Raw genomic sequence first — 72,089 nt, 5'->3', positions numbered from 1 at the left:
GTTACACATAGAATATATCGTGGCTATCGATACCGCCAAGGATATGTACTTCTCCGGACTAGCTGATTTTATCAGGACAAATCCAAAAGCATTTTGGAGCTATCTAAGAAAGACGCGGAAGGAGAGTACAGGTATTCCAAGTATTCTTCACAATGGAATTCAGATATCTGAAAGCAACGCTAAAGCAGGCTGTTTTAACAACTACTTTAAATCAGTATTTCTAAAAACGAAACATCGAAATACTTTTCCCAACACTACATACAGTATGCCAAACGTAATGCCTCCAATTACTATCACATTGGAGGGTATCAGGAACTGTCTCAACTCTATTAATGAAGCCAAAGCAATTGGACCAGACGGAATCTCTCCGAGGATACTCAAAGCCTGTTCATTCATTATATCCCAATACTTAAAAATAATATTCTGCATAACCCTCGAAAGTGGCGTGCTCCCTAAAGATTGGAAAAAAGCCCATATAGTTCCAGTGTTTAAAAGCGGTTCCAAGTCATCCGTATCTAACTACAGGCCAATTTCACTTTGTTCCATATGTTGCAAAATCTTTGAGCACATTCTTTACAGCAATATAATAAGGCACTTAGAAGGAAACAATTTTTTCTTTCCAAATCAGCACGGTTTTCGCAAAGGCGTGAGCTGTACCACTCAGCTGATAGAACTATTTCATGACCTTGCAGATAGCGCTGAAAGAAGAATACGTACAGATGCAGTCTTTCTCGATTTCCGCAAAGCCTTTGACTCCGTATCACATGATCTGTTAATACATAAAATGAGCACTCTTAATTTGGATGCGAAAGTCATCAAGGTTATTGAAGATTACCTGAACGAAAGAATTCAATGCGTAGTTATAGGAGGCAAGAATTCTAGTTTTGCCCAAGTCACTTCTGGAGTGCCGCAAGGCTCGGTGCTGGGGCCACTGCTGTTCTTAATTTACATCAATGACATCGCTTCATACATTTCCTCACAAATTAGACTTTTCACAGATGACTGCGTTGTTTACAGATCCATTCGCAATCAATATGATATAGACGTACTCCAGCAGGACCTCAGCAGCATAGCCTCCTGGTGTCAAAACTGGGAACTTAGCCTGAATACTGATAAATGTTACCAGGTAACATTCACTAAATCTAAAATCACTAATGAACCTACTTACAAACTGGGAGATTCCATGCTCAGGAAGGTTAACGAAATTAAATACTTAGGTGTTCATCTAACTGCTGATCTGTCCTTTTCCAGCCATATTGATATGACCGTCAGGAAAGCCGGGAAAATGCTCAGCCTACTTATACGAACCCTTAGAACTGCCCCTCAGATTCTCAAAACCATAGCATATAAGTCGCTGGTAAGGCCGCAATTAGAATATGCCACCGCCTTGTGGGATCCCCACCAGCGGTACCTGATTGACAAGTTAGAAGGCATACAAAACCGCGCTGCCAGGTTTATATCAAAGCAGTACTCCAGACACGCAAGCATAACAGCATTAAAGAAACACGTCGGACTAGACCCCTTACAGATAAGACGTCAGAAGCACCGACTGAAACTTCTGCACGCAATATACACTGACGCGACAGGCATTGACAAGCTAAAATACCTTAAAGCACCCCACTACATCTCAAACAGAAGAGACCACAGTTTCAAAATACGTGAAATTTCCTGCAAAACTAACTATATGAAGTTTTCTTTTTTTCCGCGCAGTATTTCGGAATGGAATAAGTTGCCAGTTGAAGTTGTGAGTGCTCCTCGGGATGTATTTTTATGACTAATTAATGATTTGTAATTGCAAACGTCTTCCAAACTAATGACTGCAGGATGAATGCACTGTTTTTCTTGTACTGTTTTTCTTGTACTGTTTTTCTTGTGCTTTTTTGATGTACTTTTTTGATGTACTTTTTTGATGTACTTTTTTGATGTACTTTTTGATGTACTTATATTTAACTTGATGCGTTGCTCCGTTGTCATCCCTCCCTTTTTTGTGATTATATTCTCGTGCTAGTCACTACATGTTGTACCCACTCCCCTGCTATAATGCTTCGGCGCTGCAGGGTGTACTGTAAATAAATAAATAAATAAATAAGAAACAAATGGTTTTCGGTGGGTCTTGTTGCACCCACGTGGCTTGCGCATATCCGCGTTCACGCTCGTGTACAAACTAGACAGCTTTGAAGGAGCAGGGAAACTGACATCTACACCAACACATTTCCTGAGCTTTTTCAGAATGCCACTAATCTCATGTAGGTAGGGCAAGACGATTAGCTTATTTACTTGTGTCACCTGGTCAGTGGCATACTCATCAGCTCATGAATGTTCATAACCATAGCGTCTTAGAAAGAGTATTCTAGATTCTTTTTGACAGATTACTGCTGAACAAGTATTTAGAAGAAACGCCCCATATTAAATAGAGTTACGAACAAATTTCAATAACAGTAATTGTCAAACTCTATATCTTCTTGCTTGTAGATTGAAAAAATTAAATGCACAGAATGCATAATGAAAGAAATGTACATTTAAAAAAAAGAAATGTGCATTTGCTGTAATGTACATTTACAGCAAGGTTCCACAATTACTTGTCCTATACTAAAATGTATAATGTGCATGTACATTTGTATTTTCTCGGCTAGATTTAACTTTGGCAGACATGCAACTGAAAAGAAGTTTACTTGAAGCAAATCGCAACTCCTGGCATCGAATGCTTTGGCAGAGCACGCAGCAATGATTAAGCGCAACATTGACTGCATGAACTCTAGTGCAAATGGCCACGAATGAAACTGGAAGCCACACCTGTGCCTGTGGGATCCCTAGAGATACCATCAGGTTGGTTGTTATATGATTCAGCAGTTTCCTATACCATGTTACCAACCCAAATTTCTGTAATGTATAAAGAAGACCAGCTTCCAGCCTGAAACGAACCTGCACTTGGGACTCATTGTGAGCTTCTACCATTAAACGGTTAATGATTTGTTACAAGTTTGAGGAACTGAACACTCATACTGACTAAGAATTCAGCAGCTACCTAATAAAGCAAGAAAACATATTGTTTTATGCAAACGTATTTAGGAGGTGAAGTATGGCATGCAATACATAAGTGTGACCGACTGGAGGGAAGAATATAGGCACACCGGCAATAGTGTGAGAATTTAACTCCATAAGACTGCATAATGAAAAGATAAACACTATACACGTCTGGACACCTCATGCATCTCAACGAGGTTCATATAAAGGCAATTTGGCTAGATAATTATTGTCTGCATGCAGTATATCATGCATAATTACTTAAGCCCCTCCCAATTATGTGGAACTCAGAGGAGGCTACTTTGGTAAGGTTATTAAGCTGAGCGCACTCCACATCACTACAAAATAAAAATTCGTGTGATCTTCCACTAGAAATCCCGAAAATAGCACATACAGTAAAAATGGTGGCATATTGCACAAACGTATTCTACAACTCACAAGGTAGCGACAGTTTTGTACGCACTTTGTGGAAGCATGCAGATCAGGTGCTTTATCGTTGTGCTTCCCAGCTTTCAGCAGTGCAGCAGGTTCCTGCGGGGTGTAGAGATGCCTCCAGAATCCGCATAGCCTTCAACAGTAAGAAATGATTGTGTATTGTACTGTGAAGAAGGAAATTTGTGATTTACCAGTGTCTCGTGGAATTGCAAAGAGTTACTCACATAGCCAGCTGCATCAATCTATGTCTGGTTGTAGAAATCTCTCTTCGTTATATCTCAGGAGGTTTACACTGCTATTTTGTAACAAGTGAAATTTCAGGAAGGAACAAAATCAGTAGCAACAACAGACTACTAGGACGATCATCAACAAAACTCGAAGATATAGTAAACATAGAGAGAATTGAATTAGGAAAAAAATATACTGAGCACATGAGAAGCATTCTGACAGCTAGGCCACGATGTTGTAGCGATGCTATTGTTTTTGCTGTTCGTTAGTGGTCTGACCGACGCCTCGGCGCTTGTTAGCCGGCCGTAAGCGATGGGCGACAAGAGTGGCATAGAATCGAGCGGTAAGCATCGCTACAAAATCGCAGTACTTTAGTACGCACTAGGCCTAACCAAGATTGCCAAAAGCTGACAGACAGTTCTTTATATACACACACACACACACACACACACACACATATACATATATATATATATATATATATATATATATATATATATATATATATATATATATATATATATATATATATATATATATAAGGAAGCTCAGCGTCTCACTGAAAGGTCTCGATTAAAAAGACACCTTGTTATTGTACTATCGGCCGATATCTGCTCTGGATCACAAACAAATGCGTGAAGACACTGAAGTACATAAACGATACAGGCAGGTTCTCGCGACGCAAACCTTCAAACCCAACTGCATACGTACAAAAACCTTCATACAAGGTTATATCTGCTCAATCGCCAAACTTGTCTATCGTGTGCCAAAGCGCGAAGCCCATCACACATCGGCGTATACATTACACATGTACTATAATTGCGGGAAGGCCGAAATAACGAAGAATGTCTTGCCAGGAAACTGCCGAGCAAACAGCAACTTTAGTGTTTTCTTAATTGTGCGCCTACTCAGTCATAGCAATCAAGGCGGGTAGCATAAACTTCACAGAAGAGTGCTAGTACGCTGAAACATCAGACGAAGCTTTGTGAAATTGCTAGCTAAATGAACACAGCAACATGAGCAAGCTGCGATCAGAAAATGCTCTGCTCTGGCTAGTTACAGGACTCTCATTACATGAAGCATAAGCTTCAAGAATGCGCGAAAGCGCCAAACTTGCTTAGCTTTCAAGACGTAGTCAGCAAACGCTCATTACATACCGTGGCACCGACGTTTTTATGGCGCGAGAACTATAGAACTTTCGATGAACTCCAGCTCCGCAAAATCACCATCTTCAACAAAGTTTTCTATGCACTATGATTCGAAGCCCCAGTACCAGACTGTTCACGATAGCGCGGGCGGGCAGTTCGGGAGAACAAAGGAAGCTCGGTCGGGCGCTGCAGTAGTACGCTCACTGTCGACACTGGTGGATCGCACGAAACACACGGCGAACTAATGTCGTTACACAATTCGGGAAGGTGTTGCGATGGGTAATGCACACGACAAGGTGCACATTTTGTCTAGGCACTTATAAACCGTAATTCCACTACCGCGTTACAGCAACGAGCACTTTGTACAACTAACGTGGTCTCTAAACCAAACAAATACTGCGGTAGCGCCAGACTGTGGTTCTTTGAAAAGTGTACCGTAAATTAGAAAATTGCGTGTTTTTTCCTGATAAGGATCGGTAGAGACCATTTAAGGAATGTGGTGGGCTCAAAAAGTGTGTAATTTGTAAAAGTATGCACTTTTTGTTACGAAGTTTAAGGAAATGTGTATAAGAAAAAAAAAAACGAAGTGGATATTGCCTGCAAGATGCCCATCCGCTTTAGGCGCATTAGGTTTTCGAAAGCACCGCCTTCGAGATCGGATTTTGTTTCTCAAGAGAAGCAGCAGCTCGGAGGAGCACAGGCATTTAGGCCCCATTTGGTGGGCTTACAGTATCTGGGTAAGCTTGCTTATTTACAAAGCTTATGCAGGGACTTAAGCCGAACTATGAGCGAACTTTAGTTGGCGAACACGAGCCTATCAGCGCGCCGTCCGTGCAGGTCCGTTTGCTTGCAATGGTGGACGGCCTACTGGCTTCTTTGACACCTACCGAGCGCACATTCATGATAACCGTCCATATACATGCTTCCAGTGTCCAGTGCAGCGCCGTATTATGGGCCCAGTGCCGCTCTCTGGATGCTGGGGCGCTGGGCAGGCACGGCGTACTGGGAGGCGCTGGCGCGAGAAACAGCTCTAGCGTGTTCAATATGCGATGCCGGGACATCCCATATACTTTTTTGAACGTGGAAAGCAACAGTTAGCGTTTCAGTGCAATAGAAAAATAAAAAAAGTAAAAATAAAGATGCTCTGACCAGGTAGGACTCGATCCTCCGACCTACTGATCCCAAGCCCGGTACTCTACCGCTGCGTCACGCGGGTTGAAACCAATAGATAGTTTGTAACGTTAAACTCGAGAAGCAGTTTTAGTTTTGCAGAGATACGTTTTGCACAGACATGGTAGCGCGATAGATGCGCTATCGCCCAGCAACTAAAACTCACGTCTGTACACAAATCTGCTGTCCGTATTCAACATGCTTTTCAGACGGCACGTCTGCCTAGTCATAAATCTTCGTCAGAGAAGCGCAGGCTAGTGCTGGGAGCTTTCGGCGACAGCACATATACCTGTGTTTATGACGCGTAGCATCGGCGCTGACCGCTTGTGCTGGCACTGTAAACATGAAAAAAAAATGGTTTTGTAATGGAGTGTTTGAACAGTTCAGTTTGTAGCGTCTGTTCGTAATCGAGAAGGAAGGTCACGCAGAGCAGGAACAGCTGGTTGCCCGAACGGCTCACGCTCGCGCTAAGGACTGGCGATCCGGCTGGCCCACTGGTTCGACTGCAGGCACGGAACAGACGATCTGGCTGGCCTTGTCCTTGTGCTCTTCTTCTTCATTACAATTACCCTCGGTGCAAAAGCGGAGCCATCCAGGCGACTTACGACGTGGAGACGAGTGGGTCATAGAATTGTTTCAGGCGGTGAACGTGAACAACATCCCGGCCACGGCGGCGCTTGTCTGATGTGGGTGTAAGCGGCTCTATGACATAGTTGACCGGAGAGGTGCGTTCGACGATGCGGTATGGCCCATCATACTGCGAGAGAAGTTTTTTCGAAAGTCCAGGCGTGGTAGCAGGCGCGGTCAGCAAGACAAGTGTGCCGGGAGCGAAGTTCGGATTCGTAGCATCGCCATCACGATTGGCTTTTTGTCGTTGTTGATCGGCGGAGGTGAACTTTTGGGCTAATGGACGGCATTCCTCGGCGTATCGGGTGACGGCTGAAACGGGAGCACACTCTGACGCGTCTGGTGTATAAGGCGAAACCGTATCGATGGTATGGGAAGGATTGCGACTGTAGAGACGAAAGTATGGAGAAAATCCTGTAGTACTTTGTGTAGCCGTATTATATGCGTACGTGACAAATGGAAGGATGATGTCCTAGTTTGTATGCTCCGATGAAACGTACATGGGGAGCATATCACCTAGGGTGCGATTGAAGCGCTCGGTAAGCCCGTTAGTTTGAGGATGTTACGCCGTGGTGGTCCGGTGAACTATGCGGCATTGAGCAAGCAGTGCTTCAACCACTTGAGACAAAAAGACACAGCCTCTATCACTCAGCAGCTCCCGAGGTGGGCCATGACGAATAATGAAACGATGGAGCAGAAAGGATGCAACGTCACTGGCGGTCGCTGCAGGAAGAGCAGCGGTTTCAGCATAGCGTGTCAGGTGATCAACTGCGACCATAATCCATCGTTTGCCAGCGGGTGTTAGCGGTAGCGGCCCGTACAGGCCAATTCCCACACGGCCGAAGGCGCGAGGAGGGCACGGAAGCGGCTGTAATAAACCGTGGGCTGAGGCGGAGATTTGAGGTGTTGGCATTGCGGGCACGAGCGGACAAACTTTTGGACAAAAGTAAACATTCCTTGCCAGTAGCACCGTTGCCGCAGGCGGTCATACGTCTTCAAATTGCCTGCGTGTGCACATTGTGGGTCAGTATGGAAAGAGGCGAACATGCCGGAACGCAAAATCTTAGGGATAACCAAGAGCCACCTGCGACCATCGGGCTGGTAGTTGCGTCGATACAAGAGGTTATCCCGGACAGCAAAGTGGGCAGCCTGGCGACGCATGGAGCGGGAGATGGGAGATGCAGGCGAGCCAGAAAGGAGAGCCAGAACAGAGGCCACCCAAAAATCTTTGCGCTGTTCTGATGCGCAGGTGGCGATGTCGACCGAGGATACCGCCTCAATGGTGGAGAGGGAGGCCGTGTCGGCTGGCAGCGGACAGCGGGACAGAGCGTCGGCGTCCGTGTGCTTGCGACCTGAGCGGTAGATGGCGTGTATATCGTATTCTTGAATGCGCAGAGCCCAGCGGGCAAGGCGTCCAGACGGGTCTTTTAAAGAGGATAACCAACTCTCACTTTTTCAGGTTGAGTTGCAGGCCTGCATTGGTCAAGCACGTCAACACTTGCCTAAGGCGAAGAAGCTGCATGCTGAAATCAGGGGCGAACACAACGATGTCGTCGAGGTAGCGCAAACACGTGCTCCATTGGAGACCGCGCAAGAAATTGTCCACCATTCGTTCAAACGTAGCATCAGATTAAATTCGTATAAACCATCAGGCGTAATGAATGCAGTTTTAGGGCGATCAACTGCTGACGTCGGGACCTGTCAGTAGCCCGAGCGTCAATCCAATGAAGAGAAGAATTGAGCGCCTTGCAAGCTGTCCAGAGCGTCGTCAATGCGTGGTAGAGGGTAGACGTCTTTTCGCGTTATCCTATTAAGACGGCGATAATCCACGAAGAACGGAATAGAACCATGTTTTTTTGTGACGAGAACCACCGGTGATGCCCTCGGGCTATTGGAAGGTCGAATGACGCCACGCTGAAGCATGTCCTCCACGTGCTCACTGATCACCTGATGTTCCTTGGCGGATACGCGGAACGGGCGCTGCCGCAATGGCGCGTTGGAGCCAGTGTCGATGCGGTGGCTGACGGTTGACGTGCGACCCAGAGTAGGCTGTGCGACATCAAACGAATGGAACTGGGCAAGCAGGTGAAGAAGCTGGGAGCGCTGCTCGGAAGTGAGGTCATCGGCAATGAAAGGTGTGAATAAGTCAGTTGATGGCGGAGCAGAAGTGGAAAGTGCACAGAAGTCAGTGAGCTCTGTATACGAAGCATCCAGCACGTGGGTTATAAACATGTCACCAAGAGGCTAAACATGGCCAAGTGCTTCACCGCAAAGAGCCATCGGGGCTGTGGGAAGCGGATTGCAGACAGCGATGGCGCTGAGACTGGCTGAAATGTCAAGCGTGGCGAAAGGGAGAGGAACATGTTTGCGGGTTGTGAAGAGTTCCGAAGGAGTGAAGAGGACAGTGCCTTCAGAGACAGTGCCACAGAAGAAGGGAACAGCGGCAGACGAGTATGGCGGTATGGCGATGTCATCCCGAAGGACTAGCTTAGCGGGAAGAGATGTGGCGCCGACGAGGGGTACGTCACACAGAGGGGATAATTCGACTTCAGCACGTGCACAATTGATGACGGCGCTATTTTGTGGAAGAAAGTCCCACCCAAGTATCACGTCGTGGGAGCAGGACTGAAGAACCACGAACTCCACAATATAGAGAACGCCCTGAATAACAACTCTAGGTGTGCATGCTGCTGAAGGCTGCAGTGGCTGGGCGCTTGCTGTGCGAAGAGAAAACCCAGCAAGTGGCGTCGTAACTTTTCGTAAGGCGCGAGAGAGGCGTTCGTTTAGGACAGACACGGCTGCTCCAGTATCAATTAGCGCAACGGTGGGGAGGCCGTCCACAGTAAGGTCGACAACGATCGAAGGCGACAATGGAGGACTTGTAGAGATCGATGGCGACGCAGTTCTTGCCTCCTGAACTGCGGCGCTTAGTTTTCCTCTTGCGTGGGTGAAGGGCGCCGACGCATGGGGGATAACGAGCGGTGACGCGGGGAAGGCGAACGACGTGTAAGGACCGGGCGCTCGGCTGGTGGCCTGTTCCACTGCCGATTAAGATAAGTGTCATGAAAAGGCTGCACGTCGGCGTAGGGAGGTGACTGCACCAACCCATCAGAGTGCAGCATGCGGTGGCGGCAGAGTCGTGCCACATGGCCGGGAATACCGCAGGCATAACATATGGGCCTGTTGTCTTGTGTGCGCCAAGGATTAGCAAACGCAGGAGCAGGTCGATGAACCGGATGCAGAACGGGTGGTAGCGGCCGTCGATGTAGCGCAACGAGTGGTTGACGAGGAGGCTGCGCGGCGACGGATGCGTAAGTAGGTGGCGCGGCGTCAGAGTACAGCTGATGCTGCATTGGTAGAGCCTCAGCAACTTGCTCTTCAATAACCCGCCGGAGCGTAGGGGTGAGCTATGTAGGAGGCTGTCACGGCAGTGGCTGCTGTTGAGGAAGCTCAGCAAAGGGCATTAGAGAGAGGTGACGTGCAAATTACTCCCGCACGAAAGCTTGGATTTGTCTGAGCGGGGGGGAGCGATCGGGGAGGACGGTGATGGTAGAGAGGGCCTCGTCAGCCACGGAGGGGCGCCTGGTCAAATCGCGCTGCCTTCTCAACTCGTCGTAGCTTTGGCACAAATTTATGAGCTCTGCTACGATGCGCGGACTCTTGGCGATCAACATTTGAAAAATACAATCGGCGATGCCCTTCAAAATGTGCTTCAATTTCTCATTTTCGGACATAGAAGCATCCACACTCTTGCACAGGTCGAGAACCTTTTCGATGTATCAGGTGAATGTTTCACCGGGTTGTTGCGCTCGCTCTCGTAACCGCTGCTTGGCGCGCAACTTGTGGACGGCGGGGCGACCGAACACTTCAGCGAAACTGGCCTTGAACGCGGACCAGGACCTAAAGTCGGTTTCGTGATTTTTAAACCACAGGTGAGCCACTCCGGCAAGGTAGAAGATAACGGCATTTAACATGGCGGTATCGTCCCATCGATTGTGCAAGCTCACCTGTTCGTATGTAGCCAACCAGTCTTTGACATCCTCCTCATCCGCACCGCTGAAAACCGCGGGATGGCGTTGCGCGACAGCGCCAGAGCAGGCCACGGAAGTTGGCCGCGACGTCGGCTGGGGAGAGGCAGGCATGACGGGAGGCAGAGTCCGAGACCGGAGTTCCAGGGTGTAGATTTTCTTGAATACCCCGCACCTTCCACCAATTCTAATGGAGTGTTTGAACAGTTCAGTTTGTAGCGTCTGTTCGTAATCGAGAAGGAAGGTCACGCAGAGCAGGAACAGCTGGTTGCCCGAACGGCTCACGCTCGCGCTGAGCACTGGCGATCCGGCTGGCCCACTGGTTCGACTGCAGGCACGGAACAGACGATCTGGCTGGCCTTGTCCTTGTGCTCTTCTTCTTCATTACAGTTTATTTAAGAACACTGATGTGAAATCCGAAAAAAAGAGTGATTTATCCTTCTTAGACTTCTTGATTCCTCAGTCTAGACGCGCCGATAGCGTGCAGACGGACTCGGAAGGATACGCTGTGCCTAAGGTTCGGTGGGGACCGATCTCGGCGCGGGTATTTGGCGAAAGCAAAGATGTGTCTATTTGAGCCTAAGAACTCTCTTTAGTACAATAGGGAAAGTGGAAGCACACAAATCACCTCATATTTGTTATCGGGGCGATAATATGAATCAACGGTAGGCTTTGAACTCGGGGTCCGTTCGAGCGCGTCTGAACGACTTCAGGATTTCACGTCCACTCCACAACACTGCGACAACGGTGACAACTCCGAGTCATATGTTACGTGGGAACTACTAAAGAAACGCGGCGTCCTCTGCGTTTGCGTGGTTTCGCTCAAGAATTTAGCTATCCGCCCAGTCAAAAAGGAAAAAGGGAAAAAAGCGTCGCGAACAAAAGTAAACAGCCTTACAATACGTCAAGAAGTCCAATAGTGCCACTGTTTTAGATGGAGCAGAGGTAGTGTCTCTGCCTCACACGGAGACGTAAAGGGACTCCAAATAAGAGAGCTGTTTTAGTGTAGAAGAAACGTCCTAAATAGACAATTTCGCCGGTGTAGGCACATATATTTGACTTTTGCTTCAGCTGATTATCTGTCCATATGCCGCAAAAGAAATATTTTGTCTCCTATTATTGCTTTTCTTCAAACTGCACGAAGGAATTATCACTATGACACTCTGGCATTCGTACTAAATATTGTATTACCAATTTGCATATTCGGCTTCTTTATCGCAGTATTAAATGAACAAATGAATTAAACAAATACAATTGGTATAATTTTCCTTAAATGAAAGTAAGAACAGAGCCTAGCAACTTTTCTAAAACTTTCTTGTAACAAACTTTCTTTAAAAAAAGTAAAAACACAGCCTACCAACATTTTTAATACTTTCTTTTAACAAACTTTCTTCAAACAAAAGTAAGAACAGGCCCTACCAACTTCCTTTAAACTTTAATTTAACAAACTTTCTTCAAACGAAAGTAAATACAAAGCCTACCAGCTTGTAACAAGCGTTAACAGGAAGCAAAAGTACATATGATGTTAATAAAGTTGATAGAAAGTTGGAAGAAAGTCTAAAGAAAGTAAGTATGCATTTTTGTATGGGAAAGCTCTACCGAACGGAAGCGCAGCCGAAGTGGCGAAATTTTTCGTCAAGAACATCCTGCTGCGACATGGTGCCCCAGAAGTTCTCATCACCGACAGAGGAACCGACTTTACAACAGAGCTCACCGAAGCCATTCTGCAATATAGCCAGACAAGCCACTGGAGGACAAATGCATACCACCCGCAGACGAATGGTCTCGCGGAGCGCCTGAACAAAACCTTCGCTGACATGCTAGCAATGATGTCGGCGTCGAGCACAAGGCGGGGGACGTGGTCGTGCCGGACGTAGCCTTTGCTTAGAACACGGCGTTGCAAGAAACAACACTGATCACCTCGTTCAAGCTTCCTTGCGGCCGGAACCCGACGACGACTGTCGACGCCATGCTGCCTCACGTCACCGATGAGGAGAATCTTGATCATCGTCACCTATCACCAGCGTGCCGAACTAGCCCGACAGCTGGCTCGACTACGGATCAGGAACCAACGGAGGACCGACAGCCGACACCACAACCTTCGGCGACGCAACGTCGAGTACCAGCCCGGCGACAGTGTTTGGGTTTGGACCCCTATATGCTGACGAGCACTGAGCGAGAAGCTTTTACGCCGCTATTTCGGAACATACAAGATCATCCGACGCATTGGCGCACTCGACTATGCGGTCGTGCCAGACGGCATTTCATTGTCACAGCGGCGCCGCTCACGACCTCAAGTAGTTCATGTTGTGCGACTTAAGGCTTTCCACCAGCGCTAATGAACTTTGGGGACGTCACATTCCTGAACTCGGGGCCGTTTTTTTTATTGTGTCACCTTGGGCTTTGTTTTTGTTGTTTTGTTACATTGTTTAACAAGTGAACTTCTTGTGTTTCACTCTCCTGTTATGTTTGCAGCATCGGGACGATGATTTTTGAGAGGGCAATTGACACGTGAAAATGTTTATCTTTAACGGGTGAGCGCTTTTAACGTCTAAGCAAAGTTATCGCTCACCGCAGGACGCGCCTACATGTATCGGAAGTTTCTAGAATGTTATCGATGCTACTATTCGGTGTCTCTCTTCGCTGAACCTTGCGTATTCTGAGTGCATGTATGCGCGACGCGAATGGTGTAGAACTTTGCGGAAGGCACGCGGGTCCCAGCGGTTACTCTGGAACATTCGACGACTGATCTGTAAAAGCCGACGCGCTTGACCCAATGATCAGATTTTGACGATTGCCGACTGTGTTCGCCATTGTTTCCGTTCATAAAGTGTAGCCTGCCCTTACAAAAAAATTGTTGAAAGGTTATTGAATTATCATTGTTCAACGTCAACAAATGACCTTGAAAGATCATTAGGGAATTGTTGAAACATCGTTGAGGAAATTGTTGACAAGTGTTGATAATTGGCCTGCGACATTTTGTCGAAACATCATTGTGGCCTCTCAATTGAAAGATCATTGGTATATCGTTGAAACTATGGTGTATTTCACTGTTGAAAGCCCATTGAAGCATTGTTGAAGATGTGTTGTTTGCCAATGTTGAAAACCCATTGAGGTATTGTTGAAATGTGTTGTTTGTCAATGTTGAAAGCCCATTGAAGCACTGTTGAAGCTCAAAATTGAAAGCCCATTGAGGTATTGTTGAAATGTGTTGTTTGTCAATGTTGAGAGCCCATTGAAGCATTGTTGTAGCTCAAAATTGAAAGTCCATTGAGGTATTGTTGAAATGTGTTATTTGTCAATGTTGAAAGCCCATAGAAGCAATGTTGTAGATGTTTTGAGTCTCAAAATTGAAAGCCCATGGAGGTATTGTTGAAATGTGTTGTTCGTCAATATTGAAAGCCCATGGAAGAATTGTTGCAGATCTGTTGAAGATCAACACAAATGAGGTTGAAAGCCCTTTATGCCCCACTGGGTATTTAGCAGTTTAAACCTTCACTTGCCTTAGAATACTGCTGAGCTATGTCGCATATAATTACCTTTGATGTGACAGTGGTATTTTTGCTGTGAGAGGATAGGGATAAAATTTAAATACAGGCGTTTTGTATCGCAGGCCTCTGTCACCCTGGGCTCAAAAGCATGCTCCTAGATTGCCTGCAATAAGCCATATTGTAAAACTGCTAGCAGTACTATTATGCCGCTTTTTTCAATTGTCAGAGTGAATGGTCCTCCAAAAAATCAAGAGTGCTGAACTGATGCAGACAAAAACCATTTTTCTAGGTGAACTGTTTATTTGTAACCAAACATCTGTGTAAATGTACAACCATTTGTAGTTTGAGATCAGAAACTTCTTAAAAACTATCGCACAGTACAAACTTCCTGCAGTTTGACACCATAACAAAATTGAATACTGAAGATGTAGTCTGTGTGGCCCTCAAGTAGAACACATTTACCGAAAGAAATAAATTTTAAAAATAAATACCTAAATAAATAAATGTACAAGCAGACTACTGACATGACTGTAAATAAGAACACTCAAAAAGGTACTTGCTTTCTCTATTAGGTAGCCAGTGGTACTATAACCATGGCACGATTTGCTTGAGCCCACAATACTCAACTGAGACCTGATATGCAGGGTGGTTATCTTTAAATTTAAGGAACTTATTGAAGACTGACTGTTGCAGCTAACGTAATTCTAGATACAGAGTGCCAAACATTACTTGCATGAAATATCAAGACACCATAGTCAGCTGATTAACAAAAGCTCAGTTCCTAATAAAGTTTTTACGAATTGTAGCCGGTAATTTTACAAGGTGTATGCACTTAGAATGAATCTCCAAAATGACACTAGAAACGAGACACATGCCATCAAACTGGCTGTAGAAATGCACTGCTGTAGCACTTACTTTTTTTTAAAAAGCACTGTTATGCATTGAAGCACAAAAGTAACCGGAATGCCCATGTATTTCACATTTATGGAAAAATCTCAAAGCTGGAGTCATCCTGGAAATTAATTTCAAGTGAATGTCTTTCAAACTCACTGGCTACAATTTGCAAACTGAAATATGTGCCGTGATGTTATAAGTTGATTAATAAATTTATGACAATCAGTTTAATATTTCTATTGCTTGTTCTAGTAATGTCCACCTCTGAATAATCCAGCTCAAGAACAAGTATTTGCTACCTAGCAGACAACTTTCAAAAATATGTAAAACTGAAAAAGGATCACTGTACAATACTTATTTGTTGGTTGAATGGTGTGTGCCAATTTCAGTAAACCTTACATACTTCTTAAACATGGCAATCACAATAAGTGATGCTTATGGGAGCAGTTTATTATGCTGCATTGCTGTTGCATGATCTAGTTGTGTTTTCTGCAATGATAACGTTCCTACGCAGGTCATTTCATATCAAGCGACATATTCATATTACCTGCTTCAGATTTTCATATGAAAAAAAAAAGACAGCTATTAGTGATTTGCTGGAATACAGCAAAGTTACTCCTTGTGTGAGTTCCATTTCAATAATTTTCACTGCCACAAAAAATAACGAAAGAATTCAGAAGATATGGTTTTATGCAAACATGAAAGGCACACCATTGCCATTACTGTAGATTTTTTGTTGCATATTAAATTTAAGCCGACTTATACCAATTAATTTTTACTCATGTATTTTAGATAGCAATACACCGCTTCTACAAAGTTATGTAAAATGCCGTTTTTACTGAACTCTGAAAATGGCACAGATGCACTTGCAGGTGTGCGATTTCATGCCGAATCGACAAGCATTTTTTTGACACCACACATATAGCGGAAACACTGCCATATGTTTACTAGAGTTTAAAGCTCGTTACCCACTTCTATTTATTTTTGCCAGATATTTTGTAGCATTTTGGTGACAGTTTAGTTTTCCTGTTCAGCTGAGCTAGACGACATCAAATGTTCTCTAGCTTTTCATTGCTTTTTTTCAAATGCTTTAAATACTTTTCTTTTTCAAAGTCTTTTTCAAATGCACATTGTTTTTACTGAGGCCTTCAAATGGTGTGCGTGGAAATACGGTGAAGTGATGCAACTGCCAAAATAGCCCATTTTTCAAATATTTGAATACAATTGCTTTTGGCACCGGCAAAAATGAGTCAAATTGCAAACCGTTAGATTTTTTTTCGTAAGAAAACACTCACAGGACAGAACTTAAATAAATGGTAGCCCAGGTGACATAGTATAGCAGAAAAATATATGAAGCTCTGAAAGTTCAGCTGATCGGCTGTAAAAAAAAAAAAAATTCTAATCTTTTGCAAGAAGCTTCATGTTCAAGGACAAAGCAGCTTTCATAGTTGGCCAAAAAATATGTGATACATTATTGGATAGCTCTACATGTCTGCTATGCCGGTGTGAAGTTGAAAAAGGCATGTTTAAATGCGAGAAATTCTTTTTTGAAATTTTGTCAGCACCGACTGTCTGCATTCCCGACTGTCAGCACAGCGTGCCAGCCGGGAATGCAGACGACAAAGCTGGCTTCGTATGCAACACAGATAACATAGAAGCGGTGTTAGGGTCTGCATTTTATTGCCAAGGGACACATGCTCTAACGCAACGAGGCTTGTGTTTGCTGTGGGCCAGTTAAACCATATAGCCATTGCACATAAAATATCAATACGAGGTCTGTTAGAAAAGTATCCGACCTTTGGCTGAAGAAGAAAAAAACTGGCATAACTGGAGCATTGGAAGCCTAATCACCCTCAAAGTAGTCTCCTTGGCAATCCAGCCACTTCTCCCAGCGGTGCTGCCATTGTTAGAAGCATTCCGAGAAGGCCTCTTTCCGAATGGAGTTTAGCTCAGGTGTCGTTGCAGCTATAATGTCTTCTCTTCTCTGAAATCGCGCTTGTTTCAATAGCCTCTTGGTTTGGGGAACAGCCAGAAGTCGCAGGCGGCCATATCAGGAGAGTAAGGAGCCTGTCGAACTACAGGAGTCTCGTTTTTTTGCAAAAAAAGTCTGAATCAAGTGCGAGGCGAAAAAGCATTGTCATGATGGATGTGCCAATTTCCTGTTGACAACTTCGGTATCTTGCGTCATACCGCATCACATAGGCCATGGAGGACATCCCTGTAGTAGGCTTTAGTGATTGTTTGACCCTGTGGTGCGTATCTGTGGTGTACCATACTGCGGCAGTCAAAGAAAGCAGTCAGCAACACTTTGACGTTGCTGCACACTTAGGGGTCTTTGGTTGGTGACGTGGCATGCTTCCACTGTAACGACTGGGATTTGGTTTCTGGGTCGTAAACATACACCCAAGACTTGTCACCAGTGATTATGGTGTTCATGAAGTAGGGGTCACTGTTTGTGGAATCCAGCATGTCTGTGAGATTTCAACACGAAGTTTCTTTTGCTCCACCATGAGCAGTTTGGGAACGAATTTCGGCGCAACTCTCTTCATGGCCAAATCTTCGGTGATAATGGAATGTGGATAAAATGTGCTGATGCCCACCTCTTCCGCAATTTCTTGGATAATCACACGACGGTCCCGCATCACCACAGGGTTCACTTCGGCAATGACCTGGTCATTTCGGCATGTTGATGGCTGACTGGAACGTGGCTCGCTCTCCACCGATATGTGGCCGTCTTTAAGCTGGTTGTACCACTCCTTAATCTGTGTGCTGCTCATAGCATAGTCACCGAAAGCAGTCTTATTCTTCCGAATGGTTTCCACTTGGCTGTCACCCAGTTTGTGGCAAAATTTGATGCAGTAGCACTGCTCCAGTCGCTCCGCCATTTTCCTTCCAATAGAAAATCGACGAGAGCACTGTACTACCTCATTCAAACGCTGCGTCCCAGCAATTCACGCTATTGGCAGGCGGGGAAAAATGTGTGCATGCGCACAAAGGTTCAAGGGCGGCTGATGAAAATGCGCTTGTTTCATATTCATCAGGTGTTCGCAAAAAAAGGTCAAATACTTTTCTAACAGACCTCGTACGTAATAAATATGTGAGGGAATCCTGCAGTGCTAAAAGATATGTTTCATGCAGTTAACAAAAAGAAATATCAGCTATTATGTAGACAATTAATCCAGAAAGAGCGCTGATATTGTTCATACAAAGCATTTTGAAGGGCATGTCGTATTGCAATGCAACATAGAGGGAGCAGAACACTTTGTGCCCTGCTCCCTGAAGCCCAATGATGATGCAAGTAGAAAACACCTTCATAATTAAGACTGAAAACCTACATGAGTATGAACAAATTCTTGTGGTGTGGTTTGCTACCACTGTTTCAGAGCCGGAACATGCTCATCTATAAAAGTCATATGTGCCATGTTCAGTCTGATGTGGTCAGACACCATTGGCAACCACTTTTTGCATTCATGCTGAAAAAAATACGAGTTGAGACTACAGCTGCAGCGCTTGACGTCACCTGCCTTCGTAATGATAAAAAAGGCAGTCAGTTTGTTGAGTAGTTCTTGTGGCTAACTATATTAACAATCTTTCCTTGCTAGATGACGGCTTCATATATTTATGCTATATTTATGCTGTATGTGTGATCCACAAATGAACATTATAAAAATAATTTATCGCACTTAAAGAATAATACCTTTTTGTTACTTGTCACATGCATAGCAGACATGTAGGGCTGTGTAATGATGGGTGACATATACTTTTGTGCCAACCACCAAAGCAAATTTTTTACCTTCAACACGAAGCTTCTTGCAAAAAATTGGAACTTTACAGTTTTTTTTAGCTGATCAACTGAACCTACAAGGCTAGAGATATTTCGCAGCTATCCCAAGCCAACCAGTCTGATTTTATATTCATTTTGTGCCTTCTGTATTTCCCTACATTAGAAGAAAATTCAAACTTTGCAAATTTTGGCAGTCACACCACTTCAGTCTCTTGACATGAACATCATCTGAATATCTGGATCATACAATTTCCGTTTCAAAAGAAATGTGTATCAGTGCCTTCTAGCTTAGCTGGGCAAGAACAATAAATGTTTGCCAAAATTCAAAAAAATTTCTTCGAAGGAAAATAAATGGGGAGCAAGAGTTCGGAGCTTCAACAATATCTGCGATGGTAAAAAAAACGCTGGTTGGTTGCCCTGGAATGACTCAAGTGTATGTATGAAAGCAAATTTTCTCAAATATTTTCTCACTGTACGTACTCAAAATCAAGCAATCTTGAAATGCTTTGCCATAGTGGAACAGTTCTTGACAAAATTGGGTGGTTTGGCATGAAATGACTTAAGATACTTAAAAAATATATTAATAAGGAAACACTATCCTTACTGGAACCATATCAAAAACTAACATAAAAATGTAGTGAACTATAACAAAGCACAGTACTTGTATTCTGGATTGAGCAATCCAATGTGGGCTTCTCAGGAGATTAGCATAATTAACATAAATAAAATTAACATAAAAACGTCAAAGCATAGAAAGGCACATTTGTATGCTCATTTGAGAAATCCAAATTGGGCCCTTCAGGAGACTAACATGAAACATAAGAATGTCGAGAGTTACAAAAGCACAACAACTGTGTTTTGGTTTGAGCTGTCCAACTTGGGCTCTTGAGAGGCTATTGGTCCCATGCGAGAAGCGAGGCCAGAGTTCTTTACATAGGGCATGTTGGTATCAGGAAACTTGTGACACGTGAAGCATGCAAAAACAAGAAGCCAGAACAAGTTTTAAAAAGCAACTTCTACATGCGAAAGAATGGCATGCAATATGCCCTTGTTATAACGAAATTGATTTATGTATTTGTGTTGCTTAATTACAACTTTCCACGGGTACAGCTTTACAGCATGACCATTAAAATTTATTCTGTGTGGCACAGGACTCCACTAAGTGTCAAATGCAGGAAAGGGCAAAGAGGAACAAAACACTGTAGCAAAATAACTTTACAAATATCCTCGATGTCGAAGATGTGAACTTTGCTTGCTGACAAACAAAATGGTGAAAAAAATTCATGTTGTTCATAAATAAACCTGAACTGATATTGAATTATTTCTTTTAACTTTCATAATTAAAATGTGCAGCACTTAACTGTGCTTTTCCATGCTCCAAAGACAATACTGTCATGTCACTACCAATTGAGTGTAGCTTCATTTGAAGTTAGGTTTCCTGAGTTCACATGCAATCAGAATGTACTTCTCGCCTTACAATGACTTAGGACATTCTACATTAAAGAAGACACTGCTTATAGCAAAGTATGTTTTCTGCCTCAACGACTGAATTACTGTTATAATAAGGATTCCATGTAGTTGTGCACCAAGCTGCTTAGCATGACACATGCAGAATGTGACAGATACGAAGACATGCTGTCTTTTAAGAGCCATATGCCATAGGACTGACTTCTTTAACCCTTTTAGGGTTTACTGCAGTACATCTGTGGCTGTGATGGAACGTTCTGAAAAAATTTGCCTTTTCAGAACAAAGTGTTGCCTAGCATGCCACTGGAGGTGCTGCAACCTTCTGAGACTTCTGCAAAATATTCTTAAATTGCTGTCGCTCCATGGGTTTCTCGAAAACCGATTTTCACTTAGCTCCTTGGTGTCTGTCACTGCTGTAATTTGGGAGTGTTGCCACAAGTTTCTGTAAGTTTGATTACACAAAACATTATGCTGCTTTATCCTGCATAAAAAAATAAAACATTTAAAACTGCAAAGACTGAAATGGTATTGCCCCTTCATCGTTATTTTAAAATATTATTTACCACTTTATTTTCTCGGAAAGTCACTCTGAAGAACTTAAATCTGCAATAAAAATATTAACGGTGCGCGAAAAGTGATTTTTGAGGCTGAACCGAATAATGCTAGAAGCAAATCAAATAATGGATAGCTTCTGAATAATGAACAGCTGATATCACAATTAATGTAAGTTGAGGCTCAAATCCTAGTATTATTAATGTTTGCAAGTTTCTGTCATTGTTATGTTATGAAGAGCTGTTTATTAGAAGAAATGGAGCAGCAAAAAGTTTCTTCACATGCACAGGACTCTTCAGTAAACATAAATGATCGCTGTACAGCCTCTAAAGTACAGCTACTTAAGTAATGTAGCCTGGTCTGCTATTCTTACAAGTTCTTACGTTTTATGTCTATACTATGTTATTGGAGGTGAAAATTTACCGAACTTTGGCTCAAATTTCATGTTTTATTCGTCTTTCGAAATATTTGAATAATACTCGCATTTACAAATAGTGACCATTGAAAGACTAAATTGAATAGGACACTATTCAATTCGAAAGTTTTGAACATTTGCACACCATAAAAAATATATAACTCCTAAATTAGAGAGGCATATTTCTCCCCAAAATGTGACCCTCAATGGGCTAAACAACAGAAAAGCCCATTCATCCTTTTGATTAATTTAAGCCCGTAATCTACAGGGCAATGGTTCATAATAACCCTGTTAACAGGTAGGTGAAGTAAGGAAGCAGGAATCAATTCTAACAATTTCAGAATGGGAGTAGTGGACATGTCCGATGGACTGTAAGAAGCTTTATACATTAGGCCCCAAGAGCCTATTTTCAATTTATTGAAGTATATGGGGAAAAGCCACATAAATATTTTTTATGCGAAGCATATTACGAGAGCTCAACCCAGCTCCTCAGGCGCGGCGGTGTCGCCTTGAAACCACGTGACACCGTGACGTCACGACAGAGGAGAAGTGGCTTTGGCTCAACTCTTGCAAGACGGGCTGGGTGGGAATCGAACCAGGGTCTCCGGAGTGTGGGACGGAGACGCTACCACTGAGCCACGAGTACGATGCTTCAAAGCGGTACAAAAGCGCCTCTAGTGAATGCGGTGTTGCCTTAGAAAGGAGCTGTTTCTAAGGCGTGCGTCTCTTGCTCAGGCGCACATTTCGTTGCCGCGCCGAACGCTGCTTTGCTCGACGCTCACCGCGTCCAATGCGGGGCGCGTAGTCGCTGCCCTGTAGCCCATTGTCTTACACCCCTTGGCGGGTCGACGGGAACGCTGTCGCGTTCCACTCTTGAAGGCGAAGCAGTAATGCATGAGTTGTTTCTTCGTCTAGCCGAACCAAATATAGCCAAGCAACAGCAGTTCGCCAGGCTAAACAGTGGTTCAACAACTAAAATAAAGGCTACTATGCTTCGCATCCTGGGCTTAACCTTACCTAAGCAACAGCCATTCTTTCATATCTTAGAATACAAAGTGATAAAGTGTGCGTTAATAAACACGAGTCATAGGTTAAGTGCTTAGAATGAGTAAGCACCCACTAAACGTAGTACTGTTGACAGCAATGCTTGCAACTCTGTCCATGTTGTTTCTTTGATTGAAACAACCAAAAGAAAATTGCCACACCACTCACATTCCCTCTGCTAAAAGGCTGCTGTCTGGCATCACATGGACCTCCTTCAATATAGGAGCAACCTTAATTCGATGTGGTCTGTTAAAATTTGTGAAACTACTGTTTCACATCTCAGAACCTGGAGAGCTGTTTTGATTTCTGCAATTTGGTGAACGTGCTCCTGCTCGAGCTGAGCAGTAACCACACTTGAGCATAGCTTCTCCGCAATTCGTGTATTAGAATAACACTTTCAGGCTAATTAAACATGTCCTCCATGCCAATAGATTTGGAGCGTGCTTCACAGACAACTATTCCTTGCAATGACAGCCAAGTAGCACTGATAATGCGCCAATGCAGCTCATGTTATGTCGTGGAGCCACTAAAAACTTTCAGCAGTGAAGGCAGCTTTCAAATTTTAGAAGCATTTGCGTGTGGCGGCATTATGCACTCATGATCATATGAACAGCCATTACAAATAGCAGGCTCTTGTAGCACACAACTGCACACACGGGCTACTTGAAAGTCGTTTGTTATGCCAATGGCAAGTTCATAATTTTAGAAAAAAATGTGAATGTAAAAATGCAACCAGAAAGGATATATGGTACTTACCTATAACAGCACTTACCCTGGTGGGGTCAAGAGCTTTTTTGCCCCTTGGTGTTATTTCCAAAGCCCAAATGGTCCATGAGCTCCTCCTCTGTGAACACATGGTGAAGCAAGGCCCTTGCAAACTTTCCTGGTCCACCATGGCAGGCCATGGTAAGCTGTGCCAGGATAACCTCAATGTGCACTCCTTCAACCTATGTGAACCTGCACGTTTAAGTAAATGTTAGCAAAACAGTTTTAAGCCTTTCAAGCACATTTACACAACAGCCCTACTGCAAATAAATTACAAAAGTATCTGTTGCAAATCTAGAATGCTAAACTTGACTTCTTACAAGCTTCTTATGCTGTCTAGATGCCACTTGTTTCAGAAAAACAATCCAGCACAAACAAGAATAGTAAACCAAAGTACCCAAACATCTAGTACTTGAAGAAGGGGAGTACCAGCGAAACACGAATGACACGCACACAAGGAAATGGCATTAGACACGGACTCCCTGTCTAACGCATCTTCCGTGTGTGCGCGTCCTTTGTTTTGCTGGTACCCCCCCTTTTTCAAGATCATCATGCACCAACTGGCCCAAGAACTTGTGCTAATGCACATCTAGTACTATTTATTGTGATTACCATTCTTAGGATACTTCATATTTTCAGGTGTTTGTCTCTATTTTCCCATCCATTTGTGTCAATAGGTAGCCCATGGTCTAATGGGGAGATTGGGCTGCTATGTTGAGGGAAGAGTTCAAAATCAACCGTCAGAACAGCTTGGGTGACTGGTTATGCAACCCTGGGCATATGCCACTTTTCAATGAATCTCTTTCCCGCTATCTTGGGCAACTGCTGCTGCTTGTGTTGGCAAGCAGCAGTAGGAGCTCGAAGAGGGACATGATTGTCGATCATTACTAAGATTACCACTACACATCATGTTCACTTGCTGTGCTCCAGATGTAATATGTGAGATTCCACTCCACTGTATGAAATGTACATAAGCTGCAAGGACAGTATGTGCCAACCACCACCTCAATTAAATTATTCGACTCGCAAAGCGCAGGCTGCACAAGATCACGGAGTGAACTCAGAAGTTTGTGGACAGTCAGTTGATGTCCATGTCAGGGACTTCTAGGGAGACTCGGTCATTTCGTCGATGTGCATTATCGTGCCGTCACACATTGTATTACAATTCTGTCTGTCTCATTGTACCCCTGTTCTAATAATCATCACGTATCACCACAATTCAATATATAAATAGACACTTATATTTACTGTTTATTTAATATTTATGGAGAATACTTTGAGCATGAGTTTTTGCAGTGATCATGCATTCTACAGCTTCAAGGAGCACTAAAGCAAAATTAAATTAATTAAATTCTGGCATTTTAAGTGCCAAAATGACAATCTGATGTTTAGGCACGCCATAGTGGGGAACTCTGGACTAATTTTTACCAAATCAGGCTGCAAGATACCTGAGCAGATTTGTATTTAACCTCCATCAAAATGCGGTTGTTTGATCCTGTGACCTCGTGCTTAGTGGAGCTGTGCCAACAACCCTAAGCAACTACGGCATGAAAGCACTAAAGAGAAAAATTATTTTAGATATATCTGTACATGACCTTCCTACAATTCAAGAGATTCACTCATACCGTGACAAGAGGCTGAGTAAACTGTAAAAGCAGCAAGAGGAAAGATTGGTGGCAGTGCTGCCTTGAAGTTACCACACCCGCTTGCTGTGACGTCATGGATTTAGATGATGTCTGTTCAGATGTAGCAATTTTTTTTACAAATAAAGATGTTCTTCATCGTATTCCAAAAACCCAAAATAAAAAGCGTCAGGAACATTTACAGAAGCAATACAACCCAAGTTTGAAAAAATACTTGGAATCCATGATGTGACAATGAGGTGTCAGCACGAATATTTTGGGGCGATACTCAGAAAATTAAACTTTGAGCTTTATTTTCTCTAATAATCAAGCAACTACCAAGAAATTTACAGAAGTAGTTATTTAAGGCGATGCTTTATTTAAAATTCATTTAGGGTGTCATTAGTGTCCCCTTAATACAAAACAAGGAATGCACTTGGCTGCGTAATAGGTTAACATGCATCACTGGTTCTCATTAGGTAGGATTATCAGTATAGCAAAGGGCATGCACTGGCTGCTCCAGAGGGGAGCCCTTCCACTTCCCCTCAACCTCCCAACTTTCAATTTCTTTATGAGCAGTAATGCAATTTCTGTATCTTAACAAGACATAATGCCAAGATAGAGCATGTGGTGACCGGCACTTCACACCATCCAGCTCGGCATCAATCTTTTTGGAATTTGGCCCTTGAAATGCAGAAAGCCCCGATCATTGCTCGTTCTTCAGCCAACTTTCTCAAAGGGTGCTGCTGTTCTGGTTTGATACCTCTAGCAGTGCACTGCTGTATGACATAGGTCATTATACCTTCGTTCTGGTAAAACTATAAAGATGTTCACTCATGTAGACCACTAATGTCCACACTAAGTTTCTGAACGCCCCTCTCATATCAGGCATATACACTGAAAAAGGCACATTCTGCGTTTAATATGTTCACAAGTGACACTGAAATTCACTCCCAGTCCCGGTGCAGATGTTAAGTCTTTCAGCTGAGTGCTTAAAGGCACCATGTCTCCTAATGAAGACACTCTGCACAAATTGACCTCAGGAGCAAATGCCTTGCAGTTGCATCAGCAATGTTTTTTTTTTCTGCTTCCTGCAATACATTTTCACGGCATCACTGTATTTGATCATGGTGACGCTACAGAATGGATGACCAAAGAATTCACCTTTAGCGTTCCAGCTGGGGCGTCTCCCAGCTCACTTTGAATCTGAAAAAAGATGTCAGAGAGAGAGAGAGAATAAACATTTTTATTAGGTAAATGCAGCTAGGGAGAGGCGTCCTCATTCCAGAATGCCTTGAGCTCGGGCCGCGTCCTGGGCCCTCGCAATCAGCCGTTGCTGATCCTCGAGGTCGGAGCTGGCCAAGGCTCTCTCCCAAAGCTCGTTAGTGGGGTAAGGGTTCGGATGATTGAATGGTGCCGCTCTGCAACCCCCTACTATGTGCCTGAGGGACCCGGGCTCTGCGCAGAAGCGGCATTGCGGAGAGAATTTTGTAGGGTCTATGTGGTGATTTCAGGTTGGGTGGGGGAATGTGTTAACCTGTAGAGCTCGGCGGAATCGCTCCTGCTCTCTAGGTAGTGACTTGTGTGGGGGTGCATATGTTCTGCGGGTTAGCTTGTAGTGTTGTGTGATGTCTTGGTAGGAGACTAGAGGGTGCATGCGCTTGGGTTCAGATTCCTCGGCGTGGGCTCGGTGGGTCAGATCTCGAGCCACGTGGTTGGCGACCTCGTTGCCAGGAATGCCTTGATGAGCTGGCGCCCAGATGATCATGACTGATCTCGTTGGCGGCTGTTGATTGATGATGCGGAGTGTAGTGGCATGAATTCTACCGCTAGCAAAGTTGCGGCACGCCTGTTGGGAGTCGGTCACTATGACTTCAGCCTCTGTTTGGGAGAGAGCGAGGGCTGTGGCCGCTTCATCGGCTTCGAGGGGATTGTTTCGTGTGAGCGAAATGCTGCTCCGATGTTCTGTTTTGACGACTACGGTGACTGTTGTGGCTGCGCGTCTGGAGTAAGAAGCCGCGTCAGTGTAGGCTCTAGAGGGTAAAGTCCCGTATCGCTTGTGTATGGCCAGGGCGCGGGCCTCCCTTCGCTCTGCGTGGTGCACTGGGTGCATATTGCGAGGTAGAGGACGTACGGTGATGTTTCTCCGGGTGGCATGGGGTAAGCTCGCAGTCTGAGGCGGTGGAAAGATGTCTGTATTAAAACGTGAAGCCACGATGCAGCAAAAGCGACAATCAAAATAGCTACATGGACCATTAGGCTGACATAAATGGACGGATACAAATGACTAGTCACTGAATACACGAAAGTGTGGCCGCTGTTGCCAGTGGCCGTGTGAGCTTGTCAAATAATTCATTTCACATTCCTCTACTTATTTTAAAAATTATTTCCATGCATCTACTTAACTGGTATGGCCACATATTAAAGGCAGCTCCTTCATATAAAGCCACAGTGTTACATTCTTTTACTCCCCGTCTACCTGATGCTACTGAAGTTTTGCTTACACTCAAAGAATTTTACAGACCTGCTCTTTCGACAAAGCATTATTCCAAGCTTGTGGCAAAGCGTCGTCACTTAGTTCACAACGATGCGCTCCCCTTTCAATCTGCTCACTCTGTAGTGCTCCGATTCAAAGCAAAAATGGCTTTTCGACATAACTAGCTACTCCTATGGTCACACGAAAAAATGCTAATTATTGATGTTTATGTTGCCGGTAACATATACATTCCGCCTCGAAACACAGTGGGACGACAAGGCAGATATGCCAGGCATCTCGTTCCTTTACTGATTTTAAAACTTTGTTACATCAATCAATTACTAAAGTACGAAAAGCTGAAATTTCACGCTGTTACATTTTTTTTAGTGTTCTATCCCAGTAAAGTAGGACCTGGAGCGCCACAAAATCTGCCTTTCCGTGAATGCAGAGCGCCTACGCGAAGCCGTTTGGGCGAAGCACTCGATGGCATCGAACGGAGAAGATAAAAAAAGAAAGTTGAATGCGCGCTAAAAGGTGGAAAACAAAACACACGCGGTTGGCAAGGCGTATAACTCGATGATTTAGCAGCACTCTGTGGCATCACCCCTATCGTATGTCACGTATCGCATAGAATCGCATGTACACACTTGAATTTTTTTATTATTGCGAGACAGCCTCCTCTGTGTTTTCCAGTCGCGCGAACGTCGGCCGCACGGCGTGACAGATAGTGGCGTTGAAGCACCGCGGAGTCACTCGATCCTGAAGGGAACACACAACAGAATACATTTTCGCTGATCCCCTCCCCCCCCCCCGCCCCCCTCTGTTGCTACAGCTCACTCACACGCCTTGTACTAGCGTGGCGCAAACGAAATATCTTCGATTACAGTACAGATCAGATGGTTTCACGTCGTATTGTTATGCGCTCATTAATATGGCTAACTCAATCGGTGCTCGAACACCCTATCAGAAATCATGGCGTACAACATGCCCTGTTTTAGCTGGCACCACATAGCTGCCTCACGTCACCGCAAGCGGAGAGTAAAGTTAAACCAGTACAAACCCAGTTGAAAAACACAACAGGAAATTTTACCAGTCTGTTGTATTTTGGGACGTTGTTTCTGTAGTTCTGTTGTCTGTAGTTCTGTTGCCTGTAGTTCTGTTGCCTGTAGTTCTGTTGCCTGTAGTTCTGTTGTCTGTAGTGTGACGTCCTGTAGTAGAAAGTTCTGTAGTTCTTGATCAATATTTAATTAAAAATTGACAGAGACGTCCGTAAGATTATGTAAATTTGTTAGCAAAAAAAAACATAAAAGTAAAAAAAAATTTAAAAAAAACGTCCTTGCCTAGGATTCGAACATGCAACCTCTCGATTCCTAGCCCGGCATCTTACCACTGCGCCACCCCTGACTTTTTTTTTTCTTTATTTCCAGACAATCAACAAATACATCAATACATATTGCTCCCACCATTTGACAATATTCACTTTCCCACCGCCGCGCTTGAAGCTTGCGGTTTAGATTACAAAACTTTCATTTTGGCAAGGGCATCCATCAATGACAACAGATCATCGTCATACGCTAGCTTCTGAAAAACTTCCCGCAGTTTACTGATATTCTCAGCAAAATATGAGTTTACTGTTCTCACATTTATATCGCCATTCCTTACAGCCATGCGGTTTCTCCAGATACTGTGAAGGCCGAGAAGAAAGAACATGTCATAAGGTATACTGTCTTGCTCTGTGGATAGGTAACGGATACCATGAGCTGTTAACGGCAATTCTTTTTTAATAGTTCTTTGCATAATATCCCAAAAGAAGACCGCACTCCAACAGTCCAGAAAAACGTGTTCTATAGTTTCTGGTTTCTTGCAAATCAAACAGTTAGTCCCCCATGGTAAATAGTCCCCTCTTTCTTCTAGCCATGTTTTAACAGGCAAGGTATTGGTATGTAGTTTAAAAAAGAATGTTTTCACTCCCCCTGGTACAATCATTCGCTTCACACGTTTTAGGACATCTTTCCCTTGGCCTTCGCGGTACATTAATCGATATAATGGTTCTGGGAACATAATATCCATTAAATCCGAGCTTATCCGCTTACGACTGACTGCAGCCAAATATTCTATGGAAAAGTGGTGATGTAAAAGTCTAAATGCTACGACCACCTCACGTAAAAATTTACTCATTGCGTAACACCCACCCTCCCTCATCGAGACAACAAAGCTAGGTAAGGCATTGCTCAATCGGACTTGAATAACTGTTCGTAAGAAAGGATTTGTCGTGTCTCGTAAGAACAAAAATCTAGAAATCAGTTGCTTTAAGTATAAATTTGGTAATGACAAGCCACCCTGACCCAACTTGCGAAACAAGTTGTTCCTGCTTGTTCTTTCATATTCAGACTGCCACACAAAAACAGCAAATACTCTATGGAATTTCTTGAGGTTGAATCGGGAACAACTCAGGACTTGCATGAGATACCACAGTTTGCTCACCAAGAAGATTCTGCAGATAGCCGCACGTGCAAATATAGAGAGGTCACGTCCAGCCCACTTATCAGTTTGAGCTTTTAATTCCTGCACTTTGCCATTCCATAAGTCTTTAGTGTCTCGATGTGTGCCTAATGGTACACCAAGATAAATCCCAGGCGTGAGCTTCCACTGCATACCTTCAAAAACACGCGGCGTTTTTTGCCACTGGCCGTGCCACAAGCCGACACACTTATTCAGGTTTATATTGCTGTCCGTCATGTCACAAAACTCACGCATAATTGTCATGGTAGCTCGAACACTCTCCTTATCGTCACAGAAAACGACAACATCATCAGCGTAAGCTAATAAACGTACCTCACATCCTTCTAGGCTGAATCCTCGCACATCCGGACTATCAATAATTCTTTTACAGAGAGCCTCTAGATATATTGCGAACAAAAGAGGTGACAGGGGACACCCCTGACGAACAGAGGAACGCACTTCAATCCTTTCAGTTAGCTTATGGTTGACAATGAGGTTAGTTGTACAATTACTGTATGCCATTTTAACTCCCTCTGTTATCCGTGATCCAACACCGACATAGCCGAGAATTGTAAACAGGAGATTGTGACATACTCTGTCAAACGCCTTTTCTAGATCAATTTGTAACATAGCGACTTTCCTAAAATCTGCATCACAAGTTTCAAGAATGCTGCGAGCCACATGGATATTAGTAAATATAGACCTCCCTCTTATCCCGCAGGTCTGATGCGGTCCTACTAAAGCACCAATAACCCCTTGTAGTCTCCGCGCAAATATCTTCATTAAAACTTTATAATCCACGTTTGTCAGCGTAATTGGCCTGTAGCCTGTTACTTTGTTAAGTTTATTTGCGTCATCGCTTTTTTGTATCACGACTGTATACGCCCTTTTAAAGGACGGTGGCAAACGACCTTTTTGATACGCCTCCATAAAAACACGCTCTAATAAGATGGCTATCTTCGAGCAAAAGGCTTTGTAAAAAACTGCAGTTAGGCCATCAGGTCCTGGCGATTTTCCAGGGTTAAGGTCTTCAATGGCCGTTTCGATCTCCTTTGCTGTGATATCTTCGGATAATCTATCTGTTTCTTCGGCGTCTAACCTAGGTAGAGTGGTTAGAAAATGGCTTTCATACCCAGCCTTGCTCGGTATTCTACACTTGAAGAGCTCCCTGTAATATTCCGTAAACGCATAATTAATTTCTTCGGCATCTCTAGACATTTTCCCTTTGTATTCAATCTCAACTATTTCGTTTCTCCTCGCATACTTTTTCTCAGTTCCCAATGCACGCTTTGTTGGCATTTCATCAGCCAAGATCTTTCCCATTCGTGCGCGAATAAGTGCGCCACGGTATTTTTCCGTGTCGATAGCCTCAATTTTATTCTTTGTTTCCCTTATTTCTTCCACAAAGGTGCCTGGCGCTGCAGTTTCGGCATCCACAAATTCCTGAAGCATCTTTTTACGGTTATTTTCCTCTTGGCGCTCTTTAAAACGTATTTCTACTGCTCGCTCTATGGCATTCATTTTTACGACTTCTTTAAATCGCTCCCATCGCTCACCCCATCCTTTTTCACAGTCATTATTTGCTTTGGCAATTTCTGTGCGTACACTTTCTAGAAATTGGTCGTCCTTTAAGAGTTTCGCGTTTAATTTCCATGTTTCCCATTTCATTCCAGGTTTTGCGGTAATCTTTTTCCCTATCGTGAAGGCTACTAAACAATGGTCGCTAAATGTTATGTTCAGCACCTTGTAGTCATCGCACATTGTGGCGATTTCTTGCGAAAGATAAGCTCTGTCTAACCTTGCATGGCTATTGCCTTGAAAATGAGTATAATGCCGATTATTGCCTCCTTTCGCGTAATGTGCAATATCTTCCAACAGAGCTCTTCCAATGGCCCCCCTCAGAAAGACAACGCTCTTATCAGCCCAGTATCCATCACTCGAACGATCGTCCGAGCTCAAAACGCAATTGAAATCTCCTAACACTATCAAACATCTGTCTGTATTCAGATAATGCGATATTTCTTGAAAGAAACTTAGCCGGTCATTCACTTTCGTTGGTGCATACACACATAATATTCGGTATTTTATGTTGCAGTATACAAAATTGCACAGCACGAATCGACCACTCTGACAACTTAGAACTGTTTCCTCAACTATACCCAAACCTTTCTTAATAAACATGCAGCATCCGGCCGTTGTGCCAACAGCATGACTAACGCATACAGTGTAGCGGTCACTAAACTGTGCAACCATACTATCAGTCTGACTCTCACTCTCTATTTTAGTCTCTTGAATCGCCAATATATCTAATTCTTCTTCCAACATTACGCGTCGGAGCTGACGCTGCCGCCGTCTCGCCCTAAAACCTCTAACGTTGAGGGTTCCCACGCGCAATGGAGCTAACGACATAGCCATTTCAGAGAGCAAGAGCAAAACAACAGTAAGGCGCCCAGCAAATAGCAACGCTCACAAACTGAGCGTCCCTGCCGGCACGACAGCTTCCACGGGCACCCGCGACACCAGTCGCGTTGGTCACTGCGTCGCCTGCCCTTCTCGGGTGAGCGACGCTGACCGTTGCGGTGGGGCGGACTTCCCTTTCTTGGCCCGGGTCGACCGGACCACCATCCACTGCGGCTCCAGGCGCTGAACACTGTCAGCCGGCGTCTCCTCTTCTGGAGCATCGCTTCGGTGCCTCTTGGAAGGCACGGCTGGCTCCTCAGTGGCCAACTCATCCGGCGTCTCATATGGCGTCTCTGGCTCCGCGTCCATCTCCACGTTCAACGCGTCACACCCGGGCTCCGTTTCTGCGGGCGCAGGCGGCGTCTTCTCTTCTTCATTCCTTCTTCTTTCTTTCTGCTTTCTTCCTGCTGTGGCGTCCTGTGTCGACGCGGATGGCGTTGCCACCTTATTTGCGACACTTGCCACCTGTTGAACCGGCGTTTCCGAGGACGCTGTCAGTTTCTCCGTTACCTCCTCTTCCATCAATTCCAGACCTTCGTCGTCGGGTTGCGTGCTGCCCGTAACTCTTGCATACGTACGTACGCAATCATGTTCTTCATGGCCGAATTCCCGGCACTCAGAACACCTTGGCACTCTGCAGTCTCTTCTAATGTGTCCTTTGCGTCGACACCGCAGGCAAATCGGAGCTCTCCCGGGAACGACAACCAGCACAGAGCCACCAAAGATCTTGAACAAATGGGGCAGAGAGTCCGGTGTTAAGTTCTCTCGGAGCGTCATCCGCACAATACGCGTGGTAGACTCAGCTTGCTCGAAGCCCCTCACCTTCCAATCTTCTTGTCTTACTTCTTTCACTTCGCCATAGTGGTCGAAAGCCTTCTTCAATGCTTCCCCGGTAACGTGGAATGGAACCCAGTGTACTTTGAGTGTGATGTCTTGTTGCACTGGGTCAATGACGGCGCAAAAGCGCCCTTTTACCTCCAGGCCTCCCGCTCTAACCAGCACTTCCTTCACCTCTGGAGTTCGTAGCTTGATGAGCCACACATGCGTCATTTGGAAGGGCCCAATACCGGTCACGTCTTTCAATACACCGAGTTCTTGCAGTGGGTCACGGAAGTCTTCGAGGCGGTATGGTCTCCCGGCAACGTCACAATGTAAGAACAGACACTCCTTCATAGTTTCGCCTGATGGCAAAGTCGGTAGTAGATACCGATATCCCGGTGGGGCGACAGAAGCCCTGTTACCACGGCCAGACGCGGCCACTGAAACCGCCCTTGCAGAGCTCGACATCTTGCGTCCGAACGCGTCCGTGTCCAGAGGCAGAGACTGCGCCACCCCTGACATGCTCTTCGAGTGTACGTTTTGGCCATGTGAATAGTACGACGTGCTGGTGCGCTGATGTTTACATTTGCATTTTGAGAGCCAAGATCCGCTATCACTCCACCGCATCAAGTGCCGCATCTCTAGAAGAGCAAGAGTGTTCGCACCATCGACAAGTACATCGTGCAGTGCTAGAACATCGATTTTGATGTACGATATCCATATTAAATAAGAAATTCGGAAATAGACAACGTTGACTTTTAGGGTTATTACTGCTAGTTTCGACAGTTGTCTCTCGTTCTTTACACTTTTTAGCGCGCATATAATTCGTGTGTTCAATGCAAAATAGCTACATAAACATTCGTGGATGAGAGTTCTTTCTGACAGCATACTGGCTTCTCACGGCAGCACTGTATCAGATTAATGAGACCCGAGCGAGACAGCTTTTCACGCAACTTTGTGGAACAACCGAAATCTTCTTTTCCGCTTCGCATAAGCTTGTGAAATATTCCTGGGAAATTAACTAATGTGTCACTGTAACAGCACATGTAAGTCCACAGGCCTGTGTGCCACATCTTACCAAAAAAAAAAACGGATACGCAGCCATTCCCGCAGATGGTATGATTTTGATCAGCGGCCGATTTTGAGAAGGCCGGTAGGGCGTTGCTGGTGCCGCGTCGTCACGGCACAATTATAACTATTCGCCACGTCGACTTTAATACCGGTGTCGGTGCCATCGGTGTCAGCATTGCCGGCTTCAGAGAAGCGCGATTGAATACCGCGCAGGAGAAAGGTACAGTGTACACAACCGATGCAAAAACATACAATTTTAAAGGACCGCGACGGGAAGCGCTTCTGTTGTGACTACGGAACTCTTGGCCGTCGCGACCGAATGTTTCTGCTGCGACGTCAGAATTGGTGTCATAACGTCGGAGTCGCTGTCAGGATATAAAACTGTTGTTCCGACTTCATAACTCTTGTTGTCGCGACAGAATGCTTCTGTTGCGAAATCAGAATTTCTGTCGTAACGTCAGAAATGTCTCCCAATTAAGAAATGTCAACAACTTCTGTCGTACAACAGAATTTCTGTAGTTGCGACAGGAATTCCTTTTGTCTTTTTCAACCGGGCACTACAGAAGCTTGTCGCATCACACAATTTCAGTGCACTTCTGTTGTCATCATTGGGTATATGTTGCGGCGATAGGTTTCCGTTGTGGAACAGTTCTCTGTAGTACAACAGAAGTTTGTCCATTACTTCAGCAACACTTCTGTTATGACAACTGGGGGCCTGTTGCAATGATAGGTTTCTGTCGTACAACAACATTTTTCTGTAGTACAACAGAAGTTGGTCGCATTACATCAGGAACACTTCTGTTGTGACAATTGGGGGCCTGTTGCCACAATAGGTTTCTGTAGTATTTCAACAGCTCTCTGTAGCACTACAGAAGTTTTTCGGGTTACTTCAGGAGTATTTCTGTTGGGACAACAGGGTGCCTGTAGTGATGACAAATTTTTCTGTAGTACTACAAAAATCTGTTGTAGAGCTTCAGCTTTCTGTTGTAACAACAGACATACGACAGACTGTACTTCTGTAGTAGCAACAACAAATGTCTGTTGTACATCAGAAAAGTCTGTCGCTCCATCAGGAATCTGTAGTTACTACAGAAAAATCCTGTTGTACAACAGAAATTTCTGTAGTTGCGACAGGAATTCCTGTTGTCTTTTTCAACTGGGAAGCTCCACGTTAAATACCACAAATCTAGTGCTGTACAACCAATTCTCGCAACGCAAGGATAGTGCTAGGAATGAAAACTAGAAAAGAGGCGCACGGAAAACACGCACAGGCGCTGAAATTCCCCTTGTTCGTCCGCGCCGCACAGGCGCGGACGAACAAGGGGAATTCGAAACACTAACTCACCTTTGATGCCGCTGAGTCGGAGGCAATCATGGCGATCTTCGAGGCAACAAGCCCATAAAAAGCGAGCAACACGCAGGAATATTCCAAAGATGTCACAGCGAAGCACACAAAGAACGCAGAAAACGCAGGAAGTCTTCATACAACCGCCGTGCGCGATCACGCCGGAATGCTACAAGCCTCAACAGCGCAAACGCGCAATCATACATGTACACTCATACAAATACACGCTTATATTATCATAAATTGTACCATTTGATAACAAATTCTTTGATGTCATGTTATTACAGAAAAATTGTAGCGATTTGGAAGTGTATAAAAGTTTTTTGCTTCACTTCTTTGATGAACTACTTTCTTTAGCGCAGTAACGCGGTGCACCGGCCGCAGCTAATGGAGTGCGCGGGAAAAGGCGCCAAATTCAAACATCGCAAACGCCGTGCTAATTTGTGCGCGCACAGTTTTCGTCGTTAGGATTTAAAAAAAAAGTAATGCGTGCCGCAACCATGCGGACTGAACTATTGACCAGAAAAGTACAGAAACGTCGCTGTTTGTGCTTCTTATTTCGACGTCACGGCAAACTGCAGGCGGTCTGTCGTCCCATTCTTTTAAACATTTGTGCGTGTGCTTCTGCGCTGTGCGATTTGTCACCGAGAACGTATAGCAGCGCAGATTCTGCTTGGTGGCCGAGCAGATTCCCAACACATTCGCCAGCACCCCGTCTAGGTCACAGAAAAGAATTTGGCTTCCATGTGAAATATGAGCACGATGACGTCCATATCAGCCAAGTTTTCGTTTCGTTCTGTAGCGCGCAAACGGGTAACATCTAAGCGATACGCACTCTGTAAAAACGATGTTTACTCCTTTATCCGCCGCACTCGCCATGGTGGCATAGTGGCCTGAGGTGTTGCGCTAATAACCCGAGTGCTTGGGATCTAATGCCGACCGGGGAGGCTGCATTTCGATGGAGGTGAAATTCAAAAACGCCCTTGTACTGTGCGTTCGGTGCAGGTTAAAGGACCCCAGATGGTCAAAATAAATATGGAGTTTCTCACTACGGTGCGGCTCATAATCAAAGCGTGGTTTTGGCACGTCAAACCCCATACTTTAATTTTGTTAACGTTCTCCGCCACCTTGACCATATTTAACACGGACGCATGCAATGCCGTTTCCTAACACACGGCCAGGGCACTGCCCCCTTATAATGGACGCCGATGGAAATGCAGGATGCGTCCAATCATCGGTTGTTTGTCACTGCTTGTAGGGACGTTTGTCTTCTCAAACTGCATATATATATATATATATATATATATATATATATATATATATATATATATATATATATATATATATATATATATATATATGCAGGGGGTTTCTTTCTGCTAAGTTTAGGCCGAGTGTATAAACTGCTCTATATGCACTCTATGACGACGCGACTAAATGCATGTTGCTCCTTTTGGTATGTAGCGTGTCGCGCTATTTCTGTGTTTTGCTTAATCAGCTAATTAGTCAAGGATAATTACCCAACTTCTGAAGCAAGGAAGTTAGGAAAACATTCCAATTAGAAAGTTGCAGAGCAGTTGGCAACACGTACGAATAAACCGTTTCTGTCTTTCTATGTGTTAAGTATTAGTGTTTTTCAGCTTACTGCGGATGCTCGCGAAATACAAAAAGCACCACGTGACACGCCCGCCTGCGAGTCGTGATTGCACTGCTCCTAAGACTTCCGGGCACAAATGAAAACATACCATTTGACCGGTGTGAACACCCGTACCTGCTTATCGCCATCATGAACCGCAGCGAGGGAAGCACGTCGCTGGCGTCAATAGACAGTTTTAGTTATACGTACGTAGAGGTTTCACGTACGCAAACGTGAAAAGCTAACGTACCTTACGTGCACGCCGTCTGAAACTCTTTTAGCTACACGTACGCGACGCAGGCCAAGACGGACCCCGTAGCTCCACCTATCGGGAAATGTGAACACGGCGGTAGCCAATTAAATCCTGTCGCCGTGTTTCGATGCGAGCCGTCTGTGCGCGCGCGGCCCGCTATCGCTTGTTCGTGATCTTGCGGAACTCCCGCGCGAAGCTGTCTACGTGCGCAAGAAACGCACGCAAAGAATTAGAGAGTTTTAGTATAGCGTAAAGCAGCAAACGCAAAGAGTTAGCGTTAGCGTTAGCGTTGCGTGCACCACACTGCGCATGCGCTATACGTAAACGCTGCTGGAGCTCTTACGTACGTACGCTATTTTCAGGATTTAGCGTTGAACGCTAACGCACGCAAGGGGAGCCTTACGTACGGCAAGATGGCGGCGCCGGTCGAAGTGAGAGCAGCCCGCTTCGGATCTATCGAGCCGTCTGCCTGCACTGCTAGGCTCTATCCTTCCCCACTAATGCTCGTGTTCGCCTTAGATTTGTGTGATGATGCTTCGGCAGCGGTGCACAGGTGACAAATGGGCGTTATTTACGATATACGTTCTCGATTAGCGGCGCAGTAGGCTTAACGAGAGGGTTTGCTCATAGAGTTAGTAGAACAACTCTATGGGTTTGCTAAAAGTGTTGGCTGTATCCGCCTCGAGATGGCGCCCAAGTGTATTTCGCTCGTTCGCTTGGTGTGAAGCCGCATGTGGAACCGATGCATGTCATGTTTTCCGCGGCAAAACACAGTAGTGTGGTCGGTGCTGTGGTCACAATGCGTGTGCGTTTTACCAACGACGACGATATGAACCTCGTGAAGGAGGTTTTCGCCTTGAACCCATTCGGATGGACGTCAAGGTGGGCGTCCGTTGCAAAAAATTGCAAAGAAGTGGGAAATCCGCTTTCTGGAAGAGAAATTGCCGGCGAAACGTCCCCTCCGATGTAGCTTCGACGTTTAGTGGATCTTTAGGACACGTAGAACCTGCGCGGTCGCTCTCATTCCCGAAGCATGAGGGTGTCTATGTCATCCCAACTTAAAAAGGACACGTAATATGGGTCCCACAGAACACTCGATCGCAGCATGCCAAGATTAATCGGTATGTTTCGCGACTCTCGACAAAACAACGCTCAAACCAAACACCTACATGCGTAATTAACGCAGCGATTGTGGCTTTCGATAAGCTTGACTTAGGGACACACTTGCGGATTCGACATTGGATAAGCTCGACAGTTCGTGTGGATTTGGCTTTCCAGTACTTTGTGTCTTTACATCTAGATGGCGCTGTATTTGTTTGCGTTAACGTTAACGCTTTTCTCCGTTCCGCTATTCTAAAACACTACCTTGTGCCGCGCAGTGCAGTCTTTCTATGCGTTAGCGTTGCGTGGCACGCTAACGCTAACGCAAGGGTTTTACGCTATACTAAAACTCTCTATTGAATCTCACGTACGTCCGTGAGAAGCGCGCGCGCCCGCTACGTTGTACGCATGCGCACTGCTGACGCATAAAAACTCTACGTACGCAAAGCCTCTACGTACGTGTAACTAAAACTGTCTAATACCACAGCCAACGCCTTCGTCACTGCCCTGTCGCCTTTTAAGCGGCAACACACCCTGCTCGATGGTACGCTCGTTTGAGAGCGCTGCAAGCACGGCGCGCAAGCGGGTATGTCAGGTGATATTTTTTGTATTTCGCGGGCATCCGCAGTAAGCTGAAAAACAATAACACTAATAGATAGAAAGTTAGAAATGGCCTAATCGGACGTTTTACAAAGTGCTGTAGAACTTTCTAGTTGAAATTTTTCGCCTAACTTTGTTCCTTCAGAATGGCTAATTTTCTTGACTAATTAACTACTTAGGAAAAATACAAGAGTAGCGTAACACATACAAGAGTGAGCAACATGCATTTGGTCGCATCGTCTTATGGTGCATCGGCATATTTTTAAACTCTGAGTAAAGTTAGCTGAAACACGTGTATATACGTCTATGGTTCAAGTAACGTGAAACAACACCCTCTATATATGCAATTGTAATAAGTGATCAGTAAAGCAACATATATATGCAAAAAACGCACACATACGTATGTTCGTGTGTTTTTCACATATACTTCGAAACTCAATATTGCTCGTGACTCAACAATAACTTAACAACAATAAGTTCTCAACAATAAGTTAACAACATTTAGTAAACGACTTTATTGTTGGAAACTACTCAACAATGGTTCAATACTCAATACTATTCAACAATGTGTCAAGAGAATTTCGTCAACGACTTTATCGTTGAAAACTACTCAAATATGGCTCAATAATACTCAACACTATTCAACAATATACAAACAGAATTTAGTCAATGAATTTTGTTGTGAACTGCCCAACAACTTTACTGTTGAATTATTGCTCTGTGGTTTCAATACTTGTTGAGTTATTGTTGAAAGGCTATTGAGTCAACAATTTGTCAACAATATGCCAACACCATTTCAACAGTCATTTTCATAAGGGTGTTTTTCTTGGCATAGGTTCGCCCAATAAAAGTTAGTTTCGTCTTTCACAGTATTGCTACTGTGTTCTTCATACCTTACTCCACGTGACACTCTCGTCATGTCTTCAAGTTTTGTTTATTCACATACCCTAAAGGCCATTTACAGGCATTACATAGGGGGTTAAAATACAATAAAGTGATCATATTGCATAACACAGTGAACAATTAGAAAAGCATAAACAAACATGCGCTCAGAAAAACACGGAAGCTTTCTGGATAAAACAAGTGCTTGAGAACACGCACACACGTTGACCACAATGCTCGAAACAATGTAAAAAAGAATACACTTCTGATAATAATCTATTAAGGCCCAGCACAGAGTAAGCACTTCTGTTTGTTCACAAATGCGTCGTAATTATTTTCGCAAACGATTTCTGCAGGTGGTTTATTCCAATGGTAAATTGCAAAGAACAATTATGAATGATGCATAAGTTTGTGTGAGCTATCTTCAGTTGCGCTTTGAGGCAGTGGTCTAATCAGGGGAAAATGCGATGTCCTGGTTTGATATGAGATTCTGTGAATGGTGAAGGATTGTGATAGAGCTTGCTAAAGTGACATCGTAGTGTGACAAGTCTTCGCTTTTCAAGTGAGCTTCAATTTAGAGACGATTTAATAAATTTGATGCAGGAATAGCGAGCATATTTCCTTGTGATAAACCTAGAGAGCCTTATTTTGAAGTTATTTCAGTTTATCGGCAAGATAAGCTTGATGCGGGTTCCAGGTGAAACCGATATATTCTAGTTGCGATATGACTAAAGTTGTGTATGCTAAGAGTTTGGCTGCCTGATTTGCAAAGTACAAGCGCGCCTAATGAAACCTAGAGTTTTGGATGCTTTGGTGGCTATATATTCATTGTGTTTGTGCCATGTGAAATAAGAAGAAATGTGGACACCTAGATATTTGATTGCAGGAACTTTTTCGATGGCCACGTTACCGATAGAATAAGCGATGGGTTCAGTGACTCTAGCCCTCATGAATGTTACGAATTTCGTTTTGGAAACGTTTATTTCCATATGGCGTTGTTCGCACCACTTAACAATTTTGTCAAGATTTGATTGCAAAGCATTAGTGTCATAAGGGTCAGTAATCTTTCGGCAAATAATACAGTCGTCCGCAAATAGCCTAATTGTATAAGTGAGGTCGTTGCTTATGTCATTAATTTAGATAACGAAGACGATCGCTCCGAGCACCAAACCTTGAGACACACCAAACTTTACATGGGCTAGTGCGGAGCAAAATTCATTGGCAGACATGAACTGCTGTCTGTTAGTTAAAAAGTTAACAGTCCAGTTCAAGACATTCTTGCCACGCTAGCCCATACCACTGGGAAAGAAACCACCACTCAAACTTGACAATAAAAGTTTTCTCTCTCTCTGTTTTTGTTTAGATTTCTAAGTTTATATATAAGACGATTGTGAATAACTTTGTCAAATGCTTTGGCGAAAACGATGAATACGGCATCAATTCTGATCAAATGGTGTATAGCGTCATGGAGGCCGGCCACGGTTTCAAATAACTGTGACTCGCTGGACCGGCCACACAAGAATCGGTGTTGGTTTCCAAAAAAAAAGTTCTGCTGACTGAGGTACTTCATTATTGCTGATGATATTGTGTGTTCCTGAACTTTGCAAGGTATACTCGTTAATGAGATGGGCCGGTAATTCTAAAGGACAGAAGGATCTCCAGATGTAAATATATCTATAATGCGTGCTATTTTCTAAGCGTCAGGCACAATTCCTGTATCAACGGATTGCTGAAGAATTGGCACGATTATGCGAGCTATCACTGGTTTCATGAACTTGAGCAAATTTGAACATATGTGATCGGGTCCAAAGCTGAATTACTCGGCAAATGATCAATAGCTTGCTCAATGCCTTTCTGCGTAATTAGGATGTCATTCATGTCCGCGTTTATACTAATAGCATTAACACCTCTGGAAAGAGGCTTTTCGTTAGTAAATACGGAACTAAAAAATAGGTTCAATTCGGGGGATACCTCAGACGGCTGAATAAAATCATCGTCTTTTACTATTGTTATCAGACTAGATTAATGATGTTCAGGATTGATTACTTTCGAAAACTCTGGGTATTGGTTTTGAGCAAAGTGTCATGACTAAATAATTCATCTTTGGCTCTCTAAATCTCTACCTGGCACGTTCTTGACTGCGCGTGGTAGTTATTCCAATCGCCCTCAGATTCCGATTGTTTTGCTTTAGTACAAAGGCGCTTTTTCTTCCCGATGCAACGTTTAACTTTGGAAGTGAACCATACGCTCTGTGATGACGTTGTTAGCGTGATTTTCAGAATGTGTCTGTCTTTTTATTTTTTTAAGTTCAGCGCTCAGTAGATTCCAGTTGTCATTTGAACGACGGCTTGATATCGATTCCAGGATCTGCTCACTGAACTATGACAGTTCATTAACCAATCCTTCAATATTCGCCTGTGCATATATGTAAATAGTTTTCCTAGGAATTTATGGCTCCTTTTTCTCTGAGGTGTATTCGCAGTGAAGAGCATTGTGGTCACTGACACATTCCAAAACATGCACTGTCATTTATTCAGGTTGCGTTGTCAAGACAAGATCTAGGACCAACTCGCCACGTGTCAGAGCAGAAACAGTCTGTGACAAACTGAACTGAGATATCAAACAAAGGAATTCTTTATATTCATGATTCCTTGCAGTGCGTTCGGCTGTGTACGTGCGCCAATTTATCCCTGAGTAGTTGAAGCCGCAGGCAAGAATTGTTTCAGAGGTTGGATATTTGTCATGAATAAAACTCAAAGATTCATTCAGGTCCCTAAGAAACTCAGCAGGTGAATCCGGCGGACGGTAGCAAACACCGATGATGCAGGTAATAAAATCACGCAGTCGCAATGCAAGTCGCAATCGACAATGCTATTGTGGATATTAGGGTGCAACCACGTTTCAGTTCCCAGCACTATACCTGCTTCAAAGCATTTAATGAGATCGTTGAGGATGTCTTGCTTGCCAAGCAAACTGAGAAAGTGACACTCAATTAATGAAAGTTGTGTCTGCACCATGTTTCTTGCGTCAGTCTGAACTAGCATCTGCCTCTTGTCCTGGAAGAGGAATAACTTGCTGAGTTGCAGCATCCAAGGCGTATATTTCTTTATTGAAAACCAGTTTATCGAACAGCAATTTGTACTTTTCATCGATGGACTGCCGCTCACTGCGTGCAAAAATTTTCATTTTTTTTCCTAATCAGTTGAATTCGAGGTGAGAATTTTTCCTCGATGCAGACATGAGACGAATCCAAGTCCTTTAATTTAAAGGCATTTTTCAAAACAGTGCTCTTATCTTTACAGTTCAGAAACATCACAAGAATAGGGCGCACATAATCTGTTTTTTCTTTTCGGCCCGTTCGTTGAGCGCGCTCGATTTCACCTGTTTGGACACCAAAGTTTTTTGCCACAAATTCGCTTACCAATTTCTCTGAGTCTTCCCTTTTCTCTGCTTCCTGTTCATGGATGCCCTTAAATATGAGACTGTTTCACCGCATTCGGTTGTTCAAATCATCAACGACTATGCTTGCAAGTTCAGCCTGTTTCTTTTCAATAGTTTTTAGCTGCGCATGCGATGCTTTAAGTACTTTTTCATAACACGAACCACTACATTTGCTTGAATTTAACGCTTGAAGGATGGATCTTCTTTATACTCGACGGCAACATTCCACCCAGGGAGCACAGTGAGTTTTCGTACCTCTCTTCAGCAACCCATAGTTGTACAGCTCCTCATTTTAATGCGGCTGACTTTAGTGCTCATCACCCCCAATTGTACAGTGCCGCAATGAATGACCAAGCCAAAGACCTGTCCGACTTCATGCACTCCCAGGATTTTTTCAGTATTATTGATGACACATCCAGGTTTCTCCGTGACACGTGCTATATTAACTACTTGGACCTGGCGTTTGTTTAGGCATGACTACAGTCGTCTGTTTGCTGGTGCAGTGATGTGGGAACGCATGGGAGCGGTCGCATGCCAAGGTATGTGTGCGTCAAGTGGCTCGTACATGCCACTACGTCCCGTGTGTGCTGCACAGACTGGCCCACCTCTAATACATTTGTGGAGCCTTCCTTTGCGTAGCTACAGTGAGCATCGCAAATAGAAGACTTGATCGCGCCCGTCCTTCGTGAGACCTCGCGAATCGTATGTACGCTACGCCAAGGTCTCCTATCGGCGTGGAATTCGAGAGGTTATGCGCAGTCCGACGGCACTCTGAAATGAAATACATAATGAAATCCGCGCACGATCTCGCCTCTGTTGGTGAGCCTAACGACAAATAAAGCACCATTCGAGAGATTAGGAAGGCAGCGCTGAATAAAGTTCTGTTCATCGCCCGATCCTCGCAAGCCACTATCACGTATCTGGCACATAGAAGCTTGCGTTCACCCATACAGTTCGCCCCCCCCCCCCCCCCGTGCCCTCACCATGAAACAACGCGGCACTGATGTAGAAGTTGCATATAACTTCTGCAAAATGGTTGTCTTCAGAACTCGGCCAGCCTCAATCAGGTTCCAGGTTTTTCGCAATTAGTAGCACGACGTGCTTTTTACGATGTATCAATTAGATGCTCTTGCGTCCTGTAGGTATTCATCTACCTCTGGTGCTGACCAGATTTGGGACTCGTCTTTCTCTCACCTTAGCAAGGCTGGTCGCAGTGTGCAGCCCATTTATTACAATGATACATGGTTTCCGATATTCTTCCTCAGCAGTGGAAGATCAGCCGCCTGGTTGCTCGCTTGAAGCCTGAAAAGCCTTCTTATGAGCTCGCCTCACACTGGCCAGTTGCATTAGCCATCCGTGTTGGAAAACGTATAGAACGACTGGTGCTCGCGAGGCTCCCATTGATTCTGGAGATGAATTATTTTTATTTGTACATGATGACTGGGTTTTGACGAGGTCGTTTTTCAGTTGCAGTGTCATTGACGTCGTAACGACAGTGGAACAAGAAAACGTCGATGCCAAGTCGTTGACACTTTTTTCATAGACATCCAATGGATATACAATAACGTCCTTCATGAAGTCATTCTCAATGCACTGGACGACTTGAAAGTCATACCATACCTGGCTGACCTTACCTTTGGATTGTGAGCTACCCCAGTGGGCGTTTTTCTGGCATGTCCACGCCTGACGGGGTGACCATTCATCAGGTAGCGTTCCTTAGGGGAGAGTTCTCGGCCTTACCTTATTTATTTTGGCACTGATTGGCCTCATGAGTAAGTTACCAGCTCACATGTGCATCAATGCATATGCTGATGACATCTGCATCTCGATTTCTCGTTTGACACGCCCACAACTCAGTGCGAAACTACAATGTGCGGTGTCACTTACGTCACGATGCCTATGGCGTCAGGATTTGCTCTTAGCTGCTGAAAACTGCGATGTGGTTGCATTCACGCGCAAATCGTCTCGCCGCTACAAGATCTACAATAACGTTTTGTTATACCGTACGTGAAACCTATGCCTTAGGTGCAGTGGTGGCGTAGAGGCAAAGCATTCGCCATGCGTGCAAGATGACCGTGGTGCGAATCCCGGCGCCGCACAATTTTCCACCGGAATAAAAAAAAAACCCGTGTTGATAAAATTGCACAAAGAAAGGCCTGGAGTGCGGCCTGATTCCGGTGACCAACACCGGTAACGAACTCCCTCACAAGAGCAGGATTTGCCACCCTGGTGCAGTACTTGGCCACAACCTCCTACATGAATACAACAATCAAACCGCGGCTATAAGTCGCCAGCAGCTGCGAAGCAACTGAGCACGGCGGCGGTCAGACCTGTGACGCAGCAGAGGGTGCTAAGAATCCCTGAATCCGGACAGGCCGCCATCGGAATCTGAACCTGGCAACGTTTAATGCTAGACCGTTATCTAGTGAGGCGAGTCCAGCAGTGCTACTGGAGGAATTAGGCGGCAGTAAATGGGACATAATAGGGCTCAGTGAACTTACGAGGACTAGAGAAGCATATACAGTGCTAAAAAGCGGGCACTTCCTGTGCTACCGGGGCTTACCGGAGAGACGAGAACTAGGAGTCGGATCCCTGAATAATAGGAATATAGCTGCTAACATACAACAGCTCTATAGCATTAACGAGAGTATGGCAGGTCTTGTTGTGAAACCTAATAAGAGGTACACAATGAAGCTCGTACAGGGATACGCCCCTACATCCAATCATGATGACTGGGAAGTCGAAAGCTTCCATGAAGACGTGGAATTGTCGATGGGTAAAGTGAAAATGAAATACACTATACTGATGGGCGACTTTAATGCCAAGGTATGCGAGAAGCGGGCTGGAGACAAGTCAGCGGGGCAATATGGCATAGGCACTAGGAATAGCAGGGCAAAGCAATTAGTAGAATTCTAGGAACCGAATAATATGCGGATAATGAATACCTTCTTCCGCAATTGGGATAACCGAAAATGGACGTGGAGGAGCCCAAAGAGTGAGACTATAAATGACATAATCCTTATACTCGGCGCCAACCCTGGCATCATACAAGATGTGGACGTGCTCGGCAAGGTGCGCTGCAGTGACCATAGGATGGTAAGAACTCGAATTAGCCTAGACCTGAGGAGGGAACCGAAGGAACTGGTACATAAGAAGCCGATCAATGAGTTAGCGGTAAAAGGCAAAATAAAGCAATTCCTGATCAAATTACACAACAGGTATTCGGCTGTAACTGAGGAAGAGGATCTTAATGTTGAGGCAATGAATGCCAATCTTGTGGGCATGAATAAGGAGGGTGATAAAAAGTCGGTAGTGACTCCGTTAGACAGGATACCAGTAAGCTATCGCCGGAGACGAAAGACCTGATCAAGAAACGCCAATGTATGAAAGCCTCTAACCCTACAGCTAGAATAGAACTGGCACAACTTTCCAAGGTAATCAATTAGCGTAAGACAGCTGACATAAGGAAATATAATATGGATAGAATTGAACAAGCTCTAAGGAAAGGAGGAAGCCTAAAAGCAGTGAAGAAGAAACTAGGAATTGGCAAGAATCAGATGTATGCGTTAAGAGACAAAGCCGGCAATATCATTACTAATACGGATGAAATAGTTCAATTCGCTGAGGAGTTTTATAGATAATTATACAGTACCAGTGGCACCCACGACGACAATGGAAGAGAGAAAAGTCCGGAAAAATCGAAATGCCACAGGTAACGCCGGAAATAAAGAAAGCCTTGGGAGCTATGCAAAAGGGGAAGGCAGCTGGGGGCATCAGGCAACAGCAGATTTGTTGAAGGATGGTGAACAGATTGTTCTAGAGGAACTGGCCACCCAGTATACGTAATGCCTCATGACCATGAGCGTACCGCAATCTTAGAAGAACGCTAATATAATCATAATCCATAAAAAAGGGACGCCAAAGACTTCAAAAAATATGGACCGATTAGCTTACTGTCGGTTGCCTAAAAACTATTTACTAAGGTAATCCCAAATAGAAGCAGGAACGCCTAGACTTCTGTCAAGCAAAGGAGCAGGCAGGATTCCTTAAAGGCTACTCAACAATAGACCATATTCACACTATCAATAAGGTGATAGTAAAATGTGCGGAATATAACCAACCATTATATATAGCTTTCATTGACTACGAGAAAGTGTTTCATTCTGTCGAAACATCAGAAGTCATGGAGGCATTAGAGAATCAGGGTGTAGACGAGCCGTATGTAAAAATACTGAAAGATATCTATAGCGGCTCCAAAGCCGCCGTAGTCCTCCATAAAGAAAGCAACGAAATCCCAATAAAAAAGGCGTCAGGCAGAGATATACGATCTCTCTAATACTATTCATAGCGTGTTGACAGGAGGTATTCAGAGACCTGGATTGGGAAGGATTCGGGATAAAAGTCAATGGAGAATACCTTAGTAAATGCGATTCGCTGATGATATTGCCTTGCTTAGTAACTCGGGAGCCAATTGCAATGCATGCTCACCGACCTGGAGCGGCAAAGCAGAAGAGTGGGTCTAAAAATTAATCTGCAGAAAACTAAAGTAATGCTTAACAGTCTCGAAAGGGAACAGCAATTTACAATACGTACCGAGGCGCTGGAAGTGGTAAGGGAATACATCTACTTAGGGCAGGTAGTGATGGCGGATCCTGATCATGAGACGGAAATAATGAAAAGAATAACAATGGGCTGGGCTGCGTTTGGCAGGCATTCTCAGATCGTGAACAGCAGGTTGCCATTGTCCCTCAAGAGAAAAGTGTATAATAGCTGTGTCTTACCAGTACTAATCTACGGGGCAGAAAGCTGGAGGCTTACGCAGAGGGTTCTACTTAAAGTTAGTACGACGCAAGGAACGATGTAAAGATGAATGATGGGTGTAACGTGAAGGGATAAGAAAAGAGCAGATTTAGTGAGGGAACAAACGCGATGTAATGACATCTTAATAGAAATAAAGAAAAAGAAATGGGCATAGGCAGGACATGTAATGAGGAGGGAAGATAACCAATGGTCATTAAGGGTTACGGACTGGATTCCAAGGGCAGGGAAGCGTAGCAGGGGGGCGGCAGAAAGTTAGGTGGGCGGATGAGATTAAGAAGATTGCAGGGTCGACATGGCCAGAATTAGTACATGACCGGGGTAGTTGAAGAAGTATGGGAGAGGGTGTGCCCTCGAGTGGGCGTAACCAGGTTGCTGCTGCTGCTGATGCTGATGATACGTTACGTCTGCCACCACAGATACTTGGGCGTTCTCATTAACCGCGGTTTGTCACGGTCGAGGCATGGTAGTATGTTGGAGCAAGAAGTTACACGTTTTTGCCATCTCATGAGAAGCCAACTTTCAGACACCAAGGACAACATACGGGAAATTACTTGTACTTATTAACTGAAATAAAGAAATTATAAATTACAGGCAATGAAAGTGGATTAAAAAACAACTTGCCGCAGGCGGGGAACAATCCCGCGTCTTCACATGACGTGTGCGATACGAGCATCGCACGCGTAATGCGAAAACCTGGGGTGGGTCTACACCTGAGGCAAGTTGTTTTAAAGCGAAGCTTCCTTTGTCTCTTCATTAGACTGTCCCACTGATGCTGCTGCTTTGGCCACGGTGGATGTTGATGTCAGGCATACCGCGTCGGAAGGAGGTGGGTTAGCGCGTGTGTACACAAGACAGGGGCGAGTTAGAGAGGAAAAGCGACGCTAGAAACTTGTTTTCACCCCACCGCGTCGAGTGTGCACAACACACGGAGGAGCTCTCTGGTCGTCGCCACATTGGCCTCTTCAGAGCTGTAATTATCCGTAAGTCCCCTCAGAAGCATTGCAGAAACTGCAGCGCTTTCTTTTTCAACTAACACAGGAGTCCAGAGACAGGACGTAGATATAACTGTAGAGAGGAGGGAACCGAAGATGCAGTTACCATACAAGGAGGAGGGGAGATGAAGGGGACGCTAGGCAGCAAGGAATCCCTACTGCTATACGACAGCGGTTAGGGGTAATCTGAATAAGCTGAAGTTCATGATACGCTACAGTAGTCACTGCTATTTCTGAAAAAGTAACACCGTGCAAATATGTCAAGCGCACCAACTACGGAGGGCGAGCAATAGCAGAGCCGCATTGATTAAACCTCACTGTAGGGCCCAGGTGGCGCTACAGAAACCATTGACAGTGTAATTAATGCATCTGTGCCCACCGCGGTACATTTCCGGCTATGGCATTGCCACAGGCCGTGGATTTGGCCCCAACCACGGCGGCCACTTTTTTTTTTACGGGGGCGAAATAGAAAACGTATGTGCGCTTAGATTTTGGAAAACGGTAACGAACACAACGGTGTCAAGATTAATCCGGAGTTCACCGCTACAGCATGCCTCATAAACCGACTACGGTTTTGGCACGTACAGCCACATAATCTAACTCAACTTTAATACTTCTGCCGCAATGCGAAGCGCCACGCGAAGCAATGACTATGCTTAACTCTATCACAGGTTATGCAATGCGGCGCACTACAACGCCTCAAACATACACCTCTCCCTGCGTGTTCTGTGTTGTACGCATACAAGCAGCACTTGTGCCCGAAAGGTAACGCTTAACATGAACTCACCATTCTTGTGACGTACAAACTACTGAAGAAATTAAACACTCGCCTTTAACATCAACCCTAATTACTGTCGATCAAAGTATTCAGCATGAAAAGCTTCGCTTACATCGATTCCCACAATACGTGGGATCTGTACATTTTCTACAGTGAAGATGTACACCGCGAGGTATACATTATACATTGCATTACATTAGTATACGTTAGATCTAACGTCCAAGCAGATTTTCGTTTCGTTGTGGAAAGCAAGAAACTTCCCATGTCAGGGCCACTGCCAGATATAGTGCAATGCCGGGCAGAACGGCGGCGGAGGTAAAGTAGGCGTTAAGTGGTCCCTGTATGTGGGCCGAACCCGAAGGTAGTGCAATGTCGGGTGAACGCGCGGCGGCGGTGCTGTTCGCCATTAAGAAACCCATATACACAGCTTCGCTGGCGGTCCTTCTTCATCGAGTGGAAAGCCACTGAGATTTTTTACCCTCTTTCATAGCCAGTAATTTGTCACTTCTTTAATTAAAGAATTGTGGAGGTTTACGTGCCGAAACCACTTTCTGATAACGAGGTACGCCGTAGCTTAGGACACCGGGAATTTCGATGACCTGGTGTTCTTTATATCTAAGTACACTTACTTAAATCTAAGTACACGGGTGTTTTCGCATTTCGCCCTCATCGAAATGCGGCCGCCGTGGCCGGGGCTCAATCACGCGGGTTCGTTCTAAGCAGCTCAACACCATAGCCACTGAGCAACCAAGGCGGCTGGTTCTTTATTTCACTTAGTAATTATAAGTAATTTCCCTATATTCTCCTTGGTGTCCTTGATATATAACTTCTCATATTAACAATAATTAAGATCGTGCCACTCAGTTAACCACCTTAATTCTCGTTCTTTTTTGCGATCTTCATCGCTTCGTACCTGGCATGAAGTGGGGACCCACGGAGGGCACCTTACTACGACATTACAAGTCTCTATTCATATGCTAGATGCGCTACAGCCTCCCAATACTATCAAACTTTAGCATTTCCTGTTTACATTCTGCGAGCGTTTGAGCGCAGACACTAAAATGTGCCTTGGCTTGCCACGGCGTGCCTACAACACTTCCAGCAGTCACTTTATCATGGTATCCTTCCTTTTGATTGGAAAATTGGGAGTGTGGTTCGTGTTCTTAAACAAGGCAACATAGATTGTCCATTAAATTATTGTCTAATTTCGCTAACAAGTGTCTCTTGCAAACTGATGGAGCACGTAGTGTACAGTCATATCTTTAGCTTTCTGGAATCACATTCTTTCTTTACGTCATCACCGCATGGCTTCAGGCGTTCGTTTTCTTTTGAAACTCAATTGCTCCTTTTCCCTGACTGCTTGCACTCTATACTAGACAAGAATTACAAAATCGATTGCGCCTTTCTGGACTTCTCGAAGGCTTTTGATAAGGTTATTCATGTGCTGCTATGCAGCAACTTTCCTCTTTATATCTTGACCATAATGTACTTACCTGGCTTGCATACTTCCTCATCAATCGCCGATAGCATGATTCTGTCAATGGTCAAGATTATCCCCAAAATAACGTAGCACCAGGAGTTCTGCAGGGCTCTGTTTTAGGCCCAATACCTTTTCTAATACACTATATTGACTTGCCCAATTGTGTGTCATCTTCAATTCACCTATAGGCCGATGACTGAGCACTATATAGTGAGATTAGGGAGGATAAGGACCAGCAACGTCTACAGAATTATCTAAATAACATCACCACTTAGTGGAAAACTGGCTCAAGAAACTAAACCCCAAGAAATGGAAGCTGGTGACGGCTACAAGACGCGACCTCCATCGAAGACAGCGCACTTATTCCACCGAACCTTGTTTCTATTTTTCAAATGTGACCATGCACGTGGCCGCATGAGCTGTATTTACGCAAGCGCTGTCACGCCGTATTTTCCTTTTGTCCAGTTCAGATCTCACTAGGTTTACATAATTCAAATGTAATATTATTCTTGGCATTTGTGTTCTTGATGACTACATCCCCTGCACATGTCGCTTGTAGTATATACTCTTCTAGTAATCGTTATTATTGTTTTTCGTATGTGCTCCACTGCCCTCTATATTGCCTTGGCGCTTGAGGGTATGTGAAAGAAATAAATGAAATAAACGCAAGGCACAATTGAGGAAGCCTGCGCCTGTCCATTACCGGTAAACATGCCCCACGAACCAGTTCGTGTGTATTTACGCTGACTCACACGACACGATCGCCATCCGTTGACGTCGATTCTGCATGAGTGGCAGGACAGTGGTTTCACAAGTGCACTCTGCCGCCATCTACCGCAGATACGAACAGGCTATGTCTATCGATATCACCCCGTCAAACCTCCGTAGGTGATGGCCCAACGTTCAGTGTGCCTGCAGGTCACTAGCATACCAAAGAAATAATTGCTTCCCGTCAGTGGAGACCTCAACTCGCTCTGGCATACTTGTGGTCAGAAAATCGGACATGTCTTCATGAGCCCACTGACGTATCCACGTCACCAAAGGCATCGACAGCAGCTGTGGTGATACCTGCCCAGCGGATGACGCGAAGTATTGTTTTAGAGCGTATTTGAACATGAACCGCTGGAGATGTTGTGGCCATTCGGGAAGCGATTCGCCATATCTGCATGGCACGCTCTCACAACTGGTGCATTTTCACCGGCTGAAAATCCGGGCTGCATATTTAAGGATGCTTCCTTCGACACACCGCCTATCAGGGTCTGGCACTGCAGATCACCAAGTTCATTTGCTACGCCCAAAACGAAGATCACCGACTAGTGTTCCCTTGGATCCTGGGACACTTTGGGCTCAATGGTAATGAGATGGCCGATGCTGAAGCAAGGCGCGCCCTTAGAAATGGCCTGCGAACTGTTGTGCTGTTGTCTGCGACGAGAAGAAACGGCACCCGGCCAGGCACTCACTACGTCCGCCTTGAACAGCAGGATTCCGCTTTTCATTCTTTTATTCCGCGTGGAATTGTACGCTATCATGCCTGCCTGATACACTGACTACGCATAGGCGTCGCTTTCACACACAGCTACTTGCAGATCATAGGACTGACAGGCTCCCCGGACTGTTCAGCGTGTTGCGTGGATGAGACTATAGGCGCGTGGTGTGCCCTGTGTATGCGCGGCAAAGACTGACACTGGCAGCCATCTTGAGGCATTTAGACAGCTGACCGCTATCGAGGGACCTCCTGCTAGACGCGTAGCCGTAGAATCGGCAGACATTAGAGGCAGTGCGTGCTTTATTACGTATTAAGGTGACACGAGCCTGGACTCGTACTTGTGGTGGTAGCACTTATGCATGTGTTCTTTCGTCTTGTTTCTTCCATCACCATCCGCCATTGTGACCCTCTTTCTTCTCGTCTTCCCCTTCCCCTGCGATGAGTAGCAGGCCAGATATTCCACTTTCCTGCGCACCTCTGTGCCCTTTCGAGTCAATGAACTTCTTCTAGGTCACCGACAAGTACTCCTTATCAAGAACAGTGATAACACCGGCGGGATGTGTTATCGTGCCCCATCCAATTCGGAAAGCAAGTGATATTCCTAGAGAAATGCGTCAAAACAAGACAGCTCCTGTCGGCCGAGTCCAGCGGGGATACAAAAGTGGAAAGAAAAGTCTCGGTAGTGCAGCAAGTTATTTTGAAAACTTCGTGTATTCCACATGGAGAACGTGATATCACGGCTTAGCATTGCATCATTTCTAGCAACATCTGGCCTTGATAATTACTGCCACAAATTTATAAAAGGTGCACATGATGTGAACCAGGACGAGTGTCCATTCATCTTCTTTAAGCGCAACATAACATTTCTGTGCGCAACAGTACTGTGCAACACCGCTAAGGCACCAAAACAACAATTGCAGCCCACACCAAGAAAGCGGAAATACATCCAGTGATCCGCTTTGAGTGTTTGAAGGGCAAGATGCCAAGAAATTTCACGCCTTGCTGGTGGCGGTGTATGGTAAAAATGTCCCAGCCTATGACACTCTTGTCAAATGCCGCTGACGATTTCAGTGCGGAAAAGAAGCCTGGAAGAAGAAGAAAACTGGCCACGCGTATCTCGATTGTGAACCACAGGTGGCTATTCAAATGGAGGCTCTTTTGCTTGCTGATCGGTGGATAACTGTTAAAAAACTAGTAGAACAGGTTACTGTGGGTGCAGGCACGTTTAGCAATATGTTTCACAACAACCTGCACATGACGAATGTTGCCGCGCGCTGTGTTCCGCGTTTGCTGACGCCAATACAAAAGCAATGTGCGGAAGGGAGCAGCCGTGGAAACTTTTAAGCTTGACGTGACTCTGGTGACATTTCTGACCACCTAATGACGAATAATGAGTGTTGGGTGCGGAAATGTTTCCCATATACTAATCTGCAAAGCGAACAGTGAAAGCATGCAAGCTCACCCGTACCGTCATAAGGCAACGTCCTGCTGAGAGTCTTCAGGGACGCTCGTGGTGCACTTCACTCAGCTTAGGCTTGCGAAGCAAAACTACCATAGGAAAGTGCTATTGCGATCTTCTCACCAAATCGGGAGGTGCTATTAAGGCGAAGTGCAGAGTAAAACTTACAAAAGACGTCTGCCTGCTCCATGACATTGCTGCACGTAGTGCAGGTGACGCAGCCTGCTTAGGCTACGAAAGTTTGCTCCATCTGCCATATTCAGCTGACCTCCCATCAATTGATTTCATCCTCTTCTCTCGCATGACGATCACACTGCGTGGGAAATATTTTCGGGACGGCAAGGAAGAGAGCGCTGAAGTAAAGGTCTTCCTGAACTCTCAAAAAGCGGAGTTATACTGTTGTGGCATGCAGGTGCTGGACCTTGGGTGTGTGACCTTGCGTGGTGCGTGACCCAAAGTGCATGAACTTGGGAGTAGACTGCGTAGAAATAAAAGTAGACCTGCACTCAAATTTCATTTCCTTGCGTCCCTTTCTTGGTATTATTATTACGATCTTCATGAACGTCCCTACTACACATGGCGCCGCTTGCCTCTACACGACATTTGTTGAAGGTGTGGATCATTTCTAAAGTGTCGAGCCAGGATTCAGGTTTGTCCGTCGAGGATGCAGGAAAATAGATAACTGCCTTGCTTGCTCCCTGAAGACGGCTCTAGACGATGCTGCGTATTTGTGTCTAGTTTTTTTTAATTTACCTCGGGAGATGCGCCAGCTCCGCTTTCAGTTTTGCAGTGGGCCGCTACGTGGTCAGTCAGGGGCGTGCGCTGGAAAATTTCTCGCGCTTTCGACACTTGCCTCATTGCCTCACGGGGACGAGCGCTATATAAACGCAGAATCCTCTCCACCTGGCGTTGTTTTGTTAGTTCATTTTACCAGCGCCGTTGGCAAGCGGAGAGGACAAACGATGCGACGGGAAAGAACTACTGGTGCAGCAGCTGCCGTCAGAGCCGAAGGAATTCTTCTCTAGCAGGGCGATGTGCATGGGCCATGCAAGTGAGTCAACAATTTTAAATAAAAGAAAGGCAGATAGGCCTATATGTAGCAGGCATAAAATGATAGTGCTCGCACACGCGATTGTGCGTGACAATGATATTTCAGTGAGCAGGGACAAGAAGCACTCGCCACTAGAAATGACAGGATTAGGTGTCAAGACTGAGAGTGAAGACAGAACATGGCGTCCAGTTTACAACTGATGATGCTTGTTAAGTTTTCTAATTGTCTCGACTTATTTACCCACTGTGGGCCTCCACGTGGGGACGTCTTGACGGAGCTGGGCAGTAGGGCGAGGGGTTGTACTACGTGGAAGATTTTAGCTTGACCTGACCGGCCATTTTCCTTCAATATAACTTGAAATAGCGCCAAGAAGACGAGCGCAGGAACCACAGACAAACATATTGAGGCGTTCTTTTCGGTTCTAGTCCTCGATTTCGTGATGCATAAAGTTATACTCAATATGGACCATGTTGTGCAGATAAAGTTATAGCAGGTACTTTTTTATACGTCCAGAGTTTAACATTCCCGCAAATTATATTCTTGCCATCACGTGCAATAGCCATTTTAGTGGCCAATTTCGCCTGCCTGTCCAACGATTTAGCCCGCCAAGCTTCACAGGGCAGGTATAACCTGGAGATACGACGTAAAACGGAGTTTCGGTCTGAGCATTCGATCGAAAGTCTTTTTGCACTGCCAACTGGCGATCAGCAACACTGCCACTGAGGTCTTGCCATTTATCGTTTCCTCAACCCGAGTTAGTAACGCCACCTTAATTGTGCCACAATATTTCCGCAGTTTCTCGATTAAGGAATATTGCATCCGCTAGGAGCAATGCCTCACCCCACCTGTGGTTGGTCGTCCTCTCGTACATGACAAGCCTGACCTCAATGAAGGAACCATCTGTTCCACAAAATGCGCACCCCACATTCCGTCCTGAGAAAGGTTTACAACCGATGCAAGCTGCTCAAGCGTCTTCCTTTCGGCTGCCACCATGGCAGGAGGGAGACTTCGACGTAGTGTACTGTGCTGAAGTTTCAGAAACTTAAAATTGGCTTGTGTTTATCTAGAACAAAACTTGGGCTGCAATGGAAGGATTCTTCCCAGTTTAACGAAACATTTTTTTTATTTACCACAACAATATGAAGCGGCTTTGCACCTGCAATATTTGGTGAGCTATATGCAATGGCTCACATTTTAATTGAGTGCTAAACATGTGCAGTAATAGTAGAGCCACAACATAGATATTACGTGAGTTGGGCGTTATGCACAGAATGCCCATCACATGCAGCTTGTATTACTCGTATTAACTTAAATTTCAGGCTCGGAAGGCCAGCGCATGCCAGCCGGCCAAGGTTTAACTACTATTGTACACATCAGCGCTTTCACGATGTGGTCGCGTAGGCTCAATGTTCTTGCATGGTATTATAAGCATATGAGCGATGTGGCCAAGTGCTGGTGCCCTGTTTCAGAAAGAGAAGATCTGAAGTACTGTTCTTTATTTGAAGATCGATATCGTACAATATATTTTCCTGGTTAGTACCATATAGACAACTATCTTTTTCTGTCCCAACTTCTCAGTTGGGAAAATACAGCACTTCAAGTTATACAGTGCCTTATCTCTAGCATACTCCCTCTGTTATTTCTTCAATCAACCAGTTGTTAGTAATCTTATAAAGGGCAAGAGTAATCAAGATACTGCGCCATCAAACCAGGACTTCTACAAGCAGGTGTTGCACGGCTGACCACTACTTCTTTTGAAACGTATTGATATGAATTATAGTCGAATGTCCTGATTGTTTCCGTTATTTCCTTGGTTAAGAGGTTGTATACAGCATTTATCCGATCGGCATCATATTCAATATGCCACTCATCTTTTCCACAATTCTTGCAGCGAAGCTCCAATATAGGGCCACGTCCGTAAACATAATCATACTCAGTGAATGTATTATGCATTCTAGTGTACGGTGCATAAGGTGGATAGTCTACACCCCTCGGTGGCCAGTTATCATTCTTGCCGTACATGTATTCAAGCCCTGCAAGTTGAAAAAAACGAGCTCCACTCAGAACACGCTTTGACAAATGAGGCAGTAAAAACTTATGCATAAAAAAGGCAAACTTTTCTTTCTCATTTGCTTTTTTTTAGAGATCTATTATAAAGTTTTACAAGAAACGTGAAGCTTATCGGTCGTTTATTTTCCCACTTGATGCCTATTATTTTATTTTCTTAGGACAAAACTAGAAAAGCGTTTGCTTAGTGTGGATATGTCCAGACCAACGTACTTATTGCGATACGTTAAAGGCCTCGTGCCGCAGGAAATCCGATGTCGGCGTCCAGCGTGAGGCGTCGTTTCGGCAGATTTTCAAACCATCTATACCCTGGCTCTCCGTCTGGCACAAAAAGGTTACTGAACTTATTGTATTTCTCAGGATGAAATATGTAGAAAAATTGTATAGTCGAATTTTCACACAACTTCCAGACATGACAGCGTCGGATTATGATTTGAATATACAAGAAAACATAATTCAGTTACGCGAAAACTCAAACCAGCCCCTTTTCCGTCGTTTTTACGAATCATAGAGCGGCCACGGCATCCGCCATTCGCACGTGCTTACGCATGAATATCTTGGAGTCTATAGAGTGGTGCGCCCGTTTCAGAGAAACAATTCAAAATGGCACACGCCTCTGCCGCATCGTGGCCCAGGCAAGAGGCCGCGTATCAACCAGAAAACCCGTCTTCGTACATAGTTCTCGCCGCAAGAGTTCCCCGATACACATTACGGTTACATACGCTGCAGTAGCAGGAAGCGTGAGAAGCACTCGGTGATCTTTGAATGCTATCGCACTCCTCTCTTAAAGGCGAAGCTTAAACGTCCTCCAATTCGTTTTTAGAGCAAACACATCACTCTTTTTTGTCATAACACCGGCACGAACAGCTAAATAAATGAGATCTTGTGAATGCAATGTGCCAGCGAAAACTGCCAGCGTAAATAGCTCGTGCGCAATTTCAAGAATATAGCATACCTTTTACCGCTGTTCACAGACCCCGTCTTCTGTGACATCATGACATTTATGCCACTGATCCAAAGATATTTGGTTGAACGGGACATGTTATGGAGCACAAGCGCACTTAGCACGTATAGTCAAATACCTACAGACACATGGAAATATGATTTATATGACATGTATATTGCGGATTCAACCTGGCTATAAGGGAGCATCAAGCCACCGTTTGTAGTAATGGCTAAAATTTCGAACTTCGTGCGTCGTTTACGTACCGGTTTGTTTACGTGTTACTGTAGCTCCGTGTCAATGACGTAGCGCTCTGTGCTCTACTCTTTTTGTTTATATAAGCCCAGCAACACCAAGTTGGTGAGATCTGAGTTGGTTTCTCCAAATGTTGTTTACTTCGAAAAGCATATTTTGTTCTCTATATGCGCTCAGACTAGGGTTTTGCTAGAGCTGGGAAATGGGTCCCAGCATGGGGATGGTAGCGCTTGCGGACGAAGACTCGTGGGCGCGCTCGCATTTTATACACCTATATAGCAGGCATTTTTCGTTCAGATATACTCTCCTTAGCGCAAGGCCTCAGCACTTGCGTGTTTTTGTAGTATGTCGCATGTTTATAGAAGTTCTCATTGATGCAAAGGAACCAAATGGCCTATTTAGAAAAAAAGCAGGTGTGCCTACCAGCGAAACGGCCGCTAAATTTACATTCGGTACGACTCCACATCACGAGGGTGCCTCGAAGGGAGCAGGGCGGGTTTATTTTTGTAAATTGATGAATGCGAAATAAAGATTGATTTATTGACTGGTTGAAGTGAACACATGGTTCCCTGCGATATGTTGAGGTAGGGAAGAGCGCATCGACGGTACGCCACGCATCTTTGTTGTCGGAAACCAGTGTTATCCGCGCGTTCGTTCTCCGCACAAGCTCTCGTCTGTGTTCTAACTTCGCTTCGCTAAATGCCCCAATGAAATGTATAAAAACTAGGAATTCGAAATGAAAAACATTCACAAGCCGGCGCGGCCCACGTACCACAGTCGCAAAGTAGGCTGGAGGTTCGCCTGCACAGTAGCGCTATCTTCGGCAGCACGCACTCGCGGATTTGTACATTGCGAGGATGTGCCATCGCGTTTACCGAAGAGTAAACACAAGTATCGAGACTAGGCGGCGCACATGGGACATCATGTGCTGTGTGGCATGACACGATGCTGTTGGCGACGATGATGCTTCATTTGCATTCTTTCCGAAATGAGGCGGTGAATAATAGTCGCCTAGCCTGCTTGTGTTGACCAGGTAGAGCTACGTGCAGTATGCAACTGCTTCATGCAACTGCTACAAGTCGCGATAATTGGAAAAGTACTACACAACCACAACAAAAGAATTTGACGAATTCATAATAAATAATGCATGATGAGTTATTGGCATCCCCTTTGAAACGGGGCGGTAACAAACCGTTACGTAGCCTGCTTGATGTATTCAGGCTTGCTACCCATGTTTTTCCTTCCAACATATTGTGCAACTGCATTTCAAAGTGGGCACATATCGACGCTACGCGGCGCGCACCTCACATCGCGTGACGAGTGGCATAATTTGAGGCTAATGATAATTTTTTCTTCATTCGCATCCACTTAGAAACGGGGCGCTGACAAACATTTACGTGCTGTCAAACTAACGTGGTTTTACGTGCCAAAACCACTTTCTGATTATGAGGCATGCCGTAGTGGAAAACTCTGGAAATTTAGACCACCTGGGGCTCCTAAGTCTAAGTACACCGGTGTTTTCGCATTTCGCCCCCATCGAAATGAGGCCGCCGTGGCCGGCATTCGGTCACGCGACCTCGTGCTCAGCATCCCAACACCATAGCCACTGAGCAACCACAGGGGGTGCTGCTGTCAAAATCGCAGCGGCTTGCTCGGAATCGTCTCCATTAGTTTCTATAGCAGCTGTACAAGATAGCACATCTTCATGGCTGAAATTACACCGGCCTTGTGTTATCTACAAGTCATTCATCAATTTTTCCAATGCGCCAGCTTTCCTGCGAGGCGTAAATATTTGGAGGGACAGGGACATTCGAATGGATATTTTTGCTCTAGCATTCACAAGTAGCAAGAAGCGCTAAGGTGTTCTAGGATTTTTTATCGCGAACCTGTTTAGTGCTAGGTGTCTGTGAATTTTTCTTCTGCGCCCACAAATATTTGGGTCCCTCACAGAGTTTGGTGTAGTCTTTTTCCCACAGCCACGAATGTGCGTTTTGAGTACATCGTTTAGCAATACGATCGATTTTTCAAGACAGGAAGATTCCCTGGTAGATAAGAAAAATTTCTCAAAGATTTCCCGCTGTGCCACCGACGTCCGCCATATCTACCTTCGCGGCTGCCTCTCTTTGCCGGCGTTCCAAGCCATTTGCGTATATTAGTGTCCTTTCATTCCGCTCTGCCATGGTGGCGGTGCCATCGAAATGTCACGCTTGTCTAGTTTCTCTCAGCTCCTCGGGGTACGGTACCTACCGTCCACGTGAATGCATCTAAAATATCAGAAAGACAAGTTGCAGTGCTCTATATTGACTTTCACTTATATATTTCTGTCGTAATGGGTAGGCCACGTATAGTGCGGACTCTCGGGGAGCAGCACGCCAACGTGCTAAGCAACTTCGCTTTCCGTTCTTCGTCACAGAGTGGAATGACATGATTTTTTGTATCATCTCTCTTCACTTTTCCACAGCTCATTTAGAGTACGCTTGGCCTTTCATAGGCAAGAGTAATATCAAAGCAATCCTGCAATTTTTTTCTTGCAGAGCTACATAGAGGCATTGTGTATAAAAAGTGTCAGCTAGTGACAGTGAAGAATGTTGCATATTCAAAACTGGGATTTGCAAATTCAACTCTTTGTTCCGCGAACTTGTACCCAGCGAAACAAGTATCACTCAACCACTACAATAGCGGCGAGTAAAGTCGGCTATCGCCTGATGTACAGGTCACGCTAATCGGCTCATCTATACGCCTATCGTGAAAGGTTCCAGCTTATTCTCCAGTGTTCAAGCGCTTTCCAGAAATCAGTACACAATTCTTGTCACGCATGCAGTCAGATTACACAAGATTCTTCAAAAATGAAAAACCAGTAGAAGCATTGATAACAATCGCAAAATTTCCGCTAGCTGCACGTCCACCCTGCACCGAGAGATAACATTTTACGTTTGGTATCTGGTGAAATGTGGTCACCGAATATAAATAAAGAAGTATGCGCATCATTGACCCCCTTTGAAAAAGCATCATTCCGATAATACTAAAACAGCAGAACAGTAAACACAAAAACACACCTAGTGAGGAAACACAACAAAAACAAATCAACAAAGTACTAAGATTCGTCAGCGCTTGCAGAACGCCTTAACGCGCACTACCTGGAAAACTTGAGGATTGCAAAGTGCTGCCTGGCGCGACCTGACAATTCGGTCTAACAACACGTCGGATGATCTTGATTGACTGAAATAGCATCGCAGGAGTTCCTCTCTGCGGCCTCGTCGGCGTATTGTGGTCGAAACTAAGACACATTGCCGTGCTGGTACTCTACAGAGCATCGTCGCTGATTGTGGTGCGGGCTGTCGGTCTTCTGCTTGTTCTTGATTCGCAGGCGGTTGGGCTATCGGGCTCTTTTGGCGTGCCGGAGATAGGTAGTGACACCGAGATTCTCTCGGTCGGTGACGTGCTGCATCATGCCGTCGAGAGCCCTCATCGGGCTCCATCCGTAAACCAGCTTGAATGGCACGATGTGCGTCGTTTCTTGCGCTGCTGTGTACTAACAAAGGTACCGTACGGAAGCACGGCGACCCCCGTCTTATGCTCGACGCCAACGTATATTGCTAACATGTCGGCGAGTATATCGTTTAGCCGCTCCGTGAGACTATTCGCTGGCGGGTTGTAGGCGGTTGTCCTTCTGTGGCTTGACTGGCTGTATTGCCCAATGGGTTGGTTTAGCTGTGCTGTGACAGCCATTCTTCTGCCGGCGATAAGGACTTCTCGAGCACCATGTCGCCACATGTCTGGTACATCTCATCGCCTTTAAGTGCGGGTAAATGGGGGCGCATCCTAGGCAGTATGCATGAGAGTGCTTCTGTCCTGACGCGTTCGTTAAGTTTTCTAGCCAACACAAGGAATGATAGTCACTTACTACTTTGATGAGCCTGCCGTATAGCTAAGGCGGAATTTCGTGGTCGCCTAAACAATTGGAAGGCATCTGTTTTCTGTCGTAGAATAGGTGGCATCCGCTAGCGACTGGCTAGCAACGGTAACAACGACCGCTAACAACGACCGGCTAGCGTAAACACTTTTAAATATGTCTCTCCTTTGGCCTAGGGCTGTGGGGGGCTTAGCCTACTTGCGTCGGGGTGGATTTAAGTGCAGAAATCTTCGTCGAACTGGACGAGCACTGGTCGTGACTGGAGGCGCCTTTTGTGCTATCGGAAGAATTCGGCTTGCGGCGCTTCACTTGAAATAGACGTCCGATTTCATACAAAGATTAATGGTTTGGTGATGCGCGGCAGTTGTTGACGAAGTGTTTGTATAGGCACACAAGTCGAGAAATCTGCGCACATTTTTCTTGCAGGTGTGCTGGTGAAGTTAGCGATGGCAGATGTCTTCTGCCGATCAGGGCTGACCCCAGATCGGCTGAAGGAGTGTCATATCTTGTGTAGCGAACATTATTTTCCCACGCAAAAAACTATAACAAAGCCGTATCTGGGGATAATATTCACGGTATTCCCCCTAAATTGCTACATCACACGCGAAGGATAGCTGGGACACTCCAGGAAAGCACAAGGAAGCACTCAGATCGCTTCACGTAGGCCGGTGTTAAATGGAGAGATACGGAATGCGAAATACCCTTCTTTTTTGGGCACCAATTACCTGTTTTCTCAAGGCCTCATCTGATGAAATTTCGCGCCACATGCGCACCTAACACGCAACCCAAACCACTGTTCCGGCCGAAGAAGGGAAGATAAACACAAGTCTTTTGAATTCTTACGTTTATTGCGTAAGAACAGTAGTCAACGGAGAAAGATAAACAAGCAGAGGTGTCAATGACTCCCTCATTAAAAAAAATCGCCCTCGTGCTGCAGGCAAGCATGAAAGCGGAAGCAAAACCTAGAATAATACACAAGAATGAACAACAAAGAATCAAAGTCCCTAAGTTCGTCAGAGCTTGTAGAAGGCGCACCGCATGGATGACTTGAGGTCGTGAGCGGCGCCGCTGTCATAGTGAAATGCCGTCTGGCATAAAACAGCCTCGTAACAGCTTCCCTCCCAGTCGTCGTCGGTGTGTCGCAGTTTAGACCCAAACACTGTCGCCAGGCAGGCATTCAATGTAGCGTCCCTGAAGATTGTATTGCCAGCTGGCAGTCTTCTACTGGTTCTTGATGCTCATGCGCGGAGACTGCAGGGCTTGTTCGGCACTCCGGAGATTGCGGTGATGTGGAGATTCAGTTCGTCCGTTACGTGTGGCAGCATGGTTTCGAGAGTCATTGTCGAGTTCCTTCCGTAAGCCCGCTTGTTCGGAGTGATTTGCGTTGTTTTATGCACTGGCGTGTTATAAGGGAAGGTTAAGTACGGGATAACGGCATTCTACGTATTGTGCTCGACGTCCACGTACATTGCTAGAATTTTAGTGAGGGTCTTCTAAGCCACTCCGTCAGAACATTCGCCTGAGGGTGGTAGGCAGTTGTACTGATGTGGCTTCTCTGGCTGCAATTCAGAATGGCTTGGGTGGGCTCTGCTGTAAAGGCCGTCCCACGATCACCGACTTGCACTTCTTGGGCACTAGTTCGGAGCTGGATGCTGTCGACGAAGAATTAAGAAACTTAGGCCGCACTACTTTTCGGCAGAGCCTTCGTTTCAGCGAAGCGGATGAAGTAATTTGTCACCATGAAGATCCAGATCTTTCCGCACAAAAGGTCCCAACAAACCACTCCGGTTTACTGAAACCGATCGCAAGGAGGCTTGATCGGCTGTAGTAATCCCACTGGCCTTGTCAGTGCTGCCTTGCGTCGTTGACCATCACGGCATGTCTTGACGTAACTGAGATGTCGGCTGTCAGGCGCACCTAATTATGCTTATGTGGTATTTTTGCGAGTGTACGGGAAAACCGGAGGTGCCTGGCTGTCTGATCGTCGTGCAGGGCATGCAGGACTTCTTAGCAGGGGGCTGTCGGCACAGCAAGGTGGCAGTCTGTCCTTCACCGGGACTTCATTCCGCAATGAGAAAAACGGCAATGTGCGCCTAAATACCCTCGACACGAAACCAGTCTCTCCTTTTCAATATTCAGCGAGGCTTCTTAGCTCTGGTTCCACTCGCTGCTGCTCATCAAAGCCTTCTGCGCTTATATTTCCAACGAAGGCGTCGTCATCGAATTCACATTGCGGTGGCAGGTCTGTAGGGGCGCACGATGGGTAGTCAGCAACAACATGCTTCCGTCCGGATTTATAGAATATGATGATGACGACTTTCTGGAACCTGCGACCCCATCGTGCAAGGTGACTGGAAGGATGCTTTAAGCTGTCATCCAACAAAAGTCATGGCTGTAGCTTAGCACATTGAACTGCATGCTATATACATACATACATATAAGGTCGCAATTTCGCCGCAGCCCAAATGATCTCAAGGCACTGTTTCTCCGTTGTTCAAAAATTGGACTCTGCTTCCGGCAGTGACCGGCTCGCATGAGGTATTATGAGGCCCTAAACCTTAAGAATATTCCAAAATTTTTTTTTATTCCGATCTGCTGACGTGAAACTTGCGTCACCGCCGACGCATGCATCGTGCGGTCATCCGTAGCATTGGCTCAGCAGCCCAGTCAAACGCCCTCCTAGTTTGTAGGAGGTCACTTTTTTTGCTTTCAAAATAAGTAACATTTCCGACATTGACGATGAGCAAAACGAAAACAAGGGGTAAGCAAAAGCCAACGTTTCGACAAGTGGACTTGTCTTCTTCAAGGCCTCGATGAAGACACGTCCACTTGTCGAAACGTTGGCTCCTTCTTTCACTTTGTTCTCGATTTGCTCATCCTCCTGAATTTCTATCTCCTGCCTTCCCCGCATTTTCCACATTGAGCCGTTTTTCGTATGTAAATGGCTACCAGGAGGCGAGGAGCAAGCTCGAATGCAGAGGGTTTAATGGAGCCGAGCAAGGGCGCTGAAATAGGTAACCGCATGAAGATAGAGGTGCTGGCTTTTGCGATTGGTCCGCTTTCCTTTACTCCAATTGCGGTGGATGGTCGAAAATTGCGGCGGCGCACAACGGAAGGTTAATGCCGCTAAAACGGATCCTCAGCAAAGTTGGCAGACCGAGGTCCTCAACATGCCGAAAGTGCTCGAAAACATTGCACGACCATGCAGAAAATGTTATTTTAGGCAAATAGACCCATTCTACGGCATGTGCGAGTTGGAAGTTCCTGAGGGATTGGCGGCAACCATCTTTTATTCCTTTTGGAACAGTGCAGCCGGTTGCTACTCAGAAAAAAAATAGTTTTGTTCGGCAAATTAATCAATCTTCAACGCGTACACGTCAATTTGACGCCTTGTATTATCGTGGGTTTTTGACGTCGCGTGAAAGGCAGGTGAAGTGGGTGCAGCCCGAAAACTTTTCACAAATTGCAGAGGGCTAATGACGAAAGTACGTTGAATCAGAAATAACTATTTTTCTTTCCATTGGTCAAATCATGCATAATCAGTGTGTACACGTCATATCAAACGGGCAGCTATCGCGGTTTTAGTGACATCGGGTGATAGACAGGGGAAGTGGGGGTGGTCCTAAAGGAGTTTTTGACCAATCGCGGATGGCTGACTGCAGAATTGTAATAGAAAAGTTTGGAATAGCTTTACGTCATAGCGCCCACGCTTTCAATTCCACCCTTCCTTTGAACAAGCGTGGCCTCGAGGCCCAAGCTAATTGCGTCGATGTGAATTTCCGTTTCGGCGTTTTCGTCGAAGTGTGAAAGCACCGGGGGTTACTCCAGCCGTCGCTCCAGCTCTCCTAATGGATCTTCCTGCCAGGCTACCTATTTATTGTAGGCGTCACATTTCATGAGATGGAATAATGGCTTCGCAATTGTTGAAAAGTGTCTTACGAAGCATCTGTAATGGCACACAGGTTCAGGAATCTGCGCACTGCCGTTGTGTCGACAAACCGCGGAAAATTAGGGATGGCAGCTGTCTTCTGTGGGTCGAAACGAACTCCCGGGGTGCTATATTGCAAAGCTATTCCAATTTTTTATATTACAATTCTGCTATCAGCCCTCGGCCATAGGTCAAAAACGTTTTTGATCCACCCCCACTTCGCCTCTCTCTCACGCAACGTCCCAAATGCCGCGATAGCCCCCCATCTCATAGGACGTGAACAAACTCATTATGCATGACTGGAAAGAATAAAAGAAAAATGGTTGCGTATGTTTCGACGCCTTTTGGTCATTAGCGCTGTGCTAATGGTCAAAAGATTTCGGGCGACACCCACTTCACCTGCCTGTCACGCGACATCACAAAACCGCGAGAACTCATCACATCCAAGTGACGTGTACGCAATAAAGAAGCAATATTATGCCGAACAAATTTCTTCTGAATAGGCGGAGGCTGCCCCGTTCCGAAAGGAATAAAAGAAGGCTGCCGCCGATGGCTCAGGCACTGGCGACTCGCACCAGCCTGAGAGGATGGGCAACGTTTTCGGGCGATTTCGGCATGTTTACAACCTCGTTAGCTCAACTATTCCTTGCTGAGGATCTGTTTTAGCGCCATTCTTAACCTTCCGCAGCGTGCTGCCGCAATTTTCGAGCAGCCACCGCAAGATAAGGAAGAGAAAGCGGACCACTCACAAACGCCGGTTATCGTCCGTTTAATAATTTTCACTGCACTGGCTCGGCCTAATGGAATCCCTCTCCACATGAGCGTGCTCCTCGCCTCTTGTCAGCCAATGAGATAAGACAAGCCGCTCAGTGTAGGCAAAGTGAATCGTTTTTTAAAGCAAAGAAAAGCGATCTCCTATAAACGAGGAGAGCGTTTTAATGGTATATTCAGACTACTGTGCGGGTCATTGCCCGATTCTTGCGTCTGCGGTTACGCAAATTTGACGTCAGGAGATTAGAATAAAAACATATTCTAATAGTTTTAATTTATAGGGCCCCAAATTTGCTGATGACGTGCCATAGGAACAGATGCGCTTCGTAAGCGAAAGCGCTCTTTTCCGGTTTCAGACTGAGTCAGGATGACTTGATCGTCTCTAACACTGCTTCAAACTGCTTAAAGTTATCGTGCGCATTTCCGGTGAAAACGACGACGGCATGCAAGTACACAAGAAATGTCGGCCACTTCAACTCGGCTAACACCATGTCATTCACGTGCAGGAAAGTTGCACGCGCAGAGCGCAGTCCGAATGGCATGTCCTTAAACTCCTAAAAGGCGTCCGCCATGATGAAAGCAATCTTATCGCTATCCTTTCCGTCAACTTCGATTTGGCAATGACCTGTTTGAGATCTATGGACGAAAAATCTTTAACATTGCAAAGCCGGTGATTTACATCGTCTATCCGTCGGAGGGATATACGACCTTCATGATTTTGTTCAAGCGCCAATAATCGACACAGAAGCTCAGTGTTCCATCCTTCTTCTTCAATAAGATCACAAGAGAAGGTGATAGGCTTTTCAACGGCTGTATGATGCTGTACCGGAGTATTTTGTCGACGTGTCTTATAGCTTCTCGTTCACACGTCAAAACTTGGTAAGGGCTACGGCATTGTGGTCGAGAGGATTCTTCGGACATTAGGCGATGATTTCCAACTGTTGTCTTTCGAATTCTTGATGACGGTGAAAACCGATCGTTGTGTCATTGACAAAAAAATTCAGATGTTGCTGCTTATTCATGTGTAGATTCGGATCGATGCGGAATGTTGGTTTGGAGACTACGACAGTCGTGGTAGATGCGGCAGGATCCGAGGCAACAAGCGGATTGATTGTTTTCACTGTTTCCTCGATTTATTTATTTATTTATTTACACTGCAATCTTTGACAAAATCTTAGCAGGGTGGGTACATACAAATACATTCATACAAACACAGTTTAAGCAATCATGCCGACGCTTGAATTCAACATGGCAAAAGCATGCAAATGCATGCAAATAGGAGCAAATAAACTATGTGTGGTTGAGTCATTAATGCAGTTACGCCTGAAAACAGGATAAACAGTTTAGTGAAAGAATTTTATCAGGAAGTTTATTTCAATCAACTATTGTCCTTGCAAAATGATAGTAATTCAAGCATTTTTATGCGCTGTTAACGGGGTTACCGCTAGCGCGTGTTTGTGACGAGTAGTATAAACAGTTAAACGTGTTAAGATGTGCGAAGTATCAGTATGGTAGTGGCCATTCATTAGGTGAAAAAATGATTTATTCAGGAAAAACAATTTTTTTTTCTGTAATCGAAGAGAAGCCACTACGTCTAAGGAGATCTTTTGTAAAGTTCGACCGTAAGAATTACACATAAATCAGATAGCTTTCCTTTGAATTCTTTTTATTTTTTCAATATTTGTCTTTCTGCATGGGTCCCAAATGATTATTGCATATTCTAAACTAGGATGAACCATTCTATTACATCCCAGGAGGCGGACAGCTGATGTGCAGAGCTTTAGCGACCGTCTGAGGGCGAACAATATGAAAAAAAAATTACGCAATATAGTGTCAGTATCTCTTGTCCAGGAAAGAGTATGAGATATGTGTATAGCGAGATACTTCAGAGATATAGTTGTTCTGGGCAAAATAGTGGGAGAGAGGGGGCTTTTTTCTTTGTATTATTCTCACAAAGACGGTTTTTTCGTAGGTAATAGCCATCTGCCATTGATGGCACTATGCAAATATTTTGTCAAAGTCACTACTTAGCCTGATTATATCTTGGAGTGAGTCAATTTCGTCATATAGTATATAGTCATCCGCGTAATGTTTAATTTTGACAGATAGACTATTGCCAATGTCATTTGTATACAGCAAGAATAAAAGAGAACCGAGCATGGATTCCTGGTGATTGCCAGAAGCAGCAGGTAATGTGTTGGAGGAGGTCTGGTTTATGCGAACTAATTGGGAACGGTTGGTTAAACACGCTTGTATCAATTTTAATAACTTATCGTTTCTAAATACAAAACCTAATTTGTAAAGTAATTTGCTTTGGGCTACTTTGTCGAATGCTTTACTGAAATGCATGAATATAGCGTCGGTTTGTTTTTTATTATTTATTGTGTTAGAAAAATCGTGACTTCATTCTACTAATTGAGTGTTTGTGGAAAAGCCCTGCCGAAATCCATGTTGAGCCTTTGTCAATACGCAATGCTCAACATGGAAACCGATTACACGCTCATGGACTATGAGCTCGAAAATTTAGCACCTTGTTGAGGTCAGAGAAATTGGTCGATAGTATTTTATACAATTCTTGTTTCGCGATTTAGGTAAGGGTTGGATAATTGCTTTCAGTCATTCCGAAGCATGCCATCCTGAAGCGATTTACTAAACAAAATTTCCAAGTATTTCGCAAACCACTCGGAAGAGCATTTTAAGAAGGCATTTCGTATACCATCTGGACCGAGGGATTTTTTTATTCATCAATTTTTAACAGTAGGTGACATATACAAATCTCAGAAATAAGAATATTGGGAATGGAAGGCAAACCCTTGTAAAAATAAGGCGCACAACCTTCATCCGTCGTCAATACACTACTGAAATGATTCTTAAAAGCAGAACACACGACGTGCTGAACGTGTGCTCTCTTACTGAGTAATATAAAAATACCGGACAGGGAAGAAGAATGAATCATCGTCCTCCAGAATTTCCCTGGCGACGTTTCAATAAAACTAGGAAGCTGTACATGAAAGCAATTCTCTTTGTCATTCATGATCATTTGTTTTTGTTTATTTGATGCTTCCTCAATGAGTCTTTTGGAATTTTAACAAGTTTGCACTTTTGCGGAATTTTTAAGTCACTTGAGCTTGCGCTGCTGGCCCAAACTCTCCAGAGAAATTCACGGATTACAACGCGTAGCAATCCTCGCTATCATTAGTACAAACTGTTGCATACAGTTGAATATAATGCCTGTATATAAAAGCCACAGGTCATTCATGCAATAAGTTTTATTTTTAGTGTCCTCCAGATGAAACGCTAATGTGTCAATTGCAGACACGTCAACTGCACCAGAAAAATTCGGGTAATACTGAATCTTATCATGTTTATGGCGAAGAGCACGTTGTAACGACAATAGCACTGCTTTATGATCTGAAATGCCATCTCTGACCATACATGAGACATCATGTATATTTCCACTGTGTCAGGCATTGCTAAAATTGAAGGGAATTTAAAAAGAATGACTACGTCTCCTCTTCTATCGCGGTCTGCGCATTACTCTGTAGTTCATTGGGACAAATTCGCTATCATTTATGTCTTCATATAACCAAGTTTCCGTCCATACTGCAATAACGGGTCAAGCGAGCAAACGATGCCTTGTTGCTGTTCTACTTTGTTGACAACACTGCGGCAGTTAAGGATTAAGATGGTAAATGGTGATTCGCAACTGTAAGCATGACATTTGCTCCTTCTTTGTAGGATACAGTGTTTATATTTTTCCCAATCCAACACAAATTTTTCACCATTTATGATATACTTGTGAAAACCTAGTTTAACTTTGGAGCCTTGATCTCGTTCTTTCTTTGAGCTTTGCCATATTTTTTTCTTACCTCCAGAACACTCAAGGTAAAGTCTTCTGTTATAGAAAGCATTGTCCCATTAAGCTGTTTGCGCTCTTTCATCATTGAACCTTTATCGCGATAGTCCAAGAACCTTAAAATCACGGGGCGTGCTTTTTTTTCTTTTCTCTTTCCTAGCCTGTGACATCTATCTAGGCGAATAATAGTTAGTCCAAGCCTTTCCGTGAAAACAACCTTTTATATCACTTTCAAGAGACTGTCGTTTGTCTCACCGTCTTGTTCATTTAGGCCATATACAATCAAATTGTTTCTTTTACCTCTGTTTTCTCGTCCATCGACTTTACATAGCAAGCTGGAGACATTACATTGCAAACCAGTTACTGTTTTCTTGACATTATTTGCTATTATCGCGCTCTTGCTGATGGCTTTGAACTCATGGCTGAATTTTGTTGGCATCACTTCCGTTTTTCCTCCTTGCAGTCGAGCGATCCCACTTGCGATGCAGATTTCACGGTCAAGCAGTAGGCGTCGGCAGCCCTCGATTGCTCGTATATCTGCGGGTGTTTCAGTGCCGCGGAAACAACGAAGCTAGAGCGAGGCGGGCTGCTGTCTTGCTCCTTAAGTACACTGAAGCCATGCTGACTGGAAGTAATTTTCGGTGGTATCACTTGGTTTGTGGACAGAGTTACCGATTTTGACCTCATATTTATGACTGCACCGTGTTAAGGAAGTCGATGCCGAGAATTACGTCTTGCTAGCACTGTTGGAGGACAACAAACGCCTCAGGGGACGTCCGGTTACGAAATGTAGCTCTTGCTGCGCTGATTCCTGTCGGCATTGTCAGGTGTCCTCCAGCTGTCCCAACTTGAGGGCTATCAATTGCAGTAGTTACTTTCTTCAGTGTGGCAGCCAATGATCCACTGAAGACGGAAGAGTCGGCTACAGCGCCTTCAAGAGTGGTGACTTCGTGGCCCTTGTGAAGCACGTCCGGGTCAGTGTTTGTTTTTTTTTGTCGTTTCTCTCTTA

General features: G+C 44.8%; 1 protein-coding gene and 1 pseudogene across 1 annotated transcript; both read right to left on the bottom strand.

Annotated features, from left to right (window-relative positions):
* Positions 1–32,204: 32,204 nt before the first annotated feature.
* LOC135913283 (uncharacterized) lies at positions 32,205–33,473 on the bottom strand. The gene has a single exon (XM_065445874.2). It carries the CDS (start codon positions 33,471–33,473, stop codon positions 32,205–32,207), a length of 1,269 nt encoding a protein of 422 aa, XP_065301946.2.
* Positions 33,474–71,518: 38,045 nt separating this feature from the next.
* LOC139053391 (uncharacterized) overlaps positions 71,519–72,089 on the bottom strand; it is a 3,148-nt pseudogene continuing 2,577 nt past the window's right edge.

This window comes from Dermacentor albipictus, unplaced genomic scaffold, assembly GCF_038994185.2.
Source record: "Dermacentor albipictus isolate Rhodes 1998 colony unplaced genomic scaffold, USDA_Dalb.pri_finalv2 scaffold_108, whole genome shotgun sequence".
In the NCBI taxonomy this organism is placed as follows: domain Eukaryota; kingdom Metazoa; phylum Arthropoda; class Arachnida; order Ixodida; family Ixodidae; genus Dermacentor; species Dermacentor albipictus.
Note: the sequence above shows the minus strand (reverse complement) of the source record. Positions and strands in the feature narration are given on the sequence as shown.

Coding starts and splice junctions, on each gene's coding strand:
- LOC135913283 (XM_065445874.2), bottom strand. CDS start 33,473: ATGTCAGGGGTGGCGCAGTCTCTGCCTCTGGACACGGACGCGTTCGGA.